At 41.0% G+C, this 60,948-nt stretch overlaps 1 long non-coding RNA gene across 1 annotated transcript; it reads left to right on the top strand.

The window, feature by feature from the left end:
* The first annotated feature begins 29,153 nt into the window (after nt 1-29,153).
* On the top strand, nt 29,154-60,121 carry LOC142072014 (uncharacterized). The gene is made up of 3 exons (XR_012668297.1): nt 29,154-29,245; nt 37,708-37,922; nt 60,035-60,121. It is a non-coding gene; the product is annotated as an uncharacterized LOC142072014 (long non-coding RNA).
* The last annotated feature ends 827 nt before the right edge of the window (nt 60,122-60,948 follow it).

Below are 60,948 nucleotides of genomic sequence, written 5' to 3' on the forward strand. Positions count from 1 at the left end.
TCTGAACTCCCCCATTCCCCTCCCCAATGTTGCCACCAATTTAGTCATTTTCCAACACCTCCCCCTGTAAATTCAAACCCCTCCCCCTCAAACACCCTCTAATTTCGATTCTGGGGGAAAGCACTTTACATAACCCAATTGGACAAATGACCATGCTTTAACATTTCCAAGCATTCATTTTCCAGTTTTACTATAAAACCCACGACTAAATGCGTCCTCATGCCCACCTGGAAGAACATGATAAGCACCAGCTAGTCTTTTTATTATAATCCATTCCAGAATTGTTAATCAAAATTGGAAGCTTTCTTACCACAGGGCCATTGTTCAGGATGATATTCCATAAATGAGTATCCGGCACCTTTCCAGTTGTCCAGTTTCTAGTAACTTACGTTAAGGATTTTTTCATAGGTCCAAATGTTGGCAGGGCATTGCACCAGAAAACCCAGATCCTACTTGGGGAGAGTAGGACAGAAGAAATGAGAAAAAAGAGAAAACAAATTGTTGTGCAGTGGAAATGTTACCTAAAGGTAGAGTCCTACATACAAATAAGAATTACTTTTTATAATACCTTCTTAGTAAACAAGGTGTATGTAGAGTTGTACTCACATTGTTGTACTTTTTATTAAAACCACATTCTTAAATTATTTCAGCTAAAAAGTGTGATGATAAAAAGGAAAGCATGCTTTTCTTGCTCTTTATCACAGAAACAACTCCAGGTGTTTTCTCCAAACTTGTCCAGAAAACCCCTTATTTTGGACTGAGCCCAAGTGTCGAGTGTTTCTGTCCTAAATGGAGATTTTTTTTTCAAAAGTCTGAGCAAATAAAAACAAGAGATTACAGTGGAGACTGTTTTGAAATCTTAACTGTAGCATTTGCTATTAAGATTTAACATCTGTGAAAACACTTTGAAGATGTCAACACTATAAGCTAAATGTTAGCATCTATTATTATTGCAAATGCTGTAAAACATATACACAGAGTATATTAACAAAAATTGAGTGAATCATTTTGCAGAGAACAGTTTGACAATGTTTGCCTCTTTTGTGAGCAGATCAAGATTTCCTATAATTTACTTGTTGTTTGAATTTATTCAACAAACATACTTTTGACAAATAAACAGATCTCTGTTTCTGAACTTCAACAACCAGGCCTTGATCTCAGGTAGGAAGATCGTGTGCCTTTTTTAAGCAAAGAAATAAGCATTTGTATTCCAGTGTTTCCCCAATTTAAACAAGAGTGTGTGATTGTGTATGTTTGGGGTTGTGGTTAAGAAAAGTATTCCGACATCAGGCATAGCAACATGTTGAACCCGTAAGACTATCTTTTAGGGACAAAAGTAGGCTTTCCCTTATCTGAACATGCATGGATCCATAATGTGCCATATACTATAATACAGTGGTTCCCAAACTTATTCCACCGCTTGTGCAGGGAAAGCCCCTGGTGGGCCAGGCCAGTTTGTTTACCTGCCACGTCTGCAGGTTCAGCTGATCACGGCTCCCACTGGCCGCGGTTCGCTGCTCCACGCCAACGGGAGCTGCTGGAAGTGGCAGCCAATACGTCCCACAGCCCGCGCTGCTCCCAGCAGCTCCAATTGGCCTGGAGCAGTGAACCGTGGCCACTGGGAGCCGCGATCGGCCAAACCTGCGGATGTGGTAGGTAAACAAACCAGCCCGGCCCACCAGGGGCTTTCCCTGCACAAGCGGTGGAACAAGTTTGGAAACCACTTCTATAATACTATCACGTAGCACCAATGATTCTAGTTAAGCTGATGAAAAAGTAAAAACTGGAGTGAAGGATCCAGAGTAATGGCTGTAGCCATGAACATTATTTTATGATGCTCCATTTTTCATTCTGTTGGACACTTATTTTTAGGTCTGTCCAAAGTATTGACCACTATCAGTACAGGGACGTTAGTCTTTATCCGAGAAGACATAGCATAAAGAAAAAGCTTGTATAAAATCAAAACGTTAAAGTTACTAAGGTAGGTTTAGCTGGGTTGGTTAGTAATAATATCATCTTACATGTACACAGCGACTCTCACTCTAAGAAATCCAAAGACATATACAAACCACAGTATAAATACTGAAATTACACCCCTAGTGAAATAACACTTTAGGGAGAGAAGTGTAATGAAATCTGTGCCCAGTGTTCCTTCACCAAACATCATGTGCCTATAGAAAACAATTTATATTATTGCTAAACTAGTCCAGGTTGTGATGCCCATGTACTACTTCAAATTCATCTTTGATGTCAGTTCCCAGGATACATTATTATTATTTAGACCAAAAATAGAACACAAAAAGGGGCCAGATCATGAGCTAGAGTAAATCAGCATAATTCCAGTTAAGTCAGTGGAGACAGGTCGATTTACCCCACCTGAAGGATTGGCCCAAAATGATTTTGAGTGAAGATGAACATAATGGCCATACTGGCTCAGACCAATGGTCCATCTAACCCAATAACCAGTCTTCTGACAGTGGCCAGTGCCAGTTGCTTCAGAAGGAATGAACAGAACAGGGCAATTATGAGTGATCCATCTAGTCCCAGATTCTGGCAGTTGGAGGTTTAGGGACACCCAGAGCATAGGGTTTCCTCCCTGATCATCTTGGCTAATAGCCATTCATAGACTTACCCTTTATGAACTAAGAACTATCCTCCATAACCTATCGTCCATGAATAGGGCCCAAGTGCTTTGTTACACTGAAACAGAACTAGCTGAACCTTCTTAGTTCCTGTCTATATAGATTTGTGAGAACTGATCCTAATACATAGTCCTATAGTCATTTTGCCTTGTTTCATGTCAAAAGAAATCAGTTTTCCCATTTACACCCATGTGTAAATCAATCCAAATCCACTGGTTTGCAGACCTCAGTGCAGCTGGAATAATTTTGGGGTAACAAAACCCCAAAGCAGATGAGTTACCTGATTTAAGGTTTCAATAGGAAAGTTTTGCACAGCTCTGCTTCAGTGCTTGCAAACAATTCCTCACTCCTCCCATCTGAACACCTTCCATCATTCCCCTAAAAATGAGTATGTGTGTACATTATTTATATATGCATATGTTTTACATAAACACAGAATAATTGCACAAATTTAGCAGAATGAACAAGTTTTGTTGTTTTTTGCTGTTTAAGCCTGTTTGTGATATGGCTGTGAAAAAGCTGTATTAGATGAGGTATTTCCAGTAGAGATAAAAGTATTAATGCCATGTGTAAGGCATTGGTAAGACCTCACTTGGAATACTGTGTACAGCTCTGGCCACCCATGTTCAAGAAAGATGAATTTAAACTGGAACAGGTGCAGAGAAGAGCTACGAGGATAATTAGGGGAATGGAGGGCCTATCTTACAGGAGGAGATTGGAAGAGCTTGCCTTGCTTAATCATAGAATATAAGGGTTGGAAGGGACCCCAGAAGGTCATCTAGTCCAACCTGCTCGAAGCAGGACCAAATCCCAGTTTTGCTTACTTTAGCAAAAGAAGGGTGAGAGGGTTATGGTTGCTCTATATTGATATAACAGAGTGGTAAATACTAGGGAGTGTAAATTGCTATTTAAGCTAAAGGAAAATGTTGGCACAAGAACAAATGGATATAAACTAGCCATGAACAAATACAGGCTGGAAATCAGAAGTTTCTAACCATCAGAGGGGTTAATTAGTTTTAAGAAAAAACTGGACCAATTTGAGTGCAATCGTATAATAGGTTTGTTTGTGATGGTGGGCAGCAGGGCTCAACAGCCATACGGCTCACTTCTGGTTTATGTCCTATGTTCCTTAAGCTCATGTGTCAGAGTTTCAGCCAGCCACTTGCAGGGGTCAGCGGAGGGATTTTGAAAACCCCCTGCAAATATGTATTTAGGGAGAAATGTTTTAATCTCCTTCCTCTGAAGCATCAGAATGGCCAAGGCTGAAGATGGGACATTGTGGGGGCTGGGCCAGGACTCTGAGGTGTCACTGAGCATTGTCTTTCCAGGTGCTTAGCTGGCTGATTATTGCTCATATGCTCAGGGTCTAACTGATCACCATATGTTGGGTCAGGAAGAAATTTTCCCCCCAGTCAGATTGGCAGTGACTTTGGGGCAGGGTTTGCTTTCAACTGCAGTATGTGGATGCGGGTCACTTGCCCAGATCATCAAATCATTTAATCATTTCCCTGCTATTGCAGGGGCCTCGAGCACTGGTGCACCTTAGTCCCCCCTGCTCTCTGCTCATGGCACATAATAGTCTAATCTCCTGTGGGTTGTAAACATTGGTCTCACTTCAGTTGTTGGGATAGTGTGCGGGTACTGGGTGGTGGTGGTAGCCTGTGCTAGATCATCTAGTCTGGCCATTTATACAGAGGTCCCTTCTGGCCTTCAACTCTAGGACTTTAGGCTTTGCTAGCAGATCTCTCTGAAATTTTAGCTCCTAATTAAACACCACTTCAAATTTAGTAGGTGTCAAGTTTTGAGTTGGGTTGGTCTTTTGAGAAAGTTACATTGTTGAAAATATGCTGTTGTTCAGGTTTCCTGACTGGCTGGACCTTCTCTACAGGAGTTCAGTTGGACTAACAGAAGCCACTCTGTTTTTTTCTGTGAGGAAAAGGCTGATTTTTTTTCTGATCTGAGTCAATCAGAAAAAAAAAGCCTTGGGTCGGATTCAGCTCTTACATCAGTATTACTCCAATGACTTCAGTGATGTACACTGGTATGAATAAGAATGAGGCCAAGTACATGTTAGTTTTCCAGTGCCTGAGATTCTAAACTACAAAGCCTGGGGACGGGATTTTTGTTAGTAAAGTTGAAAATTGCATCTTTTTCCAGTATCTGAGATTTTAAGTATCTGAAGTGAAATTTGACTAAAAGAAAAGGAGTACTTGTGGCACCTTAGAGGCTAACCAATTTATTTGAGCATAAGCTTTCGTGAGCTACAGCTCACTTCAAAGCTTATGCTCAAATAAATTGGTTAGTCTCTAAGGTGCCACAAGTACTCCTTTTCTTTTTGCGAATATAGACTGTTACTCTGAAACCTGAAATTTGACTGTCCCTCAGTACAGCTTTACTTTTGACTGTCCTGAGCTCCTGAGAAAGCTCCTGAGAAAGATGAGTGCTGCTCTGTTCTAGCATCTGAGACAGTCCTCAAAAATGAAAATCGTCAGGAGCAGTGACAGAGTTGGTTCTACATTCTCAAAAGAAGGAGGAATTTCTCCAAAAGAGGCACCTTTAACAAAGGTCACTAGCTGAACGCTGGGTACAGCCCCTGACATTATAACAGCTTCTTCAGCACTGGCTCCTTCCCAAACAGTCTATTTAGCCTGCAGACCTCAGAATGGCTGCCAAAAAAGTGTAGGTCTAATTCACAAAAATTAACTGGGAGGAGTAGAGGTGATCCACAGAGAGAAGGCTGCTTATGCTCATGCTGTCCAAATTGGAGAGGATGAGTGCTCTGCTGTATCTGTTCATTTGGAAGAGATGAACATGCTGTCACAGAGCTCATGGAGGAAACAGAGGACTCCTGATGGTGAATGGCAATCAGATGATAGTAGCCAAGAGAGGACTATGGGTAGGAGGATCCAATCGTAGTGGACTGTAAGTTATTCTGCTGATCAGAACACAGAGCAGCTATTGCAGCTGCAAAGCTCATACAAAAGTGTTGCAATGACAGCTGTTACTTCTGTTCTGATCTTGGCTTTGAATTCTCTCCCTCAAAGTAAGCCATCATTGGTGTTAAGCAATCCCACTGCCAAATGGTGTCACAGCTACTGCTCTGTGACTGTCTAGTGGATAGGTAATAATCGGCAATGTTGGCATGAACATGGGCTCCCGCTTAGAGTCCAATTTGGAGGTCAAACTCTTGTTACTATTTTTTGTTTGCTGATACTTTGTCATCCAAAATTCCTGCTATCCTGATGCTACTGCTGCTACTATTTGCTGTTGAATTTACTCTCATTCCAGCCTGGCCAAAATTCTCTCTACATGTTTGTTTAATGCCAGGCTTACAGCAATGCTGACATGTAATTTATTGCTCTTCTCATTTGTTGACTTCATTGAGGAGGTGCAAGGGAAAGGCAATTAATTCATCTCACAACAGACACGTAGACTGCTACCCAACCACTGACTACATACATGTGTGTGAGAAGGTTAGACTGGGGCAGGAAACATGGATGGGGATGAGCAGAGGGGGCAGCAGCAGCAGGAAAACACACCAGGTTTATGCAGTTTCCCAAAATCAGATATGGCATAGGATCAAAGGTGATAGATGAGTGGCTGACCAGCTACTCCAAATCCCCTAACATCATGGCTTCCAACAACAGTATCAATATGATTCATGCAGTACATGATGGTAGCTTGATCTTAAATACTAGTTTGATGGGCACTACAGAAAATCCTACAATGGACAGATGGATATCCATGTACCAGGCTTTTTCATGAATGTAGTTGTGTAGGAATTTGTATAAACAAATTTAGGGATATCCAAAACACAGAAAAAAAGATCCTTGGCTGTGATATGTTCTAAATGGCCAGCTGGGGACACTCTCGTGTCGAGGAATCACAGGGTACGGGATGAAGGGAGGCGATGTTCTGAGGAGCTCCAATAGGGAAGAGGGCAAAGCCAGAGCACGCTGTGCTCCAACAACCTCTAACTGCTGCAATCATCCATTGGAAACTTCAATGTGAAAACCAGCCATTTTGTAAAATCAGAAATATAAGGTTGGAAGGGACCTTGAGAAGCCATCAACTCCATCTCCCTGCACTGAGGGAGGACCAAGAAAACTGAATCCATCCATATTTGACAAGTGTTTGTCCAACATGTTTTTAAAAACCTCCAATGATAGGGATGCCACAAGCTGTTTTGGAAGCCTATTCCAGAGCTTAAGAGTCCTTACAGTTAGAAAGTTTTTCCTAATATCTAACCTAAAACTCCCTTGCTTTTTGTCTGATCTTTAGTGCACATGCAGAACAATTGATCACAGTTCTCTTTATAAAAGCCATTAACATATTTGAAGACTTTCCTCATAGGCTCCTGGTATTAAATGAGGCTATTAATATAGTAGTCATCCCAGAAACTTGGTGGAACGATAATCAATGGGACACGGTGATACCAGGGTACAAAATATATGGGAATGACAGAGTAGGTCATGTTGATGGGGGAGTGGGACTATATGTCAATGAAAGCATAAAGTCAAATAAAGTAAAAATCTTGAATAATCAAACTGTACCATATAATCTCTATTGATAGAAATTCTGTGCTTAAATAATGATAATAATACAGTAGAAATACTCCTGGCCACATGCCCAGGATGGTGATGGTGAAATGCTCAGGGAGATTACAGAGGCTACAAAAACAGAAAACAGTAATAATGGGGGATTTCAACTATCCCAGTTTGGTACAAGAAACCTCAGGACAAAATGCAGAGATAACATTTCTAGACATCATTAATGACTGCTCCTTGGAGAAGCTAGTCCTGGAAGCCACAAGGGGAAAGGCAATTCCTGTTTTAACCCTAAATGGAGCACAGAATCTGTTCCAAGAAATGAATATAGCTGAACTCCTCAGTAATAGTGACCGTAATTTAATGAAATGTATTGCCCTTGTGGAGGGGAAAATACAAAGAAGCCCATCACAGTGGCCTTTAACTAGTTTCCCTATTTTCATGTAGTTCATCTTTTTTTAAGTTAAACAGAAATTAAAAGTAACAGTAACACAAGTGAAATGCCTGCAAGCTGCATGAAAACTTTAAAAAAACACTGTAATAGAGATGCACACTAAATGTCTATGCCAAATAATAGTAATAAAAAAAGTAAGAGGACCAAAAAGTGGCTAAACTACTAAGTAAAAGAAGCAGTTGCAGGCAAAAAGACACCCCTTAAAAATTGGAAGTCAAATCCTACTGAGGAAAATAGAAAGGAGCATAAACTCTAGCAGATGTAAAAATATAATTAGGCAGGCTAAAAATGAATTTGAAGAGCAGCTAACAAACAACACAAAAACTAACAGCAAAAAAAAAATGTTTTAAGTACATCAGAAGCAAGAAACCTGCCAAACAAATCAGTGGGTCCACTGGATGATCAAGGTACTAAAGGAGCACTCAAGGAAGACAAGACGATTTAATTGGGGATTGGTCCTGCTTTGAGCAGGGGGTTGGACTAGATGACCTCCTGAGGTCCCTTCCAACCCTGATATTCTATGATTCTAAGACTACTGCAGAGAAACTAAATGAATTATTTTGCATCAGTTTTCACTACAGAGGCTGTGAGGAAGATTTCCACACCTGGGCAATTCTTTTTAGGAGACAAAACTGAGGAACTGTCTCAGATTAAGATGTCAATAGACTAGATTTTGGAACAAACTGATAAATTAAACAATAATACATCATCAGGACCAGACAGTATTCACCCAAGAGTTCTGAAGGAACTCAAATTCCGTAACTACTAACTGTAATATGTAACCTATCACTTAAATCAGCCTCTGTACCAGATAAATGAAGAATAGTTAATGTAAAGCCAATTTTTTAAAAAGCCTCCAGAGGTGATCCTGACAATTAGAGGACAGTAAACATAATTTCAGTACCAGGCAAATTGGTTGAAACTATAATAAAAAACTGAATGATCCGACATGTAGATGAACACACTATGTTGGGGAAGAGTCAACATGACTTCTGTAAAGGGATATCATGCCTCAACAATGTGTTGGAATACTTTGAGGGGGTCAATATGCATGTGGCCAAGGGTGAAAGTTGATAAAATGGACTTGGACTTTCAGAACGCTTTTGACAAAGTCCCTCACCAAAGGCTCTTAGAGTAAACAGTCACAGGGTTAGGAAGGAAGGTCCTCTCATGAATCAGTAACAAGTTAAAAAATAGGAGGAAAAGAGTAGGAATAAATGGTCAGTTTTCACATGAAGAGAGTTAAATAATGGGGTTCCTCCAAGGATCTGCATAGGACCAGTACAGTTCAACCTATTCATAAATGATCTGGATAAAGAGGGCAAACTGAGATGGCAAAATCTGCAGACAATACAAAATTATTCACTATTCTTAAGTCCAAAGCAGACTGCAAAGAGTTACAAAGGGATCTCACAAAACTGGGTGCCTGGGCAACAAAATGTCAAATGAAATTCAATGGTGATAAGTGTAAAATAATGCACATTGGAAAACATAATCCCAACAATAGATATAAAATGTTGGGCTCTAAATTAGCTCTTACCACTCAAGAAAGAATTTGGAGGCATCATCTCAGAAAACATCTGCTCAATGTGCAGTGCTGGTCAAAAAAGCTAACAGAATGTTAGGAACCATTAGGAAAGGGATAAATAATAAGTCAATGAATATCATAATGCATGGTATGCTCACACCTGAAATACCTCATGCAGTTCTGGCAAACCAGTCTCAAAAAAAGGTAGATTGGAACTAGAAAAAGTACAGAGAAGTGCAACAAAAATTATTAGGAATATGGAACAACATCCATATGAGGAGAGATTAAAAAGACTGGGACTATTCAACTGAGATAAGCTGACTAAAGGGAGATAAGATAAAGGTCTATAAAATCATGAATAACATTGAGAAAGTGACTATGGAAATGTTATTTACTGCTTCACATAACATAAGGACCAGGAGACACTCAAATTAATAGCCAGCAGGTTTAAAACAAACACAAGGAAAGATTTTGTCAAACAACACAGTCAACCTGTGAAACTCATTGCCAGGGGTTGCTGTGAAGACCAAAAATATGACTAGGTTAAAAAAGAATTAGGAAAATTCATGGAGGATAGGTCCATCAGTGGCTATTAGCTAAGATGGCCAGGGATGCAACCTCATGCTCTGGGTATCCCTAACCCTTTGACTGCCAGAAACTGGGACTGAATGAACGGGAATGGATCACTCGATAATTGCCCTGTTCTGTTTATTCCCCTGAAGAGTCTGGCAGTGGCCACTGTCAGAAGACAGTATCCTGGGCGAGATGGACCACTGATCTGACCCAGCATGGCCATTCTTATGTTCTTAGTCTAAGTATTTATTTGAAATTTTGTGTTTTGTATTATTTTTCCATCAGATGTCTAAGTAGTCAGAGTCCCCCATTACCATCAGGTCTTGTGTTCTGGATATTTCTGTTGTTTGTTCTAGAAATGCCTTACCCACCTTCACCTCCTGATTTGGTGATATATAGAGATACTTATCATAACATCGCACATATTTTTATCCCTTTTATCTTTACCCAGAGACTTTCAACTTGTCTGCCTCTCACCTCCTTCTGGACCTCAGAACCAGTGTATATATTCTTGATGTATTATGCAACACTTCCTCACTTTTTTGCTGAAAAGTAACATTGTGAAGCATAAAATTGCTTAAATTAAAATAAAAAATATAGCGAAAAAGATGTTCCACCATTACACAGCTCTATTTATCTAGCACTTCACAGTTGTGAAAATGAATTCTATGCTGGTGTTCAATGGGCACTGATTACTCCTCTGCTTCCCTAGATACTAAGGAACTTGCTAGCTAATTTCTTCTTTACTTTTTTCACCAATCTAAGAATGTGTGACTTTCCTGAAAGAGTTGTTAAAGAAAAATAAAGTTAGCAGCATTCAATGTGCCTAGAAGAACTTAATAATATATTTGTCTTCATTAATTTGTTTTAAATAAATTCATTGACTTTTGAAGGCAAAGTTTATGTACTGATTTCCAACTCTGGTGCAGTGCAGAGATTGCTTTGAAGTTACTGCTGATTGATGTTATATTGAGCTAAAACCAGAAGAAAATCTCAGCAAACCCAGAATAAGGTTAAGGGGGTGGGAAGTGGGATGGGGAGACAAACCCATAATACTATTCATTCACAGTTACATTAGGAGATGTGTGTTTTCCCTTAGACTTTAATTTAAAAAGCACACAAAAGTGTTGCACATTAAATGCACTGTTAAAGCACACCAGCAGGGTTTACAGAGACCAATTAACATGCAACACGTTAGTGTGCTTTAGAAATCATACCCCCATAGACTGCATTACCCCACTATGTAGACAACCCCTAATTTAAAACAAGCCACAATGAATGGATGTAACAAGCAATTACCCCTCCCAATTTGGCTGCATATTTTGTTCACTATGTCAGTGTCAAAGCAGTTATGGACACCTGCTATAGCCCATTTGTAGTGTTCTAGCCGAGTAAGAGAGGACAGTCTCAATCAAACATGCGCTGAACCTATGCCAGGATGAGAAGGGTGATGCTTGCTTCTGCTTAGAAGCTGACCAAGGATCTCCTACTTCAATGCACCATAAAATCATGCATCTCAATTTAAGTGATCTGCTCAATTTTAGGATGAAATGAACTTGCTTCATTTCTTCCTGCTCAGCTATAAAGCCTAATTTATCTTTTGAATGATAAAAGCAGGATTTAACTTAGTTTAATTAGGCATGTTATCAGGATTTTTTTAAATATCAGAATCATTCAATAAAAAGGGGTTCTAACAAATTTAATAATTTTATTAAGATGATGTTGAAGTAAAAAGAAAACGGTACAGAGTTTAAGCATAGAAGTTTCTGGTTATCAGGGAATAAGGTACAGATTATCAAGGGGTGCGAAATTCAGTTTAGGAATGGGTGGCATAAGGAATACATAATCTGCAATCTCCCCGATTGGGGGTAAAAGGTTAACAGGTCAAAGTACAGACACTGAGATATGGGGGTATGTTGTTCATATAATGGCTATGTTCAGATGCGGAGTATAATGAGTGGATACGATGATGAGGATGGATTTACCCTCATTTGGTGGGATTTAATGTTCAGTGAGTTTATGGTTCCAGTTCATATGGTCCAATGGAAAAAGTCTCTCAGTTCCTTACTAAATGCCAAGGGATAATGCAGGGGACTAAACTAGATGACCTCTCAAGGTCCCTTCCAGTCCTATGATTCTGATTCTATGATTACACACTAAAACACCAAAACATCTGAGCAGTAGAAAATAGGTCCCAAGCGCAGAAAAAACTTGAAGACTTGTAGGCCATGGGGAAATAACCCAAGAAACACAGCTCCAGTGTTTCTGTAAGCTCTTCTTGACCTGCTGCTCACAAACCAGGAAGAATTAGTAGGGGAAGCAAAAGTGGATGGGAACCTGGGAGGCAGTGACCATGAGATGGTCGAGTTCAGGATCCTAACACAAGGAAGAAAGGAAAGCACCAGAATACGGACCCTGGACTTCAGAAAAGCAGACTTTGACTCCCTCCGGGAACTGATGGGCAAGATCCCCTGGGAGAATAACATGAGGGGGAAAGGAGTCCAGGAGAGCTGGCAGTATTTTAAAGAATCCTTATTGTGGCTACAGGGACAAACCATCCCAATGTGTAGAAAGAATAGTAAATATGGCAGGCAACCAGCTTGGCTTATCAGTGAAATCCTTGCTGATCTTAAATACAAAAAAGAGGCTTACAAGAAGTGGAAGATTAGACAAATGACCAGGGATGAGTATAAAAATATTGCTCAGGCATGTAGGAGTGAAATCAGGAAGGCTAAATCACACCTGGAGTTGCAGCTAGTGAGAGATGTTAAGAGTAACAAGAAGGGTTTCTTCAGGTATGCTGGCAACAAGAAGAAAGCTAAGGAAAGTGTGGGCCCCTTACTGAATGAGGGAGGCAACCTAGTGACAAGAGGATGTGGAAAAAGCTAATGTACTCAATGCTTTTTTTGCCTCTGTCTTCACAAACAAGGTCAGCTCCCAGACTACTGCACTGGGCAGCACAGTATGGGGAGGAGGTAGCCAGCCCTCTGTGAAGAAAGAAGTGGTTTGGGACTATTTAGAAAAGCTGGATGTGCACAAGTCCATGGGGCCGGATGCATTGCATCCGAGAGTGCTAAAGGAGTTGGCGGATGTGATTGCCGAGCCATTGGCCATTATCTTTGAAAACTCATGGCGATCAGGGGAAGTCTGGAAAAGGCTAATGTAGTGCCCATCTTTTAAAAAGGGAAGAAGGAGGATCCTGGGAACTACAGGCCAGTCAGCCTCACCTCAGTCCCTGGAAAAATCATGGAGCAGGTCCTCAAGGAATCAATTCTGAAGCACTTAGAGGAGAGGAAAGTGATCAGGAACAGTCAGCATGGATTTACCAAGGGAAAGTCATGCCTGACTAATCTAATTGCCTTCTATGATGAGATAACTGGTTCTGTGGATGAAGGAAAAGCAGTGGACGTGTTATTCCTTGACTTTAGCAAAGCTTTTGACACGGTCTCCCACAGTATTCTTGCCAGCAAGTGAAAGAAGTATGGGCTGGATGGATGCACTACAAGGTGGGTAGAGAGTTGGCTAGATTGTCGGGCTCAATGGGCAGTGATCAATGGCTTCATGTCTAGTTGGCAGCCGGTATCAAGCGGAGTGCCCCAAGGGGCCAGTTTTGTTCAATATCTTCATTAATGATCTGGAGGATGGTGTGGATTGCACCCTCAGCAAGTCTGCGGATGACACTAAACTGGGAGGAGTGGTATATACCCTGGAGAGTAGGGATAGGATACAGAGGGATCTAGACAAATTGGAGGATTGGGCCAAAAGAAATCTGATGAGGTTCAACAAGGACAAGTGCAGAGTCCTGCACTTAGGACGGAAGAATCCAATGCACCGCTACAGACTAGGGACCGAATGGCTAGGCAGCAGTTCTGCAGAGAAGGACCTAGGGGAGACAGTGGCCGAGAAGCTGGATACGAGTCAACAGTGTGCTCTTGTTGCCAAGAAGGCCAATGGCAGTTTGGGGTGTATAAGTAGGGGCATTGCCAGGAGATCGGGGGACGTGATCGTTCCCCTCTATTCCACATTGCTGAGGCCTCATCTGGAGTACTGTGTCCAGTTTTGGGCCCCACACTACAAGAAGGATGTGGAAAAATTGGAGAGAGTCCAGCGAAGGGCAACAAAAATGATTAGGGTCTGGAACACATGACTTATGAGGAGAGGCTGAGGGAACTGGGATTGTTTAGTCTACGGAAGAGGAGAATGAGGGGGGATTTGATAGCTGCTTTTAACTACCTGAAAGGTGGATCCAAAGAGGATGGATCTAGACTATTCTCAGTGATAGCAGATGACAGGACAAGGAGTAATGGTCTCAAGTTGCAGTGGGGGAGATTTAGGTTGGATATTAGGAAAAACTTTTTCACTAGGAGGGTGGTGAAACACTGGAATGTGTTACCTAGGGAGGTGGTGGAATCCCCTTCCTTAGAAGTTTTTAAGGTCAGGCTTGACAAAGCCCTGGCTGAGAAGATTTAGTTGGGGATTGGTCCTGCTCTGGGCAGGGGGTTGGACTAGATGACCTCCTTGGTCCCTTCCAACTCTGATATTCTATGATTCTATGATTCTACAACTAGTCTCAGATCATTTTTGCTCTCTCTCTCCCTCTCACTTTGTCACCGCTCATTTAAAATCCCTTTAGATACCTTTTATCATCCGAGTACTATATAACTCCCATCTCTGAAGCTCAGAGAAATGCTCTGAAATAAAATCAAACTAAAGCAAAAGACTATTTTTCCCTTTTTGCTACTGTTAGTGGAACAATAAGTTTATGGTGCTTATTTTTTATTTACCCCTATTTTTCTTGCATCTTTTAGGTCCCTCATGCTCAGTGTTGCAGATTCTTTGACTTAGCACTAGGAAATAAAGCCACTTGTCACAGTAAGGAAGTGGCCTTAGCAATATTCCCTATAGATGATCATTTTTGAGCAGGATGATTATCTGACTGAACAGTTTTATGTTGGAAAATGCTGATTTAACAAAAATAAATGTTTTGTTGATTCATCAAAATTTTCAACAAAAAATTATTGAAACATTTGGTTTTAACAGTGCACATTTTCATTTCAAAGATACTAAAACGGGGGTGAGCAAACTACGGCCCGCGGGCCACATCAGGCCCTCCAGCTGGTTTAATCCGGCCCTTGAGCTCCTGCTGGGGAGCAAGGTCGGATGCTGTTCTGCGCATGCATGCCAAGGCTTCCAGAAGCAGCAGCATGTCCCCCCCTCCAGCACCTATTTTTAGGGGCAGCCAGGGGGTTCCGCACTCTGTCCCTGCCCGAAGCGCCACCCTGAACATACCACACCCTGAACTCCTCATTTCTGGCCCCACCCCAGATCCTGTACCCCCATCCAGAGCCCTCATCCACTCCTGCATCCTAACCCCAATTTCATGAGCATTCATGGCCCACCATACAATTTCCAGACTCAAATGTGGCCCTTGGGCCAAAAAGTTTTCCCACCCCGTACTAAAACAACCTTATTGAATCACCTCATTTTGACTTTGTTTCATCTTTTACAATATAACACAGAGTAATATTGAAATCATATTATAAATTAGACTCTAATACAAATTTCAAAATGAAGCACTTCAATAAGGTCATTTTGATATTTCCAAAATGAAATTTTTCAGAAATTTATTTTGTGGGGAATTATGCATTTTTGTTCCAATTCTGGAGAAAAGGAAATTTCAAGATACTGGAATTTCTCACGGAACAGAAATTCCAAGTTTTACCAGCTCTAAATCAAATTAATTAAGCCAATGGCAGATGGCACAGGATGGTTGTAAAATGCTTTGCTTTCACTTTTGCATTCCCCAGTCTTGGAGTGGAACAAATCTATTTGTTCTCAAATCAACCACATTGCAGAACTGCTAAGCCATGGAATTGGCTGCATTGTCCCCTATGCATTTGTTTATTCACTATGTCAGTGTCAAAATAGTTAGGGACACTTGCTATAGCCTGGAAGAGGTTATTTTATTTTTGAAAAGAGTATCATTTGATTTTTTTTTAGGGCTGTCAAGCAATTAAAAAAATTAATCACGATTAATCACATTGTTAAACAATAATGGAATACAATTTATTTAAATATTTTTGAATTTCTACATTTTCAAACATATTGATTTCAATTAGAACACAGAATACAAAGTGTACAATGCTTATTTTATTTTTATTACAAATATTTGCACTGTAAAAAAGAAACAAAAGACAGAGTCGTTTTCAATTCAACTAATACAAGTACCAATCTCTTTATCATGAAAATTGAACGTACAAATGTAGATTAATGTACAAAAAAAACCTGCCTTCAAAAATAAAACAATGTAAACTTTAGAGCCTACAAGTCCACTCAGTCGTACTTCTTGTTCAGCCAATCGCTCAGACAAACAAGTTTGTTTACATTTTCAGGAGATAATGCTGCCCACTTCTTGTTTACAATGTCGCCTGAAAGTGAGAACAGGCATTTGCATGGCACTTTTGTAGCCGGCGGCGCAAGACATTTACATGCCAGATGCGCTAAAGATCCACATGACCCGTCATGCTTCGCACACATTCCTAAGTACATGCTTCCACATTGGACTGCTGCTCTTTTAAGACTTCTGAAAACATGCTCTACACCTTGTCCCTCTCAGATTTTGGAAGGCACTTCAGATTCTTAAACCTTGGCTCGACTGCTGTAACTACTTTTAGAAATCTCACATTAGTACCTTCTTTGAGTTTTGTCAAATCTGCAGTGAACGTGTTCTTATAACGAACAACACGTGCTGGGTCATCATCCGAAATTGTCATAACATGAAATATATGGCAGAACACAGGAAAAACAGAAAAGGAGACATACAATTCTTCCCCAAGGAGTTCAGTCACAAATTCAGTTAATGCATTATTTTTTTAAGGAGCATCATTAGCATGGAAGCATGTCCTCTGGAATGGTGGCCAAAACATGAAGGGGCATATGAATGTTTAGCATACCTGGCACATAAATACCTAGCAGTGCCATGGTGTTATGCAAACATCTGGTCTCATTTTCAGGTGACATTGTAAATAAGAAGAGGGCAGCATTATCTCCCGTAAATGCAAACAAACTTGATTGTCTTAGTGATTGGCTGAACAAGAAGTAGGACTAAGTGGACTTGTAGGCTCTGAAGTTTTACATAACTGCACTCAAAAACAAAATGTAACAAAAAAATCTACATTTGTAAGTTGCACTTTGCTGATAAAGAGATTTCACTACAGTATTTGTATGAGGTGAATTGAAAAATATTATTTCTTTTGTTTATCATTTTTACAGTGCTAATATTTGTAATAAAAAATAATATAAAGTGAGCAATACATCTTGTATTCTGTGTTGTAAATTGAAATCAAATATTTGAAAATGTAGAAACATTCAAAATATTTAATAAATGTCAGTTGGTATTGTTTAACAATGTGAGTTAATCGCGTGAGTTAACTGTGATTAATTGACAGCCCTACATTTTTTTATTTATTCTGTTTGCAAAATTTGCCTACGCTTTCAGAAATAAAGGATTTACCAAACCATATTATACCATCAGTCAATCATGTTTGGTATCATGTCATTAGCAGTCAGAGGAAGTCTAGAAAATCCTATAATTCTCATAATTAATTGTGCAGAGATGTACATAGAGAAGATGGGAGAAAAAGCTTTCCTGATCTCTGTGGTTACCAGACCTCTCCCTAGAGCATAAGATTTCCCCCTTTTCCTTATCTTAGTATGTGTAACTAACTACAAATAATATGGGCTTTATTTAACTATTAATAAGAACATCACATAATTCAAGATTAAAGCCTTTTGACAAAAGCTCTCTTCAACTAACTTTCATATAACATATCAAACAATTAATTAGATAATAACCAGTCACCTGATGAGTATCACAATAGTGTGACCATATAGGGCCTGAAAAAAAGCAAAGAATCTTGGCAAGTTGTTCTAGCCACTGCAGAAAATTTGTCCTTAAATTGTTTAAGGGAGTAATAGTGGATTGTATGAACCTGGACCTGATTATTAATTAAGCCCTGAAGCTTTACATATTAATGAACTCTCTGCTCCTGGTGAACAGGGGGCAGCAGGGCTGGAGAATAAGCAGTATTTACCCAGAATTCCAGATGGACAGAAGCTCTACCAGGGAAGGAGATCTCTATCCCCATTTATAGGTGAACAGGGGCTATAGAGAGATACATGTTCATAACCTGTCTTATTTTTAACCCAGAACTCCTCCAAGGACATACTGGGAGACATCATAACTACACCGAAACTCAGAATTGGTTGTGTAGTGGAAGTGAACACAGAGGGAAGAAAGAAAAAGGGCTCTGTGATCACTGCTATGCATGCTGCCTTCTTGTTCCCTGTTCCTGTTCCTGGTTCTTGCTCTCCGAACTCAGTGTTCCTGTTCCTGTTTAAGGCTGTGCACAGCGACAGATGTGTGCAACTACTCAGGGTCTATGGCTATGTATCTGGTGCTGAGAATGTCATGTTTTGTTCAGAGTGTCACTGACCTAACCTTCCTGCATGTCTTTCTTTGTTTTGGGGGGACAAGCTGTTTTGTTTTTGTGGTTTTGGATACATCTTTGAATATTGTGTGCATTTCTGGTCACTCCATCTCAAAATATATATTAGATTTAAAAAAGGTACAGAAAAGGGCAACAAAAATGATTAAAGGTATGGAACAGCTTCCATACCAGGAGAGATTAAAAAGACTGGGACTCTTCAGCTTGTAAAAGAGACAACTAAGGGAAAATCTATGGAATCATGAAGGGCCTGGAGAAAAAGTGTTCTTCTTCAAGTAGCATCCTTATGGGTGCTCCATTGTAGGTGTGTCTGCATCCCTGTGCTTCTGATTAGAGATCTTTGATAGCAGTATCTGTTCAGCCCGCACATGCGCTCTCCTTCCCACGTGCTTTGCCTTCAGCCTAACTACCTCTGTGCAGGTGAACCAAACCTCAGTCAACTGCCCCTGACTAGTCCATTCATGGATACTTTCCCTCTTTAGAAATCTTTTCTCTTAGATATTCTTAGCATTTTCCGTCGCCTTTTCTTAGTGTTATAGGGTTTCTATTAGTTTTTTCTTCCCTCTTCAAAAACAAACAACAAAAAACCTTTTATTTTACCCCTTCCCTACACCACTGGGGATTGCCCCCAGCAAAGGGCATGCCTGGCTCCCCCGGGTTTAAGAGGGAGTCTATACCAGTAACAGACAGACATTCCTACTGCGTATGTTGCCTCATAGAGGCCCACATTCCAGAAAAGTGTACTTGTTGTCCACAGCTGAAAGCCAGATCCTGAAAAAAACAGGAACTAACGAACTATTCCTTATGATGGGAGCTCTTCAACCTGTGACCAACTCAGGTCCCAAGTCTCCCCAGTGACTCGAGCCTTCTACCTCTAAAGAGGGTAAACTGAGGGAAAAAATCTTTGGATTCCCCATTCAAGACCTCCAAAAAGTGAGCGAAGAAAAAACTAATAGAAACCCTATAACACTAAGACTCCCCACACCTCCCCAGCTTCTAGTGTCACCCACCAAGAGTTTGTGAGGCCCTCTCCTTCAGCCTCCATATCTAGAGCCTCATAACTTCCTTGGGAAATTTTTGAGCAGCAGGATATCAGACTAGAAGAGGAGACCACACTGCAAACTAATATCTCTTCCTCCTCTCCAGACACAGCAGTGATGCCCCTTCCACCATCCATGGCAGATGATTTCAGGCCCTTTCAGGACCTTACAAAGAGGGTGGCAGATACACTGCAGATCCCTCTTGAGGATGTAAAGGACACCCACCATAAGTTGTTGGACATATTACATACATCCTCCTCCTCGAGGATCGCCCTCTCCATCATGGAGGCTCTTTTGGATCAGGCTAAGCTCATATGGCCAACACCAGCATTAGCCACACTAACATACAAAAGGGCCAATAAAAAGTACTATGTATCCCCCAAATATACGGAATTTCTTTTTCCCCGCAACTGTGACACTGCACCCCATATTCTTCATAGTTGTCTGATTAGGAAAGAATTAGGACATAATTCTGATGCATTCTGTATAAGATGGGTCATGTAAGGTGTCATTGGAAAAGTTACGATTTACTGAATATGATTATCTTATTGGTATGCATGTACCATTTTTGTCTCTGAAGTTATGAATATTGATGCTGTATCTGTATTTCAAAAGTTACACCTGGGTCACACTCACTAGGCAAAATGCTTCCAGTCTAGATAGCTGGCTCTGATGGGCCTATTCAAGGTAATGGGCCATTAGGAAAAACAATAGGCCTTAAGAAAAGCTTATCTCCCACACAGTGAGCCTTCCTGAGTATCCTGCTTCCTGCTTCAGACATCCTGTAAGTAATGGCTGCTATGATTCTGTAAGGTATGCAAGGGCATGTAATCAGGCCACATGACTCTGGACTCCATTTTGGGATGTCTTGTATTTTTCCACAAACTGGTCTGGGAACCAAGCTTGAAACAAAGGGTTCCTGCCATATGCTAAAGCTAAATAAGACAGGGAGTGACATCATCTGTTCTTCTTCACTCCCCACACAAGAGGACTCCTGGAAACATCTGAGGAACAAAGACTGAGTGGGGGGGGGGGAAGAGCTGAACGCAGGTTAAAGGGATTTCTAGCCTGAGTATGAAAACCTGGGGATCCCAAGCTGCAAAGCAAAAGCAGCTTGTCCCTTAAGAATCTGGAGCCTGCTTGTATCATCAGCCAGGGTGAGAATTTGCTAATGCATATCCTATCTTTCTAGTATTTTAGGTATAATTTGTGCTTCTGTTTATTTGCTAGGTAATCTGCTTTGATCTGTTTGCTATCAATTATAATCACTTAAAATCTCTCTTTTGTGGTTAATTAATTTGTTTTTGCTTTATCTAAACCAGTGAGTTTGAATGAAGTGCTTGGAAATCTTAACTCAAGGGGCAAAGGCTGTTGCATTTCCTCTCCACATTGAGGGGGAGGCAAACTGGATAACAAATTCATACCGATCAGGGTTTTGACCAGGGCAGGACAGTACAGCTCTGAGGTCCTAGGTTGGAAAGCTGGTAGTGATTTTGGCTGTAGCCTCTCTATTGTTGGTTCATGCAGTGGCTGGTCAGCCTGCATGTAACTGCAGCTGGGTGTGTCCCTACCTGGTGGAAATGTAGAACTGGGAGCAGGTCTGCAGCTTGTCACAGAAGCACAGCGTGAGATAGAGCCATGGCTGGTGAGTCAGAAGGTACCCTAGTTCCAGGTGGCACCCCAGAAGGAACCCATCACATCAGCCTCCACATAATGTCATCATGGTGGATGTGGTAAACTCCCATGGCCACCAACATCACTTGAAATACAACCCTTATGATAGGGACCAAAAAAGGCTTGACTTGTTTGGAAGGAAGGCCTATTCTTCCGTGACCTTGCAATTCAGAATTGCAGACTACCAGGCCTTAATAGCCAAATATGACCATATGAACTATGCCAAACTCAACATCTTTACTGACCACCTGTCAGAGTCATGACAAGAACAATTTCAGGCCATCATACACAAAGGGCAATTAGTGGCAAGAACAGCACTCCAGACCCCACTAGACGCCATGGATACAGCAGTATGCATGATTTCAGCAGTGGTTGTGATGTGACGGGTGTTGTGGTTGCATCTTTTGGGGCTGCCAAAGGAAGTACAGACTACTGTTGAGGACATCCCTTTTGAAGGCTTCAAGGTGTTTGCAGATAAGACCGATGCATCACTCCACACTCTCAAAGACTCCAGGGCCACACTACAGTAGCAGGGATCTATACACCTTGACAGAAAAGGAAATTTAGTACTCAGTCTTCCCACAAATCTCATGCACCCCTGTACCCATCACAGTGGTACTATGAGCCACAGCAGAAAAATTCCAAATTTCAGAGGCATACACCCTCAGACTCTGTCCTCAACATCACAACCTTCCACATCGAAACACCAGTTTTGATGCCTTGGTCGAGGCCCAAATGACCATTCCCAGTGACATTAGCTGCAACTTTCTAACCTCCCGCATCCCTTTGGATGCCACTTTGCTCTGTTCCTTTAAAATTGGGAACACATAACCAACAGAGGGGTTCTAGAGATTATCTTGAAAGGGTATTCCATACATTTCACCTCCCCACATCTGCCTCCCCATCCCTCTTCAGGGACCTTTTTGACGAGAGACTGGTAAGACAGGAAATAGATCATCTCATACACCCAGGAGCCACAGAACCCATCCCTATACACTCAGAGTCAAAGATTTTTATTTTATATATTTATTTTATTTTTAATAAATTTTATTAAATTTAGCAACAATGACCCAGCCACAACTCATTCCTACCCTAATATTTCCTGATTCCCAAGAAAAAGGGGAGGCTGGAGACCCATACTGGACCTCAGAGCACTGAAAAAATAAGTGAAGGCTAAAAAATTCAAGATGGTCACACTAGCACAGCGTTTCTCAAATGCAGCCACCAGAGGCTTTTCTTGCGGCCACAGAAATCCTGGGCAGTGACTGGGGGAGGGGGACAAAACAGTGACCCTGCCCGTAGGGTCCCCCTCTGGAGATACAACTGCTGGAGGAGCAGCCACCCAGTGAGTTCTCCACCTTCCCTGAGGTGGTGGGGTTGGACTTCAGCTCTGGGATGGCAGGCAACAGTCTCCAGTCATGGGGTTTTGGTGTCTGACTATGCAGTGGAGAGCTCCGTTCCCTGGGCTCACCTGTCAATCAACCCTGGCCCCTGCTGCCTTCCTACCCACCTCCCCATCCAGGGCTTAATTTGTCTCTGGGCTTGTCAGGGCTGAGTAAATCTTCTGTGAAAAGTGATACTTGTATGTTTGTTAATATCACTTTTCACAGCACATTAGTAGCTAGCTGGGAGGCTGTGAAAAGTGATATTAACATACAAGTACCATGTTTTCATAGCAGCAGACTTACCAACTAGCAAGTCTTTATAAAAAAAAAAGCAACCAGAAAAGCAAAAGAAACAACAAAAAAATACAAAAACGTGCAAAGCACCGTATTTGTGTTTCTCTTCTGTTTAGATCCAGTAAAGAATAGAGACAACTGTACATTATTTTTATTATTGAGTCTGGAAAAAAACAAAACAACCCTACATAAGTAAATTACAATGATATGGACACGTGGATGTGCACATTTATTTGTTTATCCTAAAATTAATTAAGTATTTTAGGAAAAAATTTCAGAGTGGCCATCAGCAAGAGTTGGTGGCTGCACTCAGAAGCCATCAAAAAATCTGTTGTGAGACTCCTACACTAGCAGCGATTATCCACATCCATCCGCAATCCACAGACATGGTCTGCGGATATAAAGCGGATCTCCGCAGATTTGCCGGGCTCTATGGATGCAGATTCTTTCTCCTCCTCCACTGAAATCACCCAGTTAGCTAGTCAGCTAGCCAATTAATCAACCACTCTGTTAAGTATATACATTTTAAAAAAAACAACAACAAAAATTACAACAAAAATAAAAAACTGAGGATAGAAAAATATAATTGACTCATTCCCCACCACCACATTTAAATAAGAGAAAAGTAGATGCATCATTTTAGTTGACACAATTTAACTAAAGCAGTTTGGCTAAAATCAAACAACATTCCAAGTACAAAATTAAAATACAAGAAATTAGTTTTCCCTCCCAATTTTCCATTTCTACAATTAACACTCCCAGGACTTCCCTGTCAGAGAGTTAACAGTATCATTAACCTGCTGCAAAATGCTTCTGAGTTAGGGGAAACAGCCTGCTTTTTGCTCCTGTGGCTCTGTTTCTCCCAACCCACACAGAGCATCTGGTCTTTTTCTTAAAGCAGCTGCCCTGACTACTTGCCCTCATGGAGTCGGAGTCCAGCCACAGGGAATCTATGGGAGCATACCCAAAACTACCGCACCCAATGCAGATGCTAATTGTGCATCTGCCTAGCAACAATGACCCAGCCACAACTCATTCCTACCCTCCCCCTCATAAATCTCTTAAAGAGATAGCCCCTATTACACACAGAGAAGGCATTACACACACACTGACGGGGTCACTTCCAAGCTATGGAGGGAAAGACCCGCAGAGCTCCACCAGCAGTTTAGCATATGATTCTTCTCTTGCATTGGTTTTAAAACTGCCGTGAATTAATGGGGCTATATCAGTGTGTCATAAATATAAAGGGAAGGGCAAACCCCTTTGAAATCCCTCCTGGCCAGGGGAAAGCTCCTCTCACCTGTAAAGGGTTAAGAAGCTAAAGGTAACCTCGCTGGCACCTGACCAAAATGACCAATGAGGAGACAAGATACTTTCAAAAGCTGGGAGGAGGGAGAGGAACAAAGGGTCTGTGTCTGTCTGTGTGCTGGTCTTGCCAGGGACAGACCAGGAATGGAGTCTTAGAACTTTTAGTAAGTAATCTAGCTAGGTATGTGTTAGATTATGATTCCTTTAAATGGCTGAGAAAAGAACTGTGCTGAATAGAATGACTATCCCTGTCTGTGTGTCTTTTTTGTAACTTAAGGTTTTGCCTAGAGGGGTTCTCTATGTTTTGGAATCTAATTACCCTGTAAGATATCTACCATCCTGATTTTACAGGGGGGATTTCTTTATTTCTATTTTTATTAAAAGTCTTCTTGTAAGAAAACTGACTGCTTTTTCATTGTTCTCAGATCCAAGGGTTTGGGTCTGTGGTCACCTATGCAAATTGGTGAGGCTTTTTACCAAACCTTGTCCAGGAAGTGGGGTGCAAGGTTTTGGGAAGTATTTTGGGGGGAAGGACGCGTCCAAACAGCTCTTCCCCAGTAACCAGTATTAGTTTGGTGGTGGTAGCGGCCAGTCCAAGGACAACGGGTGGAATATTTTGTACCTTGGGGAAGTTTTGACCTAAGCTGGTAAAGATAAGCTTAGGAGGTTTTTCATGCAGGTCCCCACATCTGTACCCTAGCGTTCAGAGTGGGGGAGGAACCTTGACACAGTGTAAGACTGATGTAAGAGGCCACTCACCTTAATTTTACCCACCCAGTTCCCTGACCTCCAATGTTCCCTCTCATTTTTGACAGGCCATGTGCACAAAAAATTTCTTCTGTGCAAATGTTTGTGCTTCTGTGCAAATTTTTGAGCATGCGGTGTTTTGCCGGGTGCACGGGGTTTAGGATCTGTGTGCGTGCACACACGTGCACAGCTTAGAGGGAACAGTGCATGACCTCTAAATTATTTTGGCCTCAACTTCTGCATTTCTAGCATGGTGAAGAGGGATTACATCCCAGAGAGCAATTTAAAAGCCACAGAGGCTTTTGGAATACTTTGTACCCTTTGTATGTTTTTTTCACCAGCAGGAAACATAGGACAGTTCAAGAGCATTCATGATATATGACAGAAGTACCTCTCATGAGGTTGAAGGTTTTATGTTTTGTTTTTTACTTAAAACAGGAATAGGATGCATTTCTCTTCTTCTGTCAACAAACATGGCCTTTGATGATAAAAACAGCTGGATTTTAGTTACTGGAAAAATGATTCTCCCTCCAATCATTCTGACTGAAACTCTCCATTTAGCCACTTTCACAGCTTGCTCCAGCTGAATGACCATTTCCATTCCATGCAATAACGGCTTGTATTTTCATGGGGGGGAAATTGCGGTGAGAATGATTGATTTTTTTCCTGTGTGTTGGGTTGTTTTGTTTTGGTTTTTTGAGGTTTTTTTTGCAAATCAACTAACAACATTGATATTGATCAGTTTAACGTGGTGTACAGCTTTTGGCCAGCTCTAACATTAACACTCCTGAGACACATTCTCACCCTAAAATAAATCTCTCCCTGGCATTAATGAAACACAGTAACAAGTGAAGTTCATTATATTTGTACAGAGCTTCCCCTTAAGCTAGATTGATAGCATTGTTGCTGCTGCTAGTTTCAAAAGTAGGGGGATGTGCTGCTTTTTATAGGTAGTATGTTGTGATTTTGTTGATTTACATTGCTGATAATGTAATTACCATGTATATGTACCCAGAGGCTTCAGAGGGGAGAGCTTCTTTCATAAATATGGATCTAAATAAATAAGGAAGAAAACACTATGAAAACAACGTACCACTTGAAATAATAAAACTTTGCACTTAGTACCTGTTTAAAATGGCAACCACAGTATTTCCCAGTTACAACAGTGCAGAATCTGAGTTATCAAGTATTTTCCTGCATTTAGAATGGGGAAATGCTGGTATTTTGGTTAATAGTTGTATATGTTAACTTCTGAACAGTGATCACTGCATAATGCACTTTTCATCTAAAGCTCTCACAACATAGTATTACTAAGACTAACTAATGAATCATCACATTGTTGCCGAGAGGCTGAACAACACTTGAGTTGGTTCGCTACCCAGTGTGCTACACCCAATAATCACAACGGGGTGGAGAAGCAGAAAAGTTTATTTGAACCTTCAACTAGGTACAGGGAGATTTGAATCTCAAATCCTGTACACAGAGCAGGAAGTCACACAGGCTTTTATACATCCTTTTTCCCAGCATACTTATCCAATAGCAAGCTGCCCCAAGTATCCATATAGCCAGCCAATCCAGTTCCCAGCTAGTTCCCTGGTTCTCTGTATCATTTGTTAAACTATACATAAAGCTGCTTTATTCAGCATTGTTCTTCCATATCTGCCCTGTTTGGCCTTGCTTAGTTTCAGGCAGTCTGACTCTGCAGCATACTGTTGCAGATCCTCAGCATAACTGCTGTGTGCGCCTCCTGGCGGGGGGGGGCAAGGACACTTGGGCCTAGTACGCAGAGCTGCTGCGAGTGCCCTCCAGGAGGAAGGGGGGGCCAAGGACACCTAGGCCTAGTGCAAGGGGGCTTCATCAACACTCGTGGTCTTCCATCCCTTCGAGTTACCTAGTGGCCATGCCCCAGTGCCCCCAACAACATCCCTGTGGTCTGTAAGTCTTGTCCTGGCCCTCTGCAAAGGTATGACTTACACGCACTAGGCATAGGAAGATGGTATGTAATACGTGTACACACACAATGTATTGAATAAAATAAAAAATAATGCTCTTCTTTCTAAGGAAAGAGCCAATGCCAACTAGAACAAATCTTCCCAAACGTATCTGAGAGAAAAAAATATATCAATAAGCAAATGAACTTTAGCTTCCAACACCCACAGGTTAATTATAAACAGTGAGTAAAAAACAATAATAAAAATTATGGTAGAACACATGAGCATCTTTTTTATTTTTAATATTATGTGCTCTGTAAAATCTCATTGCCGCTTTTCTTGAACATCTACTTGTGCAAAGTCTAGAAGTGGTCCAGTAAGAACTCTAAACTGCATATACTAAAGAAAACAGTTGAGCTGTTGTATCACCACTCTCCAGGTCTCCCATTATGTGGTTATCCAGTACTCAACATCTTTCTGTAACTGTTCTGCCGAGTGCTGTCAGAAGCAACAAGGACCAAGCATAGATAGGAATTCCTCTTAACACTGACAAACACCATCAACTTGAGCCCCCACCCAGAATTTCTGTGATCACTAAAAAGCTTCCCTGAGTGCCTTTACTAGGCAATACTTCCCCATTCACAGCCCTCATTCTATGTATGAAACAAGGGGAACAGAACACTTGGGAAAATGCAGCAACAATATATCCATTTGAATGAGTAATAGAACACTCCCTTCCAAGAAATTTGGCAGTAGTCCATTAAATCAGTCTGCCATCTGCCAGTGTCAATGTCCAATAGGTGTCCCTATATTAAGTTCCTTTCCCGTTTCCCATTCAGTAAACTCCACTCAAGGTTTGGTGTTAGTGAGCAGGATCATCCCAGAGTCCGGAAGAACACTTAGGCAGGCCTATCTCCAGTCACTTGGGATGTGTTGCCTGATTCTGTCCTGAGACTCCATTACCCAGTCCAGCTATAGTGATCTCAACTTTATTTAGCAGCAAGGTCCTTACCAGAGTTCAGTCAGCTCTGCTGATGTTCTCTGTGGTTTCCAGAAAGAATCACCCCTGCATCTTCTTTCATTGCAAGGTTCTTGCAAATGCATCTCACAAACTTCTCTGTCTGCATCATTTCTTGCTACAAAGTCTTCCCTAAGGTGCAGGATCCTTAGAGGGGAATTAGTAGCATGTCAGACCCATGAACAAAATCCTTGCCACAAGCTAGAAGCCCTTTTCCCCTCAAAATCTAAATTCATGTATGGTTATGGTGGCCTCCCAACTGTCACTGGAGGAAATGTTGGTAGGTAGCTCAGGCAAATGAAGCACTATGTGGTAGCACCTTCCTTTTTTCCTCCAGTAGCAGAAATAGAGAGCTGTTTCCCCTCTGGCACTTCTTGTTATAGGACTTACTGATAATATGCATCTCTCTCTAGTGATAGAACATCACTGAAAGAATCTTAAGCTATGTATACACTACTGCCGGATCAACGCTCCGGCGATCGATGCACCAGGGATGGATTTAGCAGGTCTGAAAACCCACTAAATCAATGGCAGAGTGTTCTCTGGTCAACCCCTGGTCCACCTGGAACAAGAAAAGTAAGGTAAATCAAGGGGAGAGTGTGTCCTGTTGATCCAGCATGGTAGACACCGCAGTAAGTCAACCTAAGCTACGTCAACTCAGTTACATTATTCACATAGCTGGAGTTGTGTAATTTAGGTCAATTTACTGCAGTAGTGTAGACATAACCTTATATTGGAATATTCCATTAGAAAAGAAAAAAAAACCTCTTCAACAACCAAATCAAAGAAAGAATTCTCAACATCCTAAGAGCTGTTAAAAAACTCCTAGGACAGCCTGGATGCTGACTTCCCAGCAGGTACAGATTTGTAATTTAGCTAATAAGGAACCATTGAGTAGGAAAGGCCATTTGGCCTGATAAGCCTGTCCTAAGGGGATTTTTCCTTTTTCAGTCACATAGAAAGTTATTTAAATAAAATTAGTTTGATAATGGAAACTGTCAATCAGGGTTGAAGCATTTCAAATATAACATTACTGAAATTAAACAACAGTTGGCGAATGCTGAACAGCCAGTCAGGATCTTTTCCCTGTCCCAGCTGCTTTATAACATAATCAGGAGCTCATGTATTCCATTTATTGAGAAATGAAAAATGAATGCCATGTTTGCAGTGCCAGATACGATTGATAACCCCTGCATTTGGTGTAACTGATATGGTCTCCCTTTTGTACAAGTGCTGCTCAATAGAAAGAAGCAACCTGGAATATAAAGTCATAGCTTGCATTGGCATCTATAGGGTCAATTAGAAATCCTCATTGATTAAAGCATTATCCATCTTAATTTCAAAATAATATTTCTCTTGATAGCTTGATGTGCTAACTGTAGGTTCTTTGTAGTGCCAGTTCTTGAGCTGAGATCACTAACAGTTCAATGCTCTCCTATGATTCTATTGCAATTGCATTTTTAATTTCTTAACAGCCAAATATCATTTTTCCTCTATTTGTAAAGACGCCAGGACTCCTGAAAATGGTGTTTTGCACTGAACCAAAGATTACTGCTGTGCCTTGAAATCATGAACTAGAGTTCAGAAAACTTCTATGGTAAGCATTTGAGACCTATTTTCTTCTACAGAGAATAGCTAAAATAAAAGAACAACTTATTTTCTTTTTTTCAAATTTTAATTTTTCATGATAGACTTAGTTTCTCAAACAGGAAAAAAACAGACAAACCCATAACCTTAAGATCCACTGCTCATCTTTTCCCCAAAGCAGAATAGCAGGTTTTGAAAGTTATGATTGTTCACATACACATACGGTAAATGAGGGCAGAATTGAGCCTAAAGGGATATCTGATGCATATGGGATTATTTTGCATTTCCTAGGTACGTAAGTGGAAGCCTTGATACAGTCTCCACGCTAGTAATATTCCTACAATATATTTTGGGTTCACCCACAATGTTACTTTAAAAAAACCACACATCAGTAAAATTTTTTTTTTTTTTTTTTTTTTTTTGCTTTGGTAAAGTTGAACCTGAGCTTTAAGTCTGAATTTGGTTACAAACTTCTCCACCATGCTAAGAGTGTTTCCATCCAGGGATTTGGTTCAGGGCAGTTTGTAATTTACAGACATTCCATAACCCAGCCAATTACTTAAGGGCCAAATTTTGCCTTCTTCATTCAGGCAAAACCCCCAGCATGAAATCCTGTCTCCATTGAAGCAAATGGCAAAACTTACATTGACTTCATTTGACCTGGATTTCACTCCTATTGTTTGCAAGTAAGAACTATAGGATTTGATCCTAAAAAGATACAATTACTTCTGCAAAGATGCAGTTAAGAAATTATGACACTTGTGGTGCATTTTTTCCTACCACATCATCATCCATTGGATAGCACAGATAGAATTGTCATAGAAATGTGGGCATTAGACAAGACATCATCAAATAAGCATTCCACACTACTTAGGGAAACAAGGATAACATCTTTCTGTAAGACTTTATGTGACATATCAGACTACTGTATTGCTTTTTCAGTTTTATTTCAAAATGTCTTTTAGAGATTCACTTTAAAATTGATGTAGGGAAACCTGCCTACTTGTAAGTGCATAACATTCACAAACTGAAAGTTAACAAACCTCTCTGAAGATTGGATTTTAAAACTTACTGAGCTGTGGGCTCTCCATGACATATGGACATGTTTGTAATTTCCATGAAGATTTGTTTTTACTTGGCTATTGACTTTATAATCAAGACAGTTGTTCAGCTTAAAATGCCTGCATTTAATTCAGCAAACCTGAGCTGTCATATTTCATCTTTGTAGACTCCCAAGCCTGTTATGTAAGATACAGAAAGATATGTTCAAAATCCCAGCAAGCACTACAGGAACAAATATTATTCTTTTCTGTGGGAAATATATTTCACCATTCAGTCAAACCATCCCTTGTCACCGCCCCGTTGCTGATAAGGTCCATTAAAGAACACTAGCTTGTTCCTTATCAGCAAGCACAAACTGGGGGTCAGGTCCTGTGTGCCCTAGAGGCAAAGCTCTGACTGAAGTCAATGGGAGTGTTAGCAGAGTGCAGAACAGGCCTTGTAGTAGAGAAAACTAGACATGCAAAATGAGATAGTGGGGTCTACCAATGCAACCGTATAGGCCCCATTCATTAAGGCCCCTTTAAAAATTGGGATTTGCATGATTGCTTGCTCTCTTGCTCTAGAACATTCACAAAAATGAGGAGCCAGATCCTTGGAGCTACACCAACATACACTAGCTAAAGACTTCACCTAAGATCTGTATCAAATTGGGAAAACCTTGTAAGCAAGATTTAAATAAAAATGGAATCACCGTCTAACCATTAGGGCTGTCGATTAATCGCAGTTAACTCATGCGATTAATTCAAAAAAATTAATCATGATTACTCGCAGTTTTAATCGCACTGTTAAACACCAGAATACCAATTGAAATTTATTAAATATTTTGGAAGTTTTTCTACATTAGAGCTGTCAAGCAATTAACAAATTAATTGCAATTAATCACACTGTTAAACAATAATAGAATACCATTTATTTAAATATTTTGGGTGTTTTCTACATTTTCAAATATAATGATTTCAATTACAACACAATATACACAGTGTGCAGTGCTCACTTTATATTTTTTATTACAAATATTTGCACAGTAAAAAACAAAAGAAATAGTATTTTTCGGTAAACCTAATACAAGTACTGTAATGCAATCTCTTTTACATGAAAGTTGAAATTACAAATGTAGACTTATGTACAAAAAAAACCTGCCTTCAAAAATAAAACAAAGTCCACTCAGTCCTACTTCTTGTTCAGCCAATCACTCAGACAAAGAAATTTGTTTACATTTGCAGGAGACAATGCTGCCCGCTTCTTGTTTACAATGTTACCTGAAAGTGAGAACAGGAGTTCTCATGGCACTGTTGTAGCTGGCATTGCAAGATATTTAACAGTGCAATTCATCGAGCAATTAACTTTTTAAAATCACATGATTAATCATGATCAATCATTGAGAGTCCTACCAAAAATATTTTCCCTATGGGAGAAATCTGGGAGAGGTGCAGCAAATAAGACTGGGAATATACAGTTTAAAACCATTTTTATTTCTAAATATCTCTTCAGTCTCAACCCAAAGGCAAGAAATCAGCAGAAACAGAAGTTAATACAGTATAGAATGCAGTACTGTCAAGGTTCCTCCCCCACTCTGAACGCTAGGGTACAGATGTGAGGACCTGCATGAAAACCTCCTAAGCTTATCTTTACCAGCTTAGGTCAAAACTTCCCCAAAGTACAAAATATTCCACCCTTTGTCCTTGGATTGGCTGCTACCACCACCAAACAAATACTGGTTACTGGGGAAGAGCTGTTTGGAAAAGTCTTTCCCCCCAAAATACTTCCCAAAACCTTGCACCCCACTTCCTGGACAAGGTTTGGTAAAAAGCCTCACCAATTTGCCTAGGTGACTACAGACCCAGACCCTTGGATCTTAAGAACAATGAACAATCCTCCCAACACTTGCACTCCCCCTTTCCTGGGAAATGTTGGATAAAAAGCCTCACCAATTTGCACAGGTGACCACAGACCCAAACCCTTGGATCTGAGAACAATGAAAAAGCATTCAGTTTTCTTACAAGAAGACTTTTAATAGAAATAGGAGTAAATAGAAGTAAAGAAATCCCCTCTTTAAAATCAGGATGGTAGATACCTTACAGGGTAATTAGATTCAAAACATAGAGAACCCCTCTAGGCAAAACCTTAAGTTACAAAAAAGATACACAGACAGAAATAGTTATTCTATTCAGCACAACTCTTTTCTCAGCCATTTAAAGAAATCATAATCTAACGCATACCTACCTAGATTACTTACTAAAAGTTCTAAGACTCCATTCCTGGTCTATCCCCGACAAAAGCAGCATATAGATAGACAGAGACCCTTTGTTTCTCTCCCTCCTCCCAGCTTTTGAAAGTATCTTGTCTCCTCATTGGTCATTTTGGTCAGGTGCCAGCGATGTTACCTTTAGCTTCTTAACCCTTTACAGGTGAAAGGAGCTTTCCCCTGGCCAGGAGGGATTTTAAAGGGGTTTGCCCTTCCCTTTATATTTATGACAAGTGCACACAGTGATTCCACCAGCTATCATTGTTTGATTTCCTCTTTTTAATACAGTTACCATAAAGGATCTACAGTAGCCCTTCACCCCTCTACCTAGGGAAGAAATACTTTTAACTTGATTTTTCAGCAGTGCTGGAGTACAAGAAGGTCAAATGGCTCTCAGGCTCACACTACAGTCAGCAGTTCAGCTACCATCAGAACCAAGGTCATCCTACCTTCCATGCCTATGATCTAGCAACTGGATCACACGGCTGTATAATCTTCATGGAAGCATTAAGGCTGATGATGTCCTTGTGACTGAAATATTTGTCAGCTTCTTTGTTCACTAATTGCTGACTTTGCAAGTACATTTTCCAAGTAGTAATAATAACTTTAATTAGAGAGGATGGCAATGCAGGCCCACATTTTTATCTTAAATCATTTGTATCCCTTTATCTTTGAGACCATTACAGATAGAACTGCATGATTTTTATTTTAAAATGGTTCATGACGTTCTAGCAGAGAGACCTACAATCAAGCAATCTAAACACATGCAACCCACTTTCCTCAACCCTAATATGAAAACAAACACATGCACATAATAAACCTAGGTATTATAAAAGCACCTTATATTAAATTATGTTAAGTCTATGTAAAAGTTTGGAAAGTGGGAGATGTTATGCAAATGATAATGGATCCTAACTGGCATATTTGTGAATATGCTCCACCTAATGTGGATATCTTCTGCCCAGTCAAATCCTTCAATTCCTCACTAATAGTTAATTGGTAACTAATTGGTAATAACTAATTATTACCAATTAGTAATAATAATAATAACTAGTTGGTAATAGAAATCTGTCACACTGGTCCCTATCAAATGAATAGATTCTTACCATTTTCTCCCCTAAACTTCCCAACCTCCACTCTCAATTTTGTCCCATATCCCTGCCCCTCTCTTTCTGGTCCCCCACATCTCATCTTAAGATTTCCCCCATGCACTCCTTTCTCTCTTATGTCATAGTTTCAGGGTAACTGCACCTGTATCCTCCTCTTTGTCATGTACTCCAGGGGTGCCCAGTCAGGTCTCAAGTTTCCAGCCATCACCTGTCACTGGGCAGGGGCACTTGTTCCACTCCCTCATGATCCATGTTTTAATGCTGCACAGCTCCTGGCCTTATATTGTGATATCCCCATCAAGCCAGTCTGATTAAAGGCCAGTGGCCGTGCTTTGCTTTTTTCTCCAACACTATGAACAGTGTTTTACCAGTAGTTATAAATTCCCACACACCTATTTCTAAACAAGCACATTTATTCTGAGGTAAAAGTGTTACAGACAAAACATATAAAAAGAGTAACAGTTCCTATACACATGCTAAAAGCTTATTAGAGGTCACCCATCATTCTTATGGGGCAATAGTAGTTGAAAGTCTTTGCAATCCTTCCTCAGCGACTGGGGCCCGTCTTGGACAGAAGGCCCTGATTGTTGGCTGCATCAGAAAGAAAGCCCTGCGTCAGTTTGAACCCAGCCTTTTTACATCAAAGCCCCTTTCTTTTTCTGTTTCTCTCTGGGAAACCCAGTTTGAACCAGTATATGCAAACCTTTCCAGGGAGTGTTAGCTCTGGAGGTGTTTACAACCGAAGTGATTCGCCTTAATCACCCTGCACTGTTTTTGGTTCCTGGAGGAGCTGTGATAACACTCCCTCCTGCATTTGCATATAATCCCTGACCCACAGTGATATGTGATTTTAACACAATATGGTCTTCAAAGATATTGCAATCCCAGCCATGCAGTATCTGTCACACCCAGATTCCCCCCTTACAGTATATGCCATGGGGACTACTCACATGCTTAAAGTTAAAACACATGCATAACTCTTTGCAGGATCAGAGTCTAGTTGAAAATTTTCCATCAAAACTTTTTTCAGTGGAAATGCCATTGAAACCAAAATGATTTTTTTTTTTGGTTAAAAAAAAAAGCCTTTTGAATAAAGTGTATTCCTTGATGAAAAATTTCTGAACAAAATTTTTTGACATGTTTCCAAAAATTGTTTTGCTGGAGAGAAAATAAATGCTCCCTCTCATTCTTTCACACATGTAGGCTGAACAGCTATGGCGACCACCCGGGCAATGACTCAACAACTTTTTGGCCAAGCACAATTGCCAGCACCACAGCTAGGAAGGGGGTGGGACATTGCAGAGGGAAGGCCCTGCCTGCACACTGTAGTGAGACCCAACAGGAGAGAGCAAGGAGTCACGCCTGGCAGGGGAGGAGCTACGACAGAGTAAGTGCAGGGCGTGCTCACTATCCAACCCCTCCCCCTCACTTTAAATGGCACTCTACAGCCCCTGCTTTCACTGTTTCCCACTTCCAATTTTCCAGTAGAAAAAAACACTGAATAATGTTTCCCACCAAAACTAATTTTTGAAGTTTAAAAATATAGTAAACTTCAAACAAAAAGAACCATGTCTTTCAGAAGTTTTCATGCAATATCGTGGCTCACAAATTGAATATGAGTCACAATGTTATATGATGGCAAAAAAGGTGGATATTCTTGGGTGTATCAACAGCAGTGGCAACTCTAGTTGGAACTAGAGATGCCTCTGCTGGGGTACTGTGTCCAGTTTGGTTGCTACACTAAGAAAGATGTGAACAAATTGGAGAGAGTCCAGAGGATAGCATCAAAAATGATCTAAAAAAAAGTTTCGAAAACCTGACCTCTGGAAAAATTTAGAAAGTGGGTATGTCTAGTTTTGAGAGAAGACTAAGGGGGTGGGGGGAGAAGCCTTGACAAAAGATGATAACAGTCTTCAAATATATTAAGGGCTGTTATAAAAAGGATGGTGATCAATTACTCTCCATCTAAACTGAAGGTAGGAAAAGAAGTAATCAGCTTAATATGCTGCCAGGGTAATTTAGGTTACATATTGAAAAAATTTTCTAACTTTAAGGGTAGTTAAGTACTAGAATAGACTTCCAAGAGAGCTTGAGGAATTCCTGTCTTTGGAGGTTTTTAAGAACAGGTTAGACAACACACCTGCTAGGGATGATCTAGGTTTACTTGGTCCTGCCTCAGTGTGGGGGCTGGACTAGCTGGTCTCTTGAGATTCCTTCCAGGACCACAGTTCCAGAAATCTATAATACACTTACATTTTTTAAACCAGCTCTTCTGTTGATATTAAAAGAATAACCATCTTAAACATTTCTAGAAAATAACATGCTAACTGTACTGGGTTAGGCAGCTGGTGGGCTGTGAATGCTGTTCATCACACTGATCATGATTGACTTGTTGCAATCTTGCGCTCTTCCCATCTGTTTCTTGGGCACCTGTCATCTCTTGTCTTCATTTGTAAGTTCTGCAGGACAGTGACTAAAATTTTGCTATGTGTTTGTACAATGCCTAGCACAATGGGAGCACCGCTGCAATAGGAATGATAATATAAATATGCCTATGTGAACATAAGAACGGCCATACTGGGTCAGACAAAAGGTCCATCTAGCCTAGTATCCTGTCTTCCAACAGTGGCCAACACCAGGCGCCCCGGAGGGAATGAACAGAACAGGTAATCATCAAGTGATCTATCCCCTGTTGCCCATTCCCAGCTTCTGGCAAACAGAGGCTAGGGACACCAACTCTGGCTAATAGGCATTGATGGACCTATCCTCCATGAACTTATCTAGTTCTTTTTTTAATCCTGTTATAGTCTTGGTCTTCACAACATCCTCCTCTGTCAAAGAGTTCCATGTGGAACATAATAAGCAAGCAGAGTCCTCAACAAAACAGAATGAGTGAAATTGGCGAAACTCCCAATGACTTCAATGAGGGCAGGATTTCATCCAAAACTATATTGTACTAATATGGAGTACAGAAATCTTGAGTGTAATTCTCAACAAAACTGAATACAAAACCTAATTGTATCTCCTGTTCTTACACAAAAAACCTTTTTTCCACTAGCGGGGTTATGAAAAGACTCCTTGTTAAAGAAGAAAGGCAATTAGAAAACTAGGTCACAACAGCACAATCAGAATATTTTCTCACTCAAAGTCTGAATCTACTGCCATTGACTTCAGATGAGGATCAGATTCCCTAGTCAGTGTATCCTGATCGGAGACAAGTGGATATCTCTAGAATCACAAATTGGGTGAAATGCTTCTATAGTGCCTTCACAAATGTGCTAAGCCAGAAAATGAGATTCCAGGAATCCCATGTTCAGGGCAGCAAAATTAACAGTACATTATCAGAATTCTGAAGAAGTGTGCCACAACATTATTCAATAGCAGTAACATTAGGCATGTGTCAGTATTATATCCCTGCTTCAAAACTCTGAATGAGACTAGAATATGCAATCATTCACCATTATTCTCACTAACAAATTCATTGCCTAAAGGCCATGATTTTGCAGAACTTAGAATAGGGCATTAGCACAGATTTATAGTCACTCTTATAACCTTTAAGTCCATGTTTTATTACTAAAAGCTCTGTGGGAAGTGCTTATGGAATATGCAAAAAAGCATTAGGTACATTTTATAGCAAAAATTCTTGCATATTGCCAAGGCATAAACAATATTCAGACAACCCAAATTTAAATGAGAACATGTCCATGCATAACAGAGCTACAGTAATATATCATTAACAAATTGTGGGACAATGAGAGTTATTTTATTTCTAATTTACTCTTTCTAAATGCTGAGTGTTTCCCTAAATCAGAGCCTTTAGTACCAAGACTGGAAAGCTCTGTTAGCATGTTTATTGCCTTTATGATCCGGCTCAGTAAATGAGGAGAATGAACTGAGTTTTTGCATCTTTTGTCCACACCAAGAAGAATTAAGTAATAACTACAAAATATATGGTTGGAGTTAGCCAATGTAACTTCTTAGCACTCTGCGGATGAACATATACCATTTAACTCCCTCTAATCTGTTATTCCATTTTATTTTATTACCTCAAACCAGAACCACCCATACATAACTCTTCTCAGATGCCCCAGTGATATCCCTTTCTACCAAAATAATATGCTGCTGAATATTTAAAGGATCTCACTTACTCCTTGGATTGAGACATCAGATGGAAAGACCATAATCGAAGAGTTATGGTGAATCACAAAGAACTGAGTTGTGAGAGTGACTAATGAGATACCACTGGGATCTCTGATGACCATCGTTGCGAGGTAGGTACATTCTGTCAAACGGTGTCAGATCAAGGGGGATTATCCAAATGGGTATTTGACAGCCTAAGTGACCTGGTCTATGCAGTAGCCTGGCAGCTAACAGCATTATGGCCCAACAGTCAGAGTCAGTAAGACTGTCCTTCCAATGCTGGTAGTCTCATGGCCTCCACTATCTCTCCTCTGTTGGCACTCAATAGGGAGTGTTGCGGGTCTCAGCCTACCTGGCTTCTGTGTCCTGGAGTTCTGTCTGCCTCCAACACATGTCTGCTGTCCACAGTGTTCAGTCCAGTCTGAGCTGAGCTACTCCCTGTTATACTCAGGTTTCAGTTGGAGCATGCCCAGCAGGAGTGAGAGGGCATGCCTTTCTCAGCCCACAGCATGCAATTAACCCTGGCTGAATTGGTGCTGGATAGATACAACCATTCTTAGGGTAAAAATTTCAAGAGCTCCTAAATGACTTAGGAGTCTAAGTCCCATTTTAGAAATGACTTAAGAACCTAACTCCTATTGAAAAATGGGTCTTAGGCACTTTTGAAAATGTTTTACCCATATTTAATTTCTTCATTTATGATTTTGAAGATGGGACAAAGAAGATGGGGCAAAGAATATGTTAATGATCCATATTATACACAAGGACCTAGAGAAATGGTGTGTATGACAGAGTAAAGTTCTTCAGAATCTAAGCTTTCATTTAAAAAATAAAGTTTCTAACCTTCATAGAATCATTGATATGTAGGGCTGGAAGGTACCTAAAGAGGGCATGGAGTCTATTCCCCTGCACTAGGACAGGAGGGTTTGCCTGATGACCAGCCCTATTTCCTTTCCATGATCATCATCTTCAGAATCGTATGGCTCTCTCCTGAGTTTATCCTAGCAGATTGACCTTTGAATATCCACTTCCTTAAAATGGCCTTCAGGTCCATTATTGTGTCTCCTAGGCTTTAGGACAACTGAGGAATCTAGGACTTCCCATATAGGCCATACAGTGTTACTCAAACTTGGGTAGATCAAGAATTTTCCCATGCAGCAGGCTAGAAGTCCTGCAGACAAATTACTGTACCATCCTGGAACTGGCTGGAAGAACTTCAATTAAACCTTTTTCCACTGGAAAATGTACTCTGTCCAAAAGATTAACGTCTTGCAATTGTGTCAATTTTGCCAAAATTCCATTGAGGAGAAAAAAATGGGGGAAGACATTCTGATGATGTTGAAACATCCTATTTTGACATTTTTAGTAAGAAACGTTCTATTTTTTCATTTTGAAATGACTTTTCATTTAGAATTTTTCTTTATTCTGTATTATGTACTACACTATAACAATAGGGAAGTAAAAAGTCAGTCAAAACAAAATGTTTCAATTTTCCCCAAATTACTTCCTTTTTAAATGTTGGGGTTTCGTTCAGATTTAGAATTGTCACATTTCAAAAATATGGAAATCCTTTGTAAAACAGTATTTCCAACCTCTGCATGGGTACTATGTACCCTGCAAGTATATTCCTCAACTGAAAAGCTTGAAAGCATCACCAGAGAATGAATTGGTCTGTGAAGCAGGGCAGTTAGCTAAGAAAACTTACTGGAGAAATCACAGAGAAAGGTAGCTATGGAGAGAAGAAAATGGGCAGACAGACAAAAGGAAATGAAAAAAGATTAATTAAACCTAAAAAGTCTGACAGATTTTTGAGGGCTTATCCAAATCAAACTTTGAGGTTCACCCCTGCTATTAGTTATAAAAGCACTGAAAATGCAGTTGGCAGCATTATACCATAAGCTTTCATGTCCCAGTGGGAAGGTTTCCAGTACTTACTTGCTAAAAATTACTAACTGTGAGTTACACATCAGTCAGTCATAGCTGCACGTTTATTGACAAAAATTGTTTCTCACCTGGAAGAGTGTATAAAGAAATAATGTGCACCACATCTGTAAATGCCAGTAGTTTCAATAAATGTTTTCATTGGATATTTATATAGCCTTGTTATTTAAGATTCCCATAAATGGTAAATGAAGACATGTGTTATTCTGCCACAGCATGCTTTACAAAAAGAACTCAGTTCACACACAGAAATGAGTCTAAATCGTTCAGGTTTCCTCCCTCCAACCCCAGACATGAACACTGGTGTGGTAACTGTAGCCAGAAAAGTTGGATGCAGCTGAATCGCCCATATCTCTAACATTTTGCTTTTATAATCCCTAGTTTCACATCAGTAAAATGAGAACACACATGCTGTGTATCCTGGTTTCTTTCTTTGTTTCCCAAGCCATGTGTGTGCAACCAGAGGAATATGCTTTGTTTCGTTTGAGAGTGCTAGCTAGTGTGAACATCAAGTTCTCTGCAACAGCAGGATTGGCAAGTGAAAAAGGCGGAGGGTTCTCTCTACTTGTAACTCTAATATTGTTCTTGAAAAGAACCCATAATGAAGCCTTCCTCTCCTTATCAATAAGTGAGGACTCAGTAGGTGTTCACTGCAAGCAAACAAACAAACAAAAAATGTAACTCACTTTAGCTAATGCAGATTAAACAACAGTGAAGGCATGATAATTTGGGCTAGCAGTTTGAGTTCATACCCTGGCTCACCTGTAGACTTTAACTCAAACTTCTAACCCTAGCTAAAAATCAAGTTGCCATGTCTTCACTGCTATTTTAACCCAATTTAGTTAACCAAAGTTAAGAACACAGCTTTCTTAGCAGTGCAGATGTACCATTAGTGCATTGTTAATCACATGCCCATCTCTGATAGCTTCTAGGTACTTTAATATGTGGTTTAAGGAAGGATCATAACCACATATGTGTCAAGGGCTGAAGTAACACACAAAGAATCAAATATATCCTTCAACCAGAAAAAGAAACACACAACTAAATAAAGTAAAACTGAACAAACGGAAATCAAACCAACTGTAATAAATATCTCCTTTTGTTCAATTTCAATTTAGTCATTCCATAGAAGCAAAACGGCTATGGATTGCAACCATCCATCTCAAAATACAATGGTATAAGTACCAAGGTAATTCAGTTGCTATGTGTCATGTTGCAGTGTAGCAAATGGTTAAAAAAATCCAGTTCTCAAAAGGCAGTCTGGCACAGATGGTGCAGGCATAAGGAGCAAGGCCAGAAAATGAAACGGGCGTACGAGTAGCGCTTGAGGCCTGCAGCACTTTCTTCTTTGCTTTCTTCACTCTTGTCTCTTCCAGCCACCTGTCTTCAACCCCTTTGACTCTCTGGTGCAGCACAGCCCTCAAACGCAGCCTGACAATACACAAAATAATACAACCCCATACACTTTGTTACTTAGAAAAGTATATTGAAGCCAACTTCAATGCAGCCTGACATTTGTTTCAAATTAAAAACAATATAAGAGAGTATAGGGTTGGGTTTTTTTAAAGACCTCAGAAGCAAAGCCTGGAACACTGGCAATTATACATGTTAAATGAATGTCTATTATTGTGATGTTGCTATCATCATACGTCTCCATTTTCTCACCACTCTGTATAATTAGATATAATTGAACATACAGCCATTTATGGTTGAACTGTGGAATGGAAACATTTGCTGTTTGATTATCTTTCATGTTCCTGCACATTGAATTTGAAATACTATGTTTTAGCTGAGCATTTTAAAACAGAGCTGAGGAAATACCTCCAAACATTGAGATTTTACAGCTATTTTCTGCATTCCATATATTATTAACACAAGGCTCGCCAATAAAGGTTGCCATTGTTTATAATATTAGGTAGCGTCTCACATTAAGTGTAATTTCCAACTAATGTGTGTGCCATGACAACTCAGGTATGGACAGTTATTGATACTTAAATTGATGAAGTAATATATAGTCACCCTTGGTTAGCTCATGCACATAACTCTATGCAAGGACACTTCCAATTCCATGCTTATCATACATAGGACGCAGCACTTGCTAGAACTTTTATCACAGAGCAGTGGAGTCACAAAACTGCTAATGCTGCGAGGTCATTAAATATTCATTCGTCTGCTTTACAGATTGAGAAACAAGCACAGAAACATTTAAATTATTCAGCTAAAGCCACACAGCCAGTCAGTGTAAAACTGGGATTAGATTAGAACTCAGTAGTTGCTGGCCTCTGGCTCTGTGTTCAACCCACTACAACAAGCATCCTTTTACATATTCCATATAACTATTAATATCACGCCTTTTGTTATAACTATCAATTTCTTTAGAGACAATAAAATGACAGGCAAATCCTAGGTAATACCAGGGCTGAGCCCCAGCACCTCTAAGCTTGGCAGTTGATAGCCCCGGCACCTATGGGCTTGCCACTTCCGTTATGAAAGTAAAAAAATTGTTTGAGCCCTCGCACCATTTTCATTACAAATTAAGCACTGGGTAAAATGATCCATCAAAACAATCTACAGTAGACGGCACCATGACACAATCATAAAAGGGTCTTGAAGCACAATGACATAATTAATGCTCAATATTTTTTTTCCACTAGCGATGGTGGGAAGCACCAGTTTTAGGCCTGGACCTTGCAACTGATAGCACGTGAACTCCTTTGGCAATCTGCGCACGCGCAGCAGTTCTCCCGGGGGTTAACAATTGAAGAATCTGGACCTGCAAATTTATTCTTAAATCCGTGCGATCTGGAAGTGTTCTAATGCTAAAAAATGCACCCTACTCCCCCCCGCATTCTCCTCTTTCCGATTTGACATTCAATACACAAACAAAATCTTTGCTGGAAAAAGTGTTAAGACTGAAAGTATGTTTCAGTGGAATCCAGCCATCATGCAAAATCACAATTACACTTACTTTACACATATCCTACATCTTTAAAATTTTCAAGTGTTAAAAAGTCTTGAAATGAATATAGTTAGCGGATCCACTATCGCTCTACTGCCAGATATCTTCATCAGTAGCTATGACCACATTTGAGTTATACCCCACAACTCATTGCCAACTTTAACTCTCTTTTTCTTTAAAGTTCTTTGCTTTTTATCTTTTTTTTTTTTTAACGAGTATCAGTAATTTAAAATCTGATTGATAGTACGCAAGATCTACAGAAGCGAGATAGTAATTATGACATGTCTTACAAGGCTCACTAAAGCAGGGCTCACCTCTTGCAGATTTTAGCAAGTCCAGAGAAGAAACATGGGGGCGAGGGGGGACGTATAGAATGAGAAGATTTATACCTTTGTAAGAAAATGGACAATGCAAATAAAAGGAAGAGGCAGCTTTTATTTGCATTAAGAGTGTTTTAAGTTTTATGTCTAGAATATCTTAAGCATTTAAAGTTTTAACACAGAAAAAATATCCTATGTACCCACCTCTATGGGCCTCAGCACTCACCCCTCCACATTGCCCTGATCCCTTTCCATGCACAAATCTCCTGCTCCGGTTGCGTACTTCAGAGACCAACACTGCTATTCTCTGTATGTGCCCCAGTTCCATACCTCCAGTCCATATCCCTGCCATACTCCTCTCACCACATTTCCTATGCCCTATGGCCTGCCATCCATGACTCCTCCCCATTTCACAGCAGCTCAGTGTGTAGTAAACAGTGGGCCAGCTTATATTCGTATATGTTTTATTTGCTCTGGGGGAGTTAACTACAGCAACGTGAAAGAGGAAAAAACAAGTGTAAGATATCCATGGTCAGGTCATCCGCAAGGATTGAACCTGGGCTCTCTGGATGTAAAAGCACAAGCCTCTGCTGCCTGAGCTGGAGGGAAGAGGAAGACAAAACAGAGGATATGCTGCACCCTGCCACTTTAAGGTATGTTGCCTAGGCATTTCTTAACCTAGCTTCCAGGCAAGGCAGGAGAGAAAGAGCTCCCTTCCCTTTTTGGGGCTTGCACATAATATCTCTGCTCTATTGCATTCTTAGCTAACTCCTTCTCTCCATACCTTAATGTGTGATCACCCCATCATAAGTGCTTTATATTATATATTAGGGCTATCAAGCGATTTAAAAAATTGTGATTAATTGCGATTAAAAAAATTTTCTACATTTTCAAATATATTGATTTCAATTACAACACAGAATATAAAGTGTATAGTGATCACTTTATTTTTATCACAAATATTTGCACTGTAAAAAACAAAAGAAATAGTATTTTTCATTTCACCTCATACAAGTACTGTAGTGCAATCTCTTTATCATGAAAGTGCAATTTACAAATGTAGATTTATGTACAAAAAATAACAGCATTGAAAAATAAAAATGTAAAACTTTAGAGCCTACAATTTCACTCAGTCACTCAGAAAAACAAACAAACTTGGTTACAATTTACAGGAGATAATGCTGCCCACATCTTGTTTATAAGGTCATCTGAAAGTGAGAACAGGCATTTGCATGGCACTGTTATAGCTGTCGTCACAAGATATATACGTGACAGATGCACTAAAGATTCATATGTCCCTTCATCTTCAACCACTATTCCATAGGACATGTCCATGCTGATGACGGGTTCTGCTCGATAACAATCCAAAGCAGAGCAGACCAATGCACGTTCATTTTCATCATCTGAGTCAGATGCCACCAGCAGAAGGTTGATTTTCTTTTTTGGTGGTTCAGGTTCTGTAGTTTCCACAACTGCTCTTTTAAGTTACTCTTTTAAGACTTCTGATAGCATGCTCCACACCTCATCTCTCTCTGACTTTGGAAGGTACTTCTGATTCTTAAACCTTGGGTCAAGTGCTGTAGCTATTTTTAGAAATCTCACATTGGTATCTTCTTTGAATTTTGTCAAATCTGCTGTGAAAGTGTTCTTAAAACAAACATGTGCTGGGTCATTACCCAAGACTGCTATAACACGAAATATATGGCAGAATGTGGGTAAAACAGAGTCGAAGACATACAGTTCTCCCCCAAGGAGTTCAGTCACAAATATAATTAACGCATTATTTTTTAAAGAGCATCCATCAGCATGGAAGCATGTCCTCTGGAATGATGGCCGAAGCATGATGGGGCATATGAATGTTTAGCATATCGGCACCTAAATACCTTGCAATGCTGGCTACAAAAGTGCCATGTGAATGCCTGTTCTGACTTTCAGGTGACATTGTAAATAAAAAGCAGGCAGCAGGTTTCCTGCAAATGTAAACAAACTTGTTTCTCTTAGCAATTGGCTGAACAAGAAGTAGGACTGAGTGGGCTCTAAAGTTTTACATTGTTTTGTTTTTGAGAGCAGTTATGTAACAAAAAAAAAATCTACATTTGTAAGTTTCACTTTCATGATAAAGAGATTGCACTACAGTACTTGTATGAGGTGAATTGAAAAATACTGTTTCTTTATCATTTTTACAGTGCAAATATTCGTAATTAAAATTATATTATAAAGTAAGCACTCCACACTTTGTATTCTGTGTTGGAATAGAAATCAATATATTTGAAAAGGTAGGAAACATCTAAAAATATTTAATAAATTTCAGTTGATATTCTATTGTTTAACAGTGCGACTAATCGCGATAAATTTTTTTAATTGCGATTAATTTTTATGAGTTAATCGCATGAGTTAATGATAATTAATTGATACCCCTATTTTATATTTTTGTCATTTCCATCACCACCCACCCACATTAAACTGTACTTCCTGATGTCTGAATCACCTCTCCCAAAAGCAGTATCCCCTGCCAGGTTTACCACTGGAATGTTAAAATCAATGGCTATAGCCTATCTAGGAAGGATCATGTGGGCAAGGTACTCTGTCAAAATGGCATTACCTGTTTCTGAGTCACTGAGAGCTTGGAAGAAAATTATCTTGAAAGCTTATGGATCAATTTCCTGACAGATAAAGCACAAGATGGGGTATTAGTTGGTGTCTGCTTCAGACCACCAAACCACATCAGGGAACAGGATGACTGCCTCTGTATGCACCTATATAAGAACAAGATCATGTGTGATCATGGGGTACTTTAGTATGAGTGACATATGCTGGAGGTCTCGTGCCGGCAGAACTAAAACATCCTAAGAATTTCTAAATATTATAGCTATATCTAAATATTTCTAAATATTAAAGTCCTAACTTAAAAAGTGTTGCAGTCAACAGGGGGGAATTCTATATTGTCCTAACAGACAAAGAGTAACTGATCATAGAACTATAAGTTAATGGTGGCTTAGGTACAACTGATCATGACTTGATCACACTGATAATGTGCAAGCAGAATGAAATCCAGACCAGTAATACATATACTTGGTGCTTTAATAGAACCAATTTCATAAAGCCAAAAACAATTTTGAGCCAAATCAGCTGGTAGTAAGAGTTTAATAAAAAAAATTGAATAATAATTGAGACTCATTTAAGAACACTTTGCTAGATCCCCAAAAAACTACAACCCCACAGTTGAGTAAGAAGTCTGTGCTGGTTAAAAAGCCCACATGGTTTAAAGCGGAAGTGAAAGCAGCTGTAAAAAAATTAAAAAAAATACTAAAACAACAAATGGATGAATGGGGGAGCTGATAGTAATGAATATAAATCAGAAGTTAGGAATTGCAGAAAATTGATAAGGAAAGCGAAGGGACACAAGGAGAAATCTATAGCCAGCAGAGCTAAGGACAGTAAGAAGCAGGGTTTTTTTTTTTATATTAGGAACAAAGAGAATCCTGACAATTGTAGGGGTCCATTACTGGATGGAAATGGGAAAATTATCAATAACTCAGAAAAAGCAGAACTGTTCAATAAATATTTCTGTTATGTATTTGGAGAAAAACAGATGCTACAGCCTCATCATATGGGGATAACACTCTTTCCATTCCACTAGTATCTCTCAAGGATGGTAAACAGAAGCTACAATAGAAAGACATTTTTAAATCAGCAGGTCCAGCTAGCTTGCATCCAAGAGTTTTAAAAGAGCTGCATAAGGAGCTCACTGACCATTAACATTGATTTTCAATTAAGTCTTGGAGCACTTGTGAAGTTCCAAAAGACCTGAAGAAAGTTTATGTTGTGCCAATTTTTAAAAATGGTAAATGGGATGGCCTGAGTAACTATAGGGATGTTGGCCTGACATCGATCCCAGGGAATGGAGCAGCTGATGTCAGACTGGATTAATAAAGAAAAAAAAAGGAGGGTAGTGTAATTAATGCAAATCTACATGGGTTTATGGAAAACAGATCTTGTCAAACTAACTTGGTATCTTTTTTTCATGGATTTACAAGTTTGGTTGATAAAGGTAATAGTGTTCTTGTAATATACTAAGACTTCTGCAAGGCGTTTTACTTGGTACTACACTACATTTGGTTTAAAAATTAGAATATAAAATTAACATGACACACATGAAATGGATTAAAAACTGAAATTGATAGGTCTCAAAATTTAACTGTAAATGGGGAATCATCATTTAGCAGTCCTGTTTCCAGTGGGGTCCCACATGGAGCAGTTTTTGGCCCTATGTTAGTTAAACATTTTTACGAATGATGTTGATGAAAACAAATTCATCACTGATGACATGTGCAGATGACATAAACATTGGGGCACTGGTAAATAATGAAGAGGACAGATCACTGATTCTAAGCAATCTAGATCACAGTAAACTGGGTGCAAGCAAATCAATATGGATTATATGGCTACATGTAAATGTATACATCATAGAATATCAGGGTTGGAAGGGACCTCATCTAGTCCAACCCCTTGCTCAAAGCAATTTTATGACCAATCCCCAATTTTTGCCCCAGATCCCTAAATGGCCCCCTCAAGGATTGAACTCACAACCCTGGGTTTAGCAGGCGAATACTCAAACCACTGAGCTATCCCTCCCCCCAATCTGGGAACAAAGAATGTAGTGTATACTTACAGAATCGGGGGGGACTCTGTCCTGGGAAGCAGTGACTATGAAAAAGATTTGGGGGTTGTGGTCGATAATCAGTTGAACGTGAACTCCCAGTGCAATGCCATGGACAAAAGAGTTAATATGATCCTGGGATGCATAAAAGGAGAATCTTGCATAGAAGTAGAGAGGTTATTTTACCTCTGTATTTGACACTGGTGTGCCCACTGGTGGAATAGTGTGTCCAGTTCAGGTACCTGTGATTCCAGAAGGTTGTTAATAAATTGGAGAGGGTTCAAAGAAGAGCCAAGAGAACACTTAAAGGATCAGATTAAAACCCGACATAGTGAGAGACTCGAAGAGCTCAATTTATTTGGCTTAATAAAAAGTCGGTTAAGGGGTGACGTGATTACAGTCTGTAAGTATCTACACAGGGAACAAGTATTTAATAATGGGCTGTTCAATCTAGCAAAGAAAGGTGTAACGTGATCCAATGGCTGGATATTGAAAATAGACAAATTCAGACTGGAAATAAGGTAAATTTTTAACAGTGCAAGTGATTAACTATTGGAACAAATTACCATAGGTCATGGTGGATTATTCATCACTGACCATTTTTAAATCAAGACTGGATATTTTTCTAGAAAATATGCTCTAGGAATTATTTTGGAGACGTTCTATGGGCTGTAAAGGAGGTAAAATTAGATGGTCTCAAAGGTCCCTTCTGACCTTAGAGGCTATGCTGTAAATTAAAAGATCTGCTGCTGCCATGAGTATGGAAGTGTCACCAATACTGGTCCCACATAGAGGTGTGTGAGTAACAGATTTTTCAGTTAACAATTTTGAAAAGTGTGCGGGGGATGGGAGTTTCAGGTCAGGTAAACCAAAATAATTTTGAGTTGAACAAAACATTTCATTTTGATTTTACCACTAATGTTTTTGAATTTTTTAAAATAAAATTAAAGGGCCTTTTCAACAAAAAGTCATTTTAAACCAAATGCAATTTTGCAGGGATTTTTTTTGGGGGGTGGAGTTTGAAATGGCAACACATGCAAATTTGCCAAGCATTTTGGTGTCAATGAGCCTGCATTTTTCACTGAAAATTGTTTCAGGCAAAAAGTATGCTCAGATCTACTACCATGTTCATCAATATACTTTTGCACAGGTTCTGATCAGTTATTGCCTCCATGTTGTACCTAGGCAAAATAACATCAGTGCTTACTATAGTGTTTTACATATTACATTTTACAAATATTAAGGGCCAGATTTTCACCTCATGCATAGAGGGGCATGTGTGTAGGGGCATGTTTGCAGGGTTTGAGAGGATAGAAATCTTCCAGCCCAATCCACAGTCAGGATGTGAAGCAGCCACTGTTAAGTCACAGCTCACTACATGTCCCCTATGTTGGGTTTCTGGTCAATGTACCTTTATAGTTAGGGCCCTACCAAATTCATTGTCTATTTTGGTCAATTTCACTGTTATAGGATTTTTAAAATAGTAAATTTCATGATTTCAGATATTTAAATCTGAAATGTCATGCTTTTGTAACGGTGGGGGTCCTGACCCAAAAGGGATATGTGGGGGGAACACAAGGTTATTGTAGGGGGGTCATAGTATTGCCACCTTTATTTCTGCACTGCTGCCTTCAGAACTGGGACCTCAGCCAGCAGCTGCCCCTCTCCAGCCGCCCAGCTATGAAGGCAGCAGTGCAGAAGTAGGGGTGGCACTGTATAGTATTGCCACCCTTACGTCTGTACTGCTGCTTGCAGGACACTGCCTTTTTAGAGCTGAGTGCCCGGCCAGCAGCTGCCATTTTCCGGCCACCCAGTTCTGAAGGCAGTGTGGAAATAAGGGTGGCAATATTGCACCCCCACTACAGTAATCTTGGCACCCCCTCCCCGCCCACCGCAACCCTCTTTTGGGTTGGTACACCCAGTGTGAGAAACGCTGGTCTCCTCCGTGACATCGCTATAATAGGCTGAAAGTACACAAAAGACCAAATTTCACAGGAGAGACCATATTTCATGGTCCGGGACGTATTTTTTGATTTTTGCAAATCCAAAGCTGTGGATTTGGTAGGGGCCTATTTATAGTTCAAAGGCTCCACGGACATGGACTTGGTCCAAGCCCAAACCCTCCATCATATTTCTGCCTGAATTTATGTAGAAGTTCAAGATTCGCAGGGAACTAAGCTTCTTGTCACCCATCCCCACCCCTTCAAACATTATCTAATACAAGATCAAGTGCAGGCACTTTTAAACCTTAGTCAGCACCCACAGGACTTTGCTTGAAGAGACTGGTCAGAGGATCTGGTGAATAACCTCCTGGACAGTCAGATCTTACCTCCTCTACCTGCCTACTTTGTAGGCTACGTTGGCCAACTCTGATTTCCCCAGCAGAATGGAATCTGTGGGCAGCAGAATACATTGTGCCCCTGCTCCCCAGGTTGATTTCACCAGGATCCAAGGGAAGGAAAGAACAGGGCCCATCCCATGTTGCTGTCCAGAGAATGCAGTGGGTCACTGATGCAAGACTTCTAGAGCCCTTCATTTGTTAAAGAGCAGGAACAAGAATTAAGGATCCAAATTCATCTCTGGTGTAACTGCATTGACGTGACAGTTCTACCAGGGATGAATTGGGCCTCCATTAATATCTGAAGAGGTATCTCAAGACATTTATCTCTGCTTGCTGCTCTGTGTGTGTCGGGGTGGTGTTAAGATTTGATTAAACTATAAAAGCTACAAATTTCTCTTTTAAAAGAAACTGTAAAGTATGTCTGAGTGACACATAATTGGATTTTAATATCGTTACAGGTTTGTAATTCTCTCAGCATAGTTGATGCTTTATACTTTAACAAGGTTATAACAAGCCAGCATCCGGCTAATTCAAATGTTTAAAAATTAAAATTCAGAGATGCGCCTCCAATTTTTAAAACAAGAGGCTTGAGGGGAGTGGAGGAGGGTTCCCCTCTGTAGCCTGCAATCTGTACAGCTGAGTTTCTAAATCAGATACATTACAAGCTACTCCACCTTGGAAAATCCTTATATTGTTTTGTCATTATTGGAAGCTGCCCATGCAGATCTAGGGGTGTGGCCATAATGATTCAGTCTTCTACCCACCCTTCACCAGTAGCATCCTTTCGCTCTCTTCTCTTGTGGTTCCCCCTTGTCCTCATTTCTACAGTTCCCTGGTGCTTTCTTTTGGCAATTCTCCCCTCTCCCAAACTCTAGTGCACCACCACCTCTCTCATAAGGGTTTCTTCCTTACCTGAACTTCTACCTCATCATCTCTTGGCTTCTCCACATCTCCAGGTGGCTTCTTTCCTCCACTTACTGGAGGTGTTGAGAAACAGGGCTCTGTAGTGACTGAGACAAAGAGTTGGACAGCAGTGCAGGTGCCTTCATGTGACTCTCTGCTCTTTGGCATCAGCCCAGCTGGGAAGCAGTGTTATAGTGTGGGATACTCGCTCCTGCTTTGCTCAGTGTACATGTAGCATGGAGACAAATTGATTTTGTTCCCTGCTGCTTTCACACAGAGTGGAAAAAGCAAGGAGTGTGTGACAAGTTGGACTCCTTGGGAAGTCACCTGATGTGCTCAGATACCACTGAGTCTACCTGTTCTGCCAGCATGACCTGTCTTGCTGAGCCAGGCTCTTAAAACCTCCTCCAACACACACACACAGAAGCAGGTCTACACCCAGCTGCAGATCAGCTCTGGGAAGACTCAGCTTAAGGGACTTGCTCCAGCACTCAGCTGTCCATCTCCCTGAGAGTACAGACTCAAAGATATATTATATTCACCTCTTCACTCAGTGTGGAAGAGGGCATGCACAATTTCTCGACCCCCACCCCCAAGTTAGAAATCACATAAACTGGGTTGTATTATAAACCAGAAATAAATGTATTAACTATAACCGGTGTATTTTAAGTAGTTAAGGAGGTAGCAGACAGAACAAGGCAGATTACTAAGAAAATAAAATGGAGCACGCAAACTAAGTTTAGTACACTAAAGAAACTGGTTACATGTGAAAAGAAAAGGAGTACTCATGGCACCTTAGAGACTAACAAATTTGAGCATAAGCTTTCATGAGCTACAGCTCACTTCATCGGATGCATGCAGTGGAAAATACAGTGGAGAGATTTTATATACACAGAGAACACGAAACAATGGATGTTACCATACACACTGTAACCAGAGTGATCAGGTAAGGTGAGCTATTATCAGCAGGAGATTAAAAAAAAAAACCTTTTGTAGCGATAATCAAGGTGGGCCATTTCCAGCAGTTCACAAGAACATGTGAGGAACGGGGGCGGGGGAAGATAGTTTTACTTTGTGTAACGACACATCCACTCCCAGTCTTTATTCAAGCCTAATGTAATGGTGTCCAGTTTGCAAATTAATTCCAATTCAGCAGTCTCTCATTGGAGTCTGTTTTTGCAGTTTTTTTGTTGAAGAATTGCTACTTTTAGGTCTGTAATCGAGTGACCAAAGAGATTGACGTGTTCTCCGACTGGTTTTTGAATATTATAATTCTTGACGTCTGATTTGTGTCCATTTATTCTTTTGTGTAGAGACTGTCCAGTTTGGCCAATGTACATGGCAGAGGGGCATTGCTGGCACATGATGGCATATATCACATTGGTAGATGTGCAGGTGAATGAGCCTCTGATAGTGTGGCTGATATGATTAGGCCCTATGATGGTGTCCTCTGAATAGATATGTGGACACAGTTGGCAACAAGCTATGATGCAAGGATAGGTTCCTGGGTTAGTGGTTCTGTTGTGTGGTTGCTAGTGAGTATTTGCTTCAGGTTGGGGAGCTGTCTGTAAGCAAGGACTGGTCTGTCTCCCAAGATCTGGGAGAGTTATGGGTCATCCTTCAGGATAGGTTGTAGATCCTTGATGATGCATTGGAGAGGTTTTAGTTGGGAGCTGAAGGTGATGGCTAGTGGTGTTCTGTTATTTTCTTTGTTGGGCCTGTCCTGTAGTAGGTGACTTCTGGGAACTCTTCTGGCTCTATCAATCTGTTTCTTCACTTCCGCAGGTGGGTATTGTAGTTGTAAGAATGCTTGATAGAGATCTTGTAGGTGTTTGTCTCTGTCTGAGGGGTTGGAGCAAATGCGGTTGTATCACGGAGCTTGGCTGTAGACAATGGATCGTGTGATGTGGACTGGATGAAAGCTGGAGGCATGTAGGTAGGAATAGCGGTCAGTAGGTTTCCGGTATAGGGTGGTGTTTATGTGACCATTGTTTATTAGCACTGTAATGTCTTAGTGTTTGGCCTAGTCCAACTGTATATGATTCAGCAGATGGGACTTCCCCCTTCTCTCTTGGGAGACTATTCCACCACCCAATATGTCTCTAGCCAAGAATTTTTTTTCTGATGTTCAGTCTAAGTTTTCCTTTGCTCAGTTTCTTACCTCTTACTCCTAGCTATAGTTGCTTCCACGTTTGTGGGAGCCAGCTCAAAGCAGCTGCATTTTCTGATGTATCTACTTCATTACTGAAAGTCCTGTCTTAGGGATTGAGTGGGGGCAGCACACCCTGAAATGACAGCAGAAAATGTAACTGCTCACCATGGAGTTCACAAGCAGTTATGGGAACCAGAGTAGACCACATACACCTTTCCACCACTCAGAATTTTCCACCTCTGCATTTGGCAATGCATTCTGTCAAACCTGCTCTTCAGTCCATATGCAGTCTGTCCTCATTTTGCATGAGCTGCAGTCACCCTGAACACTATAGACGTGGCATCACACACCAGTAGGCCCCATGCTGGGTGGCCAGTAGAAAAGATTTTATCCTTGTCAAATTAAAGAATGCAATATATCTGAAGGAAAAATGATTAATGAAGCAGCAGGATACTGTGACCTCCTGCTAATATTAATAAATTCAAGACCTCTATAGCCAGTCTCATTCGAAGAGGCACTGATCATAACTTGTCATCTTATGAACATTTTAATATAAACTTTAGGTTCATTACATTTTTATGGAAATTTAAATAAGCCTAGAGTGCAGACCTTCTTCAATAATGAGCATGAAAATGCAAAGGGATTTTGATTATTAGTAGATATTGGTGACACAGAGGCCCACAGCTTAGCAATAACAGAGCTGCAAGCTATTATTAGGTTCTTTTAACAAGATCAGGTCAGTGAATTCTTTAAACACATAGTAGGATTGTTCGAATATATGAAAAAGGAGGAGTATTTGCCATCTCATTAGCAACATTAAGGTTATAAATTTGTTTTCTTCCCTTTAATGTCCCATGTGAAGTTTATTATGAAATACCTCTTGATTAGATACAAATTTCCCAATCAATTTACTTTCACAACTCTGTATAATAAAGCATAATATTGCTATTGCTATAAACTCTCTCTTGAGACAAGCAATGAACCTCAATCACCATTCAAATATCCCTGAACTTATTACCAACTCATTGCATGATCCCCCCGCGCAAAGGTGATGCGATGGCAAATTATACACTGGAAAACCCATGACGATAGATGCAAACATATTTTAAAGCAAATTAACATAGTTTTGAACTGATTCAAGCTTTTAGTCACAATTTAAATTTCAGCAGTCATGACCTGAAGGCTGAAAATCAATTGCTGCTATAAGTTTCTGGGAGATCAGAAGGCCTCTGAGAAGAATGTTAATTTCAATGAAGCAGCAGAGAGAGTTTAGAAGCAAATATCTTTTTCTTTCTGCCAGAGTTTAAAACCCATGGAAACTGCTACACTTTTAAAATATATCCTAAGTAATATTTTTATTAAAACTTTTCATTTGAACAAGAATCTCTTCAACAGTTAAACAGCTAATCCTCTTCTGCTCCTTTCACCAGACCCAATCCAGGGAGGTGCTGGACACCATCCCATCTAATGGTAGATGAACACATTCACCATTTTACAGGAGATTGATGCTACACTACTGATGTCAATAGGAATTTTACTTCTGACTTCAAGGGAGAAGGAACAGGCCCAAGGAGCTCCCAGCAGCACCTTGGATTAGCACTGTGAAAATCTGCTTAACTTTACAGTCTAATACAACATTGTATTTTTTTCAGATCCATACTGTGAGCCCATGTTACAAGAGAAAAAAAAAGTGTCAAGGTTAGAGGTAGACAGAAAATTTCCAAAGGAATAGTTTTCAATTGAAAATGTTGAGGTCTATGGAACCGATGCAGCCTGTGAGAACATGTCAATTCCACAGAAACTTTCAATGGAAACCAGGCAGGCATCAAATCAGCATTTTCTAATGGAAAATTGTTCCTTTGGAAAATTTTTGACCAGCTCTAGTCCTGACACTTATCACTGGTGGGTGGGCAGGTGGCTGACTGGCTCCCTCACTGGCCATTTCTCTGCCCAGAATTTTTCAAAAAATTGAATTCTGTGGAACATTTCATGTTTTCAGTTTGGAATGGAAAAACCCCTCAGAAATGAGCCTTTTTCCACAGAAGTGAAATTCAAGTACTTGAACTGCTCAAGGCAGGACTCCACTCCCATGTAGCTCCAACGGAAGGGTGACTGTGACTCTCCAGGGTTAGTTTCTATTAAGAATATTTTACCAACATTTGGAGCAAAGGCAGGCTGTGCACAAGAATGTGGTTGATTCAGCTGACTTGCAGATGTCACCAAGTTATTTTGACAGGTTTCAGAGTAGCAGCCATGTTAGTCTGTATCTGCAAAAAGAAAAGGAGTACTTGTGGCACCTTAGAGACTAACAAATTTATATGAGCATAAGCTTTCGTGAGCTAAAGCTCACTTCATCAGCTGCAGTGAGCTGTAGCTCACAAAAGCTTACGCTCGAATAAATTTGTTGGTCTCTAAGGTGCTACAAGTACTCCTTTTTTTTTTTCAAGTTATTTTGGTTAGTCAGGCCCAGAAAGAACTTTAAGAAAGTTCAGAGAGACCTAAAACAGCTGAGTAAATGGTCAATACAACAGCAAATGAAATTCCGTGTCAAACCATGCAAAGTAACTCACATGGGATGGAAAGATTTAAACTGCTCATATTCCTAAAAAGTTTCTAAAAAGAGCTGGTCAGAAATTGGAATTTCTATCCTGTGGGAAATTCTGACACTTCAAAATTTATTTTCTGTCTGAATCAGAAAAAAAAGGATATTGCAAAATTAGAGGTGGTTCAGTGAAGGGTGATAAAAATGATCAAAGACCTAGAAAAACTCACAATAGAATGACTGAAGAGATTGGGGTTGTTTTCCTTAGAAAGGAAACAACTACGATACATGACTAAAGTATCTAAAAATAATGAATGTTAAAGATAAGGTAGATTAGGAACTTATGTTCTCCCTGTCTCAAAACAATATAAGGAAAAATTCAAGTAAATTAAAAGATGGCAAATTAAAAACTAATAAAAAGGAAATAATTTTCACACAATGTGTGGTTAGACTGTGGAAATCATTGTCACAAGAAGTCACCAAGGCCCACAACTTAGCAAAATTCTAAAAGGGATTGGACATTTATATGGATATCAAGAATATCCAGAGGTATACTTTACACAAATTCTGGAAAGGATATTAAACCTGTTTAAATTATGCTAATAGGGTCTTTTCCATAATGCACTGACAACAAAGATAAAAACCTCCCAAGCCAGTGAAGCAGTCAGCTGAGGAAATATTTTCAATTTAAAAAAATTTGGCTGATGAAAAGCACAGTTACAGCATTGAGCCCTCAAGGGGCAGAACTATTGCTAATATCATTACTTCAAATACAGAGTACATCATATTTCTATAATTGATGATCTAACCTAAAAATGCCAACCGATGTAGAACATACAATAATAACGTTCTTAAATAATACACAAATGTATATATTCAGGGATGTACATATTCACTGAGGTATTTGGGCATTACCTACAATTACTTTCATGTGACTCATGTTCTGAAAGTTAGGTATGTAATGAAGAAACTTGCTGAATCGGAGCCAAGTAGCACTAAGACTTTTTCCCAATTTTTTTTTTTTTTATTTACAACATTTGTTACAGTAGCCATTGCTTGGAGAAGAAATCATGACCTCACCTATGTCCTTGTTTCTCTCTCTGTGAGGATTAATGTTTGTAAAGTGATTCCAACATACAAAGGCCTATATAAATATTAACTTACCGTTAATATTCAGCAGCCAGGCATTGCAGTGATTGGTACTCCCTAAATATCCAAGATAGACAAATTTTAGTTTTTCCTTCCTGTAAGTGAAAAGGCTATTTACCATCAAGGGCAATTTAAAACAACAGACTTACTTTAAGCCACCAAGAGATTGAGACATTTTCTAGTGATATACCAGAAGTTTTCACTTCATACCTAGCCTAGAATAGGTAAAAAGCCCCCAAATCCCCTAGCTTCTGTTTTGGTGAAAAACGTGTGCATTGCTCCCCTCTATAATAGCTCATTGGCACTTTTGCCTCAATGTTTCCAACTGATGCAGCTTACAGAGAGTCTGATCCAACTCCAATTGAAGTCAATGGGCAGATTCCCATTAGCTTCAATGGGAATGACTGCACCAAAACTAAAGTGGTGCAGTTTGTCTGGGCTTACCCAGGAAGGGCAACTCTCCTTTGGCAGGGGGATAGGGGAGGAAGGAGGTCAGAAACTGCTGAAGTTAGCTGTAGCTCACGAAAGCTTATGCTCAAATAAATTTGTTAGTCTCTAAGGTGCCACAAGTACTCCTTTTCTTTTTGCTGTAAAAAAGGTGCTCGGTGGTCAGCTTTGCAGCAACGACTCATCCCCCACCCCAGCAATGTGCATAAAGGCAGAGCCAGATTAACCTTCTGGGGGCCCAGCTCCAAACATATTTGTGGGCCCCCATGGAGGCAATGGTGCATGGGATGGGGGGGATCCCCCGAGCGAGGGACCAGCCAGGGACAATGGGGAACGGCTTGGCAGGGGTGGTCCCGCTCTGCCCAGCCCAGTGCGAGGGCACTATTTGCTAACCAGCATTTGCCAGATGCACACTCAGTCAATTCCCTGTGCTGCCAGCATGCCCTTTCCCCTCAGGGGTGAATCCATGCCATGCCACACCACACAGCGCCCCCCACCCCGCCCCACACAAACACCCGCAACTCCCTGTAGCCAGAGGCCCCCTGACCCGCTATGCCCAGCGCCCCCCTGACCCTGCCATAAATGCACAGCACCCTGCACACCACCACTGCTCAGCACCCCCCTGCCTACAGCCCCACCACAACTGCCCAGCACCCCACAGAGAACCCCCACTCCCTTATGCCCCAACACACACATCTACCCCACCCCGTCACAGCCCAGCACCACCCCAGACCCCCCAGAGACACCCTCCCCCATGCCCTGCCTCCCGGCCGCACTCACCAGCCCTCCTGGGAGGTGACTGTCTGCTGGGCTGAACCAGCAGTCCAGCAAGGGCTGGTCCCGGGGCCAGGAATCACTCCGTCCCCTCAGGAGTGGAGCGATCAGCCAGGCCAGGGCCTGCCCCAGCCAGGGTCCCTCAGGACTCACTTGCCTGGAGGGGCCCAGCCAAGCCCACCCCAACATCCCTCCCCACCTGCCTGAAACTGGCCAGGCTTCTGCACCAGTCCCAGCTGGCTCAGCTCCGGGGAGACAGGCAGGGCCACACAGGTGATGGGAAACAGAGACTGCCTGGAGCTGGAGGTGCACTGGGGGTCTTGCCAGGGGGCAGAGAGGAGCCAGCGGGTGGGGCCAAGGGGTGGAGAGGAGCCCTTGACTGGCTGGCAGGCAGGCAGGCAGGCTGAGAGGAGCAAGTGGTAGGTGGGTGGGGAGCCAGCGGGCTGGCGGGGTCTCAGGGCGCAGTGGAAGCGGAGCAGGCTGGGGCCCCTTCTGAGCATGGGCCTGGCTCCATGGGCCACTTGTGCCATTGTAAACCCGGGACTGGGGACTGCATAAAGGTACGAAACCTGGGTGGGGCAAGACTTTTTGTTCCACACAGTGAGGAAGCCAGCAAACAGGACTGTGAAACAGCATGGCTCCAGGGGCACAGAGAAGGGTGAGCTCGGGAAAACAGGGGGCTGTTACCCCCTCGTCCCAGAGGCAGGGAAAGGCAGGCAGAGGCAAATTACAAGCAGGACACAAGGGGGGTGATTTAGCAAGTGAAGCTGCTGCTCCACATTTAGTGCAGTCAGGAGACAACCGTGGCTTCAGGCTCCTGCAGAAAGGTCTGAAACAATCAATCAATTTGCATTGGGAGGTGTCAAGGTTCCTTCCCCATGCTGAACTCTAGGGTACAGATGTGGGGACCTGCATGAAAGACCCCCTAAGCTTATTCTTACCAGCTTAGGTTAAAAGCTGCCACCACCAAAGTGTTACACAAAGAATAACAGGGGAAGTGCCCACTTGGAAAGGCCTCCCCCCCAAAATATCCCCCCCCCCCAAGCACTACACCCCCTTTCCTGGGGAAGCCTTGATAAAAATCCTCACCAATTTGCTTAGGTGAACACAGGCCCAAACCCTTGGATCTTAAGAACAATGAAAAAGCAATCAGGTTCTTAAAAGAAGAATTTTAATTAAAGAAAAGGTAAGAGATTCACCTCTGTAAAATCAGGATGGTAAATACCTTACAGGGTAATCAGATTCAGAACATAGAGAATCCCTCTAGGCAAAACCTTAAGTTACAAAAAGACACAAAAACAGGAATACACATTCCATTCAGCACAGCTTATTTTATCAGCCATTTAAACAAAACAGAATCTAACGCATATCTAACTAGATCGCTTACTAACTCTTCACAGGAGTTCTGACCTGCTCTGGTCCTGGCAAAAGCATCACACAGACAGAGAGGACCCTTTGTTTCCCCCCTCCCAGCTTTGAAAGTATCTTGTCTTCTCATTGGTCATTTTGGTCAGGTGCCAGTGAGGTTATCTCAGCTTCTTAACCCTTTACAGGTGAAAGGGTTTTTCCTCTGGCCAGGAGGGATTTAAAGGTGTTTACCCTTCCCTTTATATTTATGACAGGAGGGGGAGGGGGGCAACGGAATGTAACTGTTTCATGTGCCAGCCGTGCTGCAAGGGGATGTATGGGCTATCAGGCTGCAATTCTTTCTGGCTCTAAGCAGGTTGCTGCTCAGGTGCCTGTACCTTTTCTGGAAAGGGGACAAGCAGAGGCAGCAGCTGCAGCAGGACAGTCCCAATGGAGCCCAAGGGCTGGAAGGGGACCCAAGGGAGACAGTATTTCAGCAGGGACAAGGGGTGCTCACAAATACAGGGGCTGCTAATGCCCTGGGTGGTGTGTTTAATAACCCAGGGCAGCTTCATGGACTGAGAGAGGGAAATAACCGAGGGGAAATGTCCACGCATGCAGGGGGGCAGGCTGTGTGGATTAATGGGGTAGTCAGCGGAGCTGTGCAGCAAATGGTCAGTGAAGTTGTGTCTGCGGTTTTCTCCACAGCATTACAGCACTTCCAAAGGACACAAGGTCACCTCGAACCAGGAAGTTCTCTTCCACTGAACACAAGGGATGATGGCAGTGCTGATCCCAGGGGTGAGTGTGATCTGAATCACACAGAGGTTGTGGGGATGGGTGGCAGAGATGGTATCTGGCCTTCCAGCCTGGCAAGGGGTGGCAAGGGGCCACAGCGAGGTGCAGGGACAGTGCACAACCAGTCACTCAGTGAGTTCACCTGAGGGAGACAGAAGTGAGCCTATTAGGGTAGTAAATACTCTGGGCCCAGGAATGGGAAGTCCAGAAGCCTGGGCAGACCCACCTAGGGGTGGCACCTTCAGTGGGGGCACTGATGGTATGACACACCTGCCACAAGCTAATCTGCATTTACTACAGCAGCTTCAGGCAGCTAGGAGTGAGGGGTCTGCACAGGGTGACAGGGTAGGCACAGCCTGGGCTCAAGTTTGGGCAGCAGGACAGGGGCAGACCCCCAGCAAGGGTAGCAAAGCCCATGTCCCCCTGGGCACATGGGGACTCATCAGCCATCAGGGCATGTAACCTAATGGGACACAGTAGAGACTCCTGGGGGGGAGGGAGTGTCTATGGGGGAGCAGGGCTCTGCGGAACTCCCTTCATGCAGTCCTGAGTACGGTTATGCTGGGGTGGCTGACCCGATGGGAGTTCACCTACTCAGTACAACTAAAGATAAAATCCTGAGAGGTGAATACTTGGATATATTATCCCTATTGCACATGGAGGTGTTGACAGACAGTAAACATGGGCAAGGCAAGCAAAACAGCGAGTTGCCCAAGAGGCCAAGGATGCCTAGAACTTGGGAAAATTGGGAGACTGCCTTCTTCACCTATGCGGGTGTTATAATACACGCCTATCCAGAGAGTAGCCCTGCCTTGGTTAAGTAT

The sequence above is a fragment of the Caretta caretta genome, chromosome 5 (genome assembly GCF_965140235.1).
Source record: "Caretta caretta isolate rCarCar2 chromosome 5, rCarCar1.hap1, whole genome shotgun sequence".
Lineage (NCBI taxonomy): Eukaryota > Metazoa > Chordata > Testudines > Cheloniidae > Caretta > Caretta caretta.